This window comes from Lissotriton vulgaris, chromosome 4_1 (assembly GCF_964263255.1).
Source record: "Lissotriton vulgaris chromosome 4_1, aLisVul1.2, whole genome shotgun sequence".
NCBI classification, from domain to species: domain Eukaryota; kingdom Metazoa; phylum Chordata; class Amphibia; order Caudata; family Salamandridae; genus Lissotriton; species Lissotriton vulgaris.
In genome coordinates this window covers 2,136,893,126-2,136,965,214 of record NC_141691.1, presented here as the reverse complement: position 1 = coordinate 2,136,965,214, position 72,089 = coordinate 2,136,893,126, and the positions used below count along the sequence as shown (strand labels likewise).

The following is a 72,089-nucleotide window of genomic DNA, read 5'->3' as shown; positions in this document are numbered from 1 at the left end:
TGGACAGTCAGAAAGCCAATTTCCAAATTTCTTGCAATACGCACACTGATCAACTGACAAATTTGAACGAGAATAGGGAGGAAAGGATGCACCATAAGATCCAGGTCCACCTCTATAATTACCTCTTGAAGGTGGGCCATAAGCCTGAGCCATCATAACCTTTGTTTTTAACTCTTTAGATTTTTTATCCTCCTTACTTTTTGCTTCTAATTCTTGTCATTCATAATACTGAGCCATAGTTAAGAGAGAAACCGGAGAGGAGGTAGTCCATGAACTTTCACTGGCCCTTAGGCAACTAGCTATTCCTGGCAAAAGGTTTGTGACATATTTATCGACAAACAGATGCCTACCCGTGTCATCTGTCAATGACTGCCCACTAAACTCGTGGAATGTTTCTTCAAAGCGTGTGAAGAAGTATGAAACTGATTCATCTATCTTTTGCTTACAAGACGCTAACATAGTCCAATCTATCTTTTTAGGGGGAATAATCGTCTTTAACTTAACCAAAATAGCTGCCGGAAGATCCAAAATTAACTGACATGGTTTCTGTGCAGGTTTTCTATCTTCATCTAATTGTTCCAAATCTTTCCACGATGCCCCAAATGCCACACAGCCATTCCAATACCCGGTGGGGTAGTTTGGGACAAAACGGATTACGAAATCTATGGCCCGGTTGAACTCTTGAAATATCCACATCAGTTCAAGGTTTCATTAAGTGACTTTGTAAAACCAAGTACATTCTCTGATGATTGGGACTTTGAAAGCATATATAATATGATGTCAGATTTAGTAATGTCAGCAAAATTTACAGAACATGATTATTTGCAGGGTTCATCGAATTATTAACAAATGTATTGTTACAATCACTTTGCACATCACTATTTACATAAATCTGCTCAACCTAGAAATGTTTTTAATTATAATCAATGGGAACATTGTGTAACTCCACCTAAAAGCAGTTTGAAAACATTTTACGAGAAATTCCCATACTTCTCAGGGTTTAACACAAGTGATGCAGAAACGTTTTATTTTAAACTGTTAGATAAGACAGGGATAAAAACAATGTTGACAAATACTAAATTGATTTATTCTGAAACATTTTATGAAAAAATGATTACATTTGGTTTTGAATTCTGGAAAAACAGCATTGAAACGAAAACCATCTGGGGTACAAAAGAATGGCAGGTCCAAGGTCTAGAAGCATTATTTAGAGCCTGCATGATCCCAGAACAAATTATATTCTTGAATGACACCATTCAACAGCCTACATGTCTCGGCCTAGCCAAAATTAAAGACCTAAACAAACCGTCTATTCCAAAACCAACACCTGACAGTAATAGCACTACAGATGTTGAGATAGATATATCCCATATTTTACACCAAAACAGAACACATCCTGATTGGAAAAAATGGTTGATCTGGCCAACAAACACAAATAACTGTCAAGATAGATTCCTGAACAAAATACAGGGGTTAAAAATGACCATGCCAGACCCTAGATACTCCCAGAGACAACATCCAGGGATAGTAACAACATACAGTGTAGGGAAACTATGCCTTGAGTGGCTAGAGAAATCCACACTGGCTGAAGTTAAGCAACACTTGACTTTACTTAAAGACGGTGCTGACTTGCGTGATTTCTTAATGGGACCACGCAAACAGCGTCAAAAACGTTTCATAGCGGCCGGTATGAATGCTGCATACAACGAAGCTTGGAAACTAACTCAAATTGAGACAGCAGAAAAAATACAAGAAATTGATCGTAATAATTTGGAAAAATCACTTTCTGTTGTGGACAATGGGTTAATGACTCTGTCCTCCAGAATATATTCACTGGACAGTGTTGTATCATCTGCTATTGATATAATAGAGCAGGACTTACTAACGTTACAACACGGACAGTCCCAATTACGTTCTATTGTACAGCTCGGCTGGACGTTGCAAAATCTGCGTTCAGGCTACGTGCCATGGCGTTTAATCAACACTACGTCATTATTCTCTGTCTATAACCTTACTGATAAACAACTTAGTTTGGCACAAAAAGGAGCAGACTATACGATTCTGAGCATTGAAAAACTTGAGAGATTACCATTGACAATGTCAGAAAGACCTATCATTGAATGGATAATACACGGAATAATTACAATTCCGATAACAACTTTCCAATTTAAAAATTACCAAGAGTATATACCAGCGGGCCAGTATGAAAGGTTGGGTAAAGGGTACATTAAGTCATCATGGACATTGCCTTACACACACAAATGCTATAGTGAAAAGAAACAGAATGTATTTTTTAGTGGTAACAATTGCAAACGATCACTAAGCGGTATACATCTGTGCCAAGGTATTAATTTGCATGGGGCCTGTGAGGGGACTTCAAATAACCTTTCATGTCACCAGCATGGCACACCTGCAACACAAATAGAGCCATTCTTTAGACAACTTTCTAACAGGAGTTACTTCTAATAACGGACCACAGCTGTTGTGGCATGGTGCAAGGGAAAGCCTATCTCGTAAGCGTTAGTTCCATCGTCACTTGCTTTAAGCAAGTATTGTATCCAAGCAGCTCTCCAGATATGGAGACGACGATTTGGCCTTCTTTGAATATCTCTTCTATTCGAATTGATACTATAAGCAGAGTGAAGTCTGTTCTTTTACAGACAACCATGCCTTTAACGTCATCAAAAGAAACGTATGATCTGCAAGTTGCAAGGACAATGGCAGAGATTTATTCCCTTTTATCAACAAATTGCCCCGTGCATTTCGTAGAAATGCTAAGCCAAATTTTAAACATGTCAGATACCAGTGGCATCGCATATGTATTTAAGACAATTTTTTCGGGACTGTTAACACCCTTCGAAGCAGTTCTGGGCATCTTTCCCAATTTTGTCCATTCTGTCTTAGGCGGCCTACCACTACTTTTGGGACTCGTAGCAGGAATTTTATTTTTGATCCTTCTGCTCCAATATGGCAAGCCAAGTCGCAGACAAGACTCCAGCAGCAATGGAAGAAACGATCCTAGCTATATGCTATCCGGACCACATAACTAAAGTCCTTGGATTAGCCCGGCTAAGAGATCTGAATATGACCTCGTTTCTTTCATTCAGACCAATCCGGCAAAATTGCATCATACCTGTGCTTCGATGTATGCTGTGCGGAGAAGAATGCGTGTCGGACACCTGTCTTACACTACAGTCAGCAGTACCAAAGGATATCGATACTTTGCTAAATCCTGTAACGACTCATGCATCGTGTTGTGCCCAGCGGCTACCCATTCTGATGACGGCATTCGTTGAGACTTCACCACTACGATTAGGTGGCAGTGAAGTACGAGATGAGAGCAGCATCACCCAGGTACGACCTTTTATGAGCTTTGCTGATCCTGACTTCGATGATAGCAATCATTCTCACGACTGCACTGTTGCGGCATTTTCAAACTTGGTCAAACTTTCACCTGATGTCGTACACATATTTTTTGCGAGTCTGTCTGAAATGATGTTCTCCCCTGAACAGAAAGAATAACTTCTTTAGCAAGGAGCACACAGCGTTCCCCTGAACTCTGAATTCGGCCTTCAACTTTGATAAACAAAATTTACTGAAAACATTTGAAACTATTTTCTCCCCTGAAAGCGAGATTATTTTCTGCTCCTTCCAAAATATTTACCTTTTTCTGGCACATGTACTCTGCTTAAAGTAGAACTATTCTTAAAGAACAGAGCTTCTATTTTTAGGAACTCTAGAGACAATATATGATCTCACCCTCTAGCACATTTACAGCAACTGTATTTATATGTGATTAAATGGTCTCGACCTTCTTTTCTGTATTAAGAGCCATTTCATGTGTAATTTTCGCAAATCGGTCGGCTGATATATATATGCATCCTTTTTATTGAATGATTACACTGCTTGAAAAGCGTACAGTACCAATAATCATTTTCGTGTATTTCACATACACCATTTCAAATGCAAAAAATGTGTTTTGGGGTGGGTTGGAATACACATGCACCTTTAAATGTTTACTATTGCTTCGTTTTAGTATCGATGGACATTAGATCGTGGAGTGGGTATTGTGTTTTTATCTAGGAACCTATATCGATATTTCCATTTTATGCCCTTTTACGGTTATAATCAATAATATCCCTATAATGGCATAGGAATCATATCCATACTCAATTGTAGCCAATGCCGTCACATTAAGCAAGGCTACTTCCCCGGACTCCTAGAAAGCACAACGAGTTCTCTAAACAAACCAAACCTCCAGCAACCTGGGAAATCCCCATTTGCTTTTGTTTTGATTTCGTCCTAGAACTCCTGTGAAGCACTGTAAGAACAGCCAGTTCTTAGTGACTTCTTTATTGATGTCTTATGTCCAACCTTATGTCAAACCCGGCACCTTTCAGGTATAAATATACCAACGTTGCCTTAAGCAAACACACGGTGGTGGTTTTGGAGCAGAGCGGCCATCTACTTGCCCGAGACCCCAGCTGATGCGAGTGCCCACGGAAGCCACCCCTCCTCTTTGACGCGCTGAGAAAGACGCTGTCTTTTTCTCCAGCCGAGAAAATCCAGCTCTGACGTTTCCAGCCTACCCTTGCGGGTGTCTGCAATATCGAATCCTGAGGAAAGAGATACCAGACCTCCCACATTCTATTACCAAGGTACGGAGCTGACTAAACCCTTAAAGAGAATTCTTGAGTCAGATTCTTGGCAAAACCAACTTACCTTAAACTGCTACTTACTTACTCCTTCCCACGTATTAGGCTAAGGTCAGGTACACCGGGGTAGGCGTATCTAGAAGCACCAGTTGAGTACGTTAGTCAATGTATATATGTATGTATATATTTTATCCATTTTAAAGTATCTTATGGCTAAGAAACCATATCAATGCTTTTACAGTATTATTTCATAATACTACTTTTACTGTACGCACTTTACTTTACATTAAGTATTGCAATTATGGCAATTCATTTCTCTTGCATGAGAAAGAAGACTGCTCAATAAATTACACCTTTTATTGAAAACGCCCATCTCTCTTTTCTCTGCACTCTGGTGAAACTATGTACACACGATTGACTGAGTGAAATAGCTGTCTATTGTTTTCACATGACTCTAGAGGTACACTCTTATTCTGAGGGAGCAAAGTTGTCATGTTACATGATTGTCAGAAGCTAATCCCTTCTTGTCTATCCAGGGAGATTAAACTCCTCCTCGTTTATTCGAGAAAGTTTCTAGTGACCTCTGAGCTAGCTGGCAAACCTTAAGTCTAATATAGTCAGTAGAGACCTAGTCGACCTCAGTCCTACGTCTACACTGCTGAATATATTATTCCAGTGCGCAGAGCCTAATGGGAATATAGGAACTACACTACAGTAGCTTACTAAAGAGGTTTTGCATGTTATTCATATTAATAAAATAGCAATCTTGTCTTTTAAATGTAATGCGGATTAATAAAACAGAAATCTCATATATTTTTATAAAACTTCAAATAAATATCTTTACATACTAAAACACATATAATTATTGCACAAAAGTGAAACAAAAGACATAGCAAACAGTACTACTACTCTTGTCTCTCTATATGCTATTCTGGTGGCCATCTTTGACTAGTCCTCCACTGGGGTGGCCATCTTAGACTAGTCATCCTCACCAACTGCCCATACCTAAGACTATTTAGGCTTACAGCCCTGTAACCTCACACACTCACCCACGTACACCACCCCTCTTCTACCTACACCTCTTCCACCATGGAATGCATGGGCGAGCACACATACAAAATCAACTACCCACCCGAGCTCTCCAAAAAAAATGCCAAACGCTTCAAACACAACTTCCTGAAGGCCCACGCTGAAACCTTGTTTGTGGTCACCTACTTTTCACTGATCAATGGAGCCAGGAGCACCAATATCATCTTCTACACTCTGCGTAGAGCACCGTGGAGGAAAGCGCTCCTCATCATTCTCACTACCTCCACCACCAGAAAATCCGCTCATGGCCTAACTCTTTCTATCACACCATCCCAAGTTTTCCCAGGTAGAGCCACCATCACCATCTACAACAACGGGACCATCCTATTCCATTCTTATTTACCCCTACAGATCGAGTGGTACCACCTCAAGAGAGGGGGCCTCTAGGATTTGAAAAATTTCTCTACCAACTGCTTCGACAAATTACAGGTCGTATTAGCAAATGACCATACTCTCTGCTTCTGTACACTTTAGGGTGCCCAGGGCAGTGAGTTGTTTCTTTTTTTCTTTTTTATACTGGTCCTGACGAATGCCGAGCGAATTTGCTTACCTGGCAGAAACATGTTGACCACCTCTTTTTACTAATTAATTTTCTTCACACTTCTTCTATAAAGGGACTCTGTGGTTCAAATTTGCACAACCTAGAGTAGTCCAGAAAAACAAAGTTTTTCTAATCACTGTTTTTAATAGAGTTGGAGCTACCCTCTTATTAAATTATGTTGAGGAGTAGTGAGTACTCTTTTTAGATTCACTTTTCACTTCTCTAGCTACAAAAAGGGACCCAATGAAGACAACCGGCTACCAGTGTTCCACTGGGGCCTGAGGGTTCTTTTAGCTAGTTTTTCTGACACGTGCACTCTATTCTTTTCAGCTATCTTTTATAGCCTTGTCTAACATACCTGCGATATTGAGTACTAACCTTGCTAGCATGGTCTGTTTGTATTAACACTCTCTTGTTGTTTGAGTCATTAATTCAGGGGTAAGAGAGTGTTTACTTTTGACCCTTACTCTCTTATTGATGTTACTGATCTAGCAGCGCACAGCTGCGGGAGTTTATTTACTTTTTAAGCAAACAATTCACCTCGAGAGGTTTTTTTGAGACAGTGCAACACTCAGCACACTTTGGCAATGGAGGCGTCGGGCCTTTCCTACTCCCGAGAGGAGGCTGACGCGATCTTAAATGACACTTCACTTTTTGCTGACCCCTTAGTCGCCCAAGCAATAGCGCAGACGACAGATTGGGACAAGCTGGGAGAGCAAAAGAAAAATAGAATTAGAGCGATCTTGCATGGAACCATGATGAGAGAGTACCTCAACAACAAAATGGCCCCCAAGGGACTCTTGGTCACTAATGCACCTCGTATTTTCCTTGAAGATAGTGTTTTTAGGAAGGAATGGGCACAAATAGCCTGGCACTGCACTCATGACTGGGCAATCCTTATTATCAAAACTGCAATGCGCCTTTCGGAGGCTTTACTAATTGAAATTCAAGCCACCGAAACTCACATTAAGGCGACCGTTACAGGTTACAAAAAGAAGCTCGACGAGTTTAACAAGGAGCTCAATGAATATAAGGAGAATTTAGCGCAGTCTAAAATAACAAAATTTCAGAAAGATTTGAAGAGATGGTCCTATGATAGAACCTACCCTTATGCCAGCCAAGATTATACACCACCCACCCGTAGTAATGATGATCATGACACTTCAGCTGACTCTGAATCAAGTAATTCGAGTAATGAGAGTAGGGGCAATAAACAACGAGGTAGAGGCCGAGGGAAACAAAATTACAATCAATATAATCAACAATGGTTCCCCTATCCACACCAAGGACCCGTTGGTTTTCACCAGAATCCCTTTAACCAACCTCCTTTTCCAGCACAATTCGGCTGGAATCCGCATTTTGCCCCTCCACCGCAACAATTCCAACCAAACATGTACCCACAGCCTTTTTTAGGGTTTGGCCGGAGAGGCAGGGGGAAGAGGAGAATGGGCAATCAGGTACACTGGGGTCCTACAGAAAATGTAGGAGACAATACACGGAGCAAGGCGCAGGACCAGAGAGCAGGGCCGAGCAACCAACAAGTTTGATAACTAACTTATCAAAGGTCCAACTCTCTGTAGATGAGAAATCAGTACTAGAAAAAGGCCTTGGATTTATACCTAGCCCTAGGTTAGACCGTTTCAAGCTGAAATGTGAATTGGGAGAATTTTTTAGAAAACTCAGACTTAAATCTTTCTTTGAGCAACAAAACACTCAAGCCCAGGCACCTTTGAGTGACACAGATTTCAAGAGGAAATCCAACTTTAATCCACCTACCCATCTAGTACCGGCTGATATCATAACTTTTGAGCAAGCGGTATCTCGGGAAGTGGAGAGTATGATTGAGCCAAACACTTTCAAAAATTTGACAGCTGGCGAATACAAGGCGATTAAGTCCCTACAAGAGAATCAAGAAATTGTAATCAAGAGTGCCGACAAAGGGGGTGGCATAGTAATCCAGGATGCTACAGCCTACGACGCTGAATGCAAAAGACTCCTAAGTGATTCTAATAGTTACACAGTGCTCCCCCAAGATCCTTCCTCTTTCTTGAAAGATGAGATTCTAGAGTTAGTATCTACTGCGGAACGTGATGGTTATATAACCAAACAAGAGGCTGATTTTCTAACGACTTCTGAAGAAAAAATTCCCTACTTTTACACCCTCCCCAAAACCCACAAAAATCGTATACCACCTCCGGGAAGACCAATTGTGTCGGGGATAGGGTCACAGTTAGAACCCCTTTCTAAGTACTGTGATTTTTTCTTTAAACCTTTGATTCAATCCACTAGTACTTATATCAAAGATACGAAAAGCCTCCTTTCAATGCTACTGAATGTAGAACTTCCAGAGGAACCTTGTTATTTGGTGTCCTTAGACATTGAAAGTTTGTATACATGTATTCCGCAGGATGCCACTCTTAAAGTTCTGGCAGACATTTTAGATCAGACAACATGGTCCTTTAATACATCTAAAACCTTCGTGATAGATTGTGCTACACTAGCACTAAAACGGAACTTTTTCCAATACCAAGATACTCTCTATCTACAGAAGACTGGCACCTCTATGGGCAGTACTTTTGCCCCAAGTATAGCGGGGTTGTATGTTTACAACTTTGAGAAAACTCACATACTGTCAAATACAAACCCCTACACTCACAATGTTATCCTGTGGCAGAGGTACATTGATGATGTGCTTTTAATCTGGAAAGGGACAGAAGAGTGTCTACTATCCTTTTTTGATTGGGTTAACACCTGTGACCCGCATTTAAGATTTACCCACCAATATGACTCTAGATCCATCACCTTTCTAGATGTCACTCTAACAAAATCTGGGAATCGGCTAACGAGCAAAACTTACTATAAACCAACAAGTAAGAATAATTTGCTCCATTTCTCCAGCTTTCACCCGCGTTCTCTACGTGAGAACCTCCCTTTCGGCCAGTATCTACGATTACGTAGAAATTGTAGTGATCTTGCCGACTTTAACAAACAAGCGGATGATCTGACCCTTAAATTGGAAAAAAGAGGTTATCCCAAGAAAATCCTACAAAAGAGCCGAAAAAGAGCTAGAAACAACAATAGAGAAGCGCTGCTGGAGGATAATATCAAAGAGAGTGAAACTGAGGTCCCTTTGACCTGTGTAACCACTTACAGTAATATTTCTAACTCTGTTAGTCGTTGCATAAGCAAACATTGGCAAATTCTTACGAGTAATGGTAGGAATTGGCAGAAACCATTATTCTCTTACAAAAAAGAAAAGAGTTTGCAAGATACCTTGGTACACACTCGTCCAAGGGTTAACCAATCAAAACAAGGGGCTACTGTCCTGAATGCCTGGGGTCTACCACCGATAACTGGCCATTTCCCTTGTGGGGGATGCAGTGTCTGCCATTTAACATCTCCTATAAAAACTCTGCAATTGGAGGCAGGAAAAACCTGGTACCTGAGAGACCACACAAACTGTAATTCATGTAATGTCATCTACATGATTACATGTCCTTGTGGTCTCAGGTATATTGGGATGACTACGCGTAAAATCAAAACGAGAATCTCAGAACACCGTAGTAACATCCGATGTGGTAGGGTCACCACAAAAATGACCTCACATTTCCTGGAGCAAGGCCATTGTGCCAATGACGTCAAGTGGGTAGTAATAGAGCAGCTGAATCACACCAATGATAATATTCTGTTTGAAAAAGAGCAGCGTTGGATTTATCGTCTTTCCACGCACACACGGGGCCTCAATGACGACATCCCTTGGGGCTCAATAAGACGCCGGTAAACTGACCATATCAGTGATCACCAGCTATTTGTGCCCGACATCTACTGAGCTTTTTTCACTTCTCTGTCATTTACATGACATATGCAATAACCACCTAATACTTTGTTCAGTTTACAACAAGTTGGGACTTTATCGCATTCTACTGAGGATTAAACATGTAAACAGTATTTAACCATCTATATGGTTGGTTTAACATAATCACACCTTTTGTTGTATGGTTTGGAGGTGCTCTCTACATGGCTCTTCACATGCACCAAGATCGCACTACCTGGTGTACGAACACAAAAATAAACCGGCTCCTTTAAGAAACATGAGATTACGCGAACCACGTGACTGTCGTCAACGTCTGGGACGCGTCACGCTTCCCCAAACGTTCACTTAAAAACTTGGAGCCTCCGCCGTGCAGTTAGCTACGGGCGGCGGATGTGGCAGTTCGTAGGTGAACAAGCGGGGAGCCGTCTGGAGTGAAGTAAGTCTCCTTTTAAACCTATGCGGAAACTAGGAATAACAAACCAGCAGCTTTGGCTAAATCACACGCTAACGCGCCTTTTTCAATAATTATTATGCCTTTCAGTGGCCCAGACGTGAAGATTCCTCCTGCCGCTTTGGCCAATGGGGCAGTTTAACAGTAAATAAAATGTAAGTGTACATCCCAGCGTTCTCGCAGTGGGGTGGCTTGAGCTCTTGATGCCTTTCTGCTAAAGTGTGTCTGTGTGTTCTTCGGTTAATTTGCCTAGAGCGTACATCGTTCTCGGCTTTGTCCTAAGCACTGTTTTATAAAGCATCCTTTGCGAGAAAAATTTTCTTCGCAACACGCTAGTAAACCCTCCGTTTCGGTATTTAAGTATATGCCACGACAAATGAAGGTCTGAGTTTATAGACTGCAAGAAGGATGGATTGAAACAAGAGGGTCCAGCCTGATGTTGAGTGGGCTTAATTTTTCTCCTCTTTTACACATGAAAATGCTTTCGAAATAAAACGATGAGTGCACTGGTGGGGAGTGGTAATCAGGGTAGAAGCACATATGCTTAGTTTAAAAATTATTTAGTATATACATTTTTCAACTTTTCTACTCTCTTATTTACCCCTACAGATCGAGTGGTACCACCTCAAGAGAGGGGGCCTCTAGGATTTGAAAAATTTCTCTACCAACTGCTTCGACAAATTACAGGTCGTATTAGCAAATGACCATACTCTCTGCTTCTGTACACTTTAGGGTGCCCAGGGCAGTGAGTTGTTTCTTTTTTATACTGGTCCTGACGAATGCCGAGCGAATTTGCTTACCTGGCAGAAACATGTTGACCACCTCTTTTTACTAATTAATTTTCTTCACACTTCTTCTATAAAGGGACTCTGTGGTTCAAATTTGCACAACCTAGAGTAGTCCAGAAAAACAAAGTTTTTCTAATCACTGTTTTTAATAGAGTTGGAGCTACCCTCTTATTAAATTATGTTGAGGAGTAGTGAGTACTCTTTTTAGATTCACTTTTCACTTCTCTAGCTACAAAAAGGGACCCAATGAAGACAACCGGCTACCAGTGTTCCACTGGGGCCTGAGGGTTCTTTTAGCTAGTTTTTCTGACACGTGCACTCTATTCTTTTCAGCTATCTTTTATAGCCTTGTCTAACATACCTGCGATATTGAGTACTAACCTTGCTAGCATGGTCTGTTTGTATTAACACTCTCTTGTTGTTTGAGTCATTAATTCAGGGGTATGAGAGTGTTTACTTTTGACCCTTACTCTCTTATTGATGTTACTGATCTAGCAGCGCACAGCTGCGGGAGTTTATTTACTTTTTAAGCAAACAATTCACCTCGAGAGGTTTTTTTGAGACAGTGCAACACTCAGCACACTTTGGCAATGGAGGCGTCGGGCCTTTCCTACTCCCGAGAGGAGGCTGACGCGATCTTAAATGACACTTCACTTTTTGCTGACCCCTTAGTCGCCCAAGCAATAGCGCAGACGACAGATTGGGACAAGCTGGGAGAGCAAAAGAAAAATAGAATTAGAGCGATCTTGCATGGAACCATGATGAGAGAGTACCTCAACAACAAAATGGCCCCCAAGGGACTCTTGGTCACTAATGCACCTCGTATTTTCCTTGAAGATAGTGTTTTTAGGAAGGAATGGGCACAAATAGCCTGGCACTGCACTCATGACTGGGCAATCCTTATTATCAAAACTGCAATGCGCCTTTCGGAGGCTTTACTAATTGAAATTCAAGCCACCGAAACTCACATTAAGGCGACCGTTACAGGTTACAAAAAGAAGCTCGACGAGTTTAACAAGGAGCTCAATGAATATAAGGAGAATTTAGCGCAGTCTAAAATAACAAAATTTCAGAAAGATTTGAAGAGATGGTCCTATGATAGAACCTACCCTTATGCCAGCCAAGATTATACACCACCCACCCGTAGTAATGATGATCATGACACTTCAGCTGACTCTGAATCAAGTAATTCGAGTAATGAGAGTAGGGGCAATAAACAACGAGGTAGAGGCCGAGGGAAACAAAATTACAATCAATATAATCAACAATGGTTCCCCTATCCACACCAAGGACCCGTTGGTTTTCACCAGAATCCCTTTAACCAACCTCCTTTTCCAGCACAATTCGGCTGGAATCCGCATTTTGCCCCTCCACCGCAACAATTCCAACCAAACATGTACCCACAGCCTTTTTTAGGGTTTGGCCGGAGAGGCAGGGGGAAGAGGAGAATGGGCAATCAGGTACACTGGGGTCCTACAGAAAATGTAGGAGACAATACACGGAGCAAGGCGCAGGACCAGAGAGCAGGGCCGAGCAACCAACAAGTTTGATAACTAACTTATCAAAGGTCCAACTCTCTGTAGATGAGAAATCAGTACTAGAAAAAGGCCTTGGATTTATACCTAGCCCTAGGTTAGACCGTTTCAAGCTGAAATGTGAATTGGGAGAATTTTTTAGAAAACTCAGACTTAAATCTTTCTTTGAGCAACAAAACACTCAAGCCCAGGCACCTTTGAGTGACACAGATTTCAAGAGGAAATCCAACTTTAATCCACCTACCCATCTAGTACCGGCTGATATCATAACTTTTGAGCAAGCGGTATCTCGGGAAGTGGAGAGTATGATTGAGCCAAACACTTTCAAAAATTTGACAGCTGGCGAATACAAGGCGATTAAGTCCCTACAAGAGAATCAAGAAATTGTAATCAAGAGTGCCGACAAAGGGGGTGGCATAGTAATCCAGGATGCTACAGCCTACGACGCTGAATGCAAAAGACTCCTAAGTGATTCTAATAGTTACACAGTGCTCCCCCAAGATCCTTCCTCTTTCTTGAAAGATGAGATTCTAGAGTTAGTATCTACTGCGGAACGTGATGGTTATATAACCAAACAAGAGGCTGATTTTCTAACGACTTCTGAAGAAAAAATTCCCTACTTTTACACCCTCCCCAAAACCCACAAAAATCGTATACCACCTCCGGGAAGACCAATTGTGTCGGGGATAGGGTCACAGTTAGAACCCCTTTCTAAGTACTGTGATTTTTTCTTTAAACCTTTGATTCAATCCACTAGTACTTATATCAAAGATACGAAAAGCCTCCTTTCAATGCTACTGAATGTAGAACTTCCAGAGGAACCTTGTTATTTGGTGTCCTTAGACATTGAAAGTTTGTATACATGTATTCCGCAGGATGCCACTCTTAAAGTTCTGGCAGACATTTTAGATCAGACAACATGGTCCTTTAATACATCTAAAACCTTCGTGATAGATTGTGCTACACTAGCACTAAAACGGAACTTTTTCCAATACCAAGATACTCTCTATCTACAGAAGACTGGCACCTCTATGGGCAGTACTTTTGCCCCAAGTATAGCGGGGTTGTATGTTTACAACTTTGAGAAAACTCACATACTGTCAAATACAAACCCCTACACTCACAATGTTATCCTGTGGCAGAGGTACATTGATGATGTGCTTTTAATCTGGAAAGGGACAGAAGAGTGTCTACTATCCTTTTTTGATTGGGTTAACACCTGTGACCCGCATTTAAGATTTACCCACCAATATGACTCTAGATCCATCACCTTTCTAGATGTCACTCTAACAAAATCTGGGAATCGGCTAACGAGCAAAACTTACTATAAACCAACAAGTAAGAATAATTTGCTCCATTTCTCCAGCTTTCACCCGCGTTCTCTACGTGAGAACCTCCCTTTCGGCCAGTATCTACGATTACGTAGAAATTGTAGTGATCTTGCCGACTTTAACAAACAAGCGGATGATCTGACCCTTAAATTGGAAAAAAGAGGTTATCCCAAGAAAATCCTACAAAAGAGCCGAAAAAGAGCTAGAAACAACAATAGAGAAGCGCTGCTGGAGGATAATATCAAAGAGAGTGAAACTGAGGTCCCTTTGACCTGTGTAACCACTTACAGTAATATTTCTAACTCTGTTAGTCGTTGCATAAGCAAACATTGGCAAATTCTTACGAGTAATGGTAGGAATTGGCAGAAACCATTATTCTCTTACAAAAAAGAAAAGAGTTTGCAAGATACCTTGGTACACACTCGTCCAAGGGTTAACCAATCAAAACAAGGGGCTACTGTCCTGAATGCCTGGGGTCTACCACCGATAACTGGCCATTTCCCTTGTGGGGGATGCAGTGTCTGCCATTTAACATCTCCTATAAAAACTCTGCAATTGGAGGCAGGAAAAACCTGGTACCTGAGAGACCACACAAACTGTAATTCATGTAATGTCATCTACATGATTACATGTCCTTGTGGTCTCAGGTATATTGGGATGACTACGCGTAAAATCAAAACGAGAATCTCAGAACACCGTAGTAACATCCGATGTGGTAGGGTCACCACAAAAATGACCTCACATTTCCTGGAGCAAGGCCATTGTGCCAATGACGTCAAGTGGGTAGTAATAGAGCAGCTGAATCACACCAATGATAATATTCTGTTTGAAAAAGAGCAGCGTTGGATTTATCGTCTTTCCACGCACACACGGGGCCTCAATGACGACATCCCTTGGGGCTCAATAAGACGCCGGTAAACTGACCATATCAGTGATCACCAGCTATTTGTGCCCGACATCTACTGAGCTTTTTTCACTTCTCTGTCATTTACATGACATATGCAATAACCACCTAATACTTTGTTCAGTTTACAACAAGTTGGGACTTTATCGCATTCTACTGAGGATTAAACATGTAAACAGTATTTAACCATCTATATGGTTGGTTTAACATAATCACACCTTTTGTTGTATGGTTTGGAGGTGCTCTCTACATGGCTCTTCACATGCACCAAGATCGCACTACCTGGTGTACGAACACAAAAATAAACCGGCTCCTTTAAGAAACATGAGATTACGCGAACCACGTGACTGTCGTCAACGTCTGGGACGCGTCACGCTTCCCCAAACGTTCACTTAAAAACTTGGAGCCTCCGCCGTGCAGTTAGCTACGGGCGGCGGATGTGGCAGTTCGTAGGTGAACAAGCGGGGAGCCGTCTGGAGTGAAGTAAGTCTCCTTTTAAACCTATGCGGAAACTAGGAATAACAAACCAGCAGCTTTGGCTAAATCACACGCTAACGCGCCTTTTTCAATAATTATTATGCCTTTCAGTGGCCCAGACGTGAAGATTCCTCCTGCCGCTTTGGCCCATGGGGCAGTTTAACAGTAAATAAAATGTAAGTGTACATCCCAGCGTTCTCGCAGTGGGGTGGCTTGAGCTCTTGATGCCTTTCTGCTAAAGTGTGTCTGTGTGTTCTTCGGTTAATTTGCCTAGAGCGTACATCGTTCTCGGCTTTGTCCTAAGCACTGTTTTATAAAGCATCCTTTGCGAGAAAAATTTTCTTCGCAACACGCTAGTAAACCCTCCGTTTCGGTATTTAAGTATATGCCACGACAAATGAAGGTCTGAGTTTATAGACTGCAAGAAGGATGGATTGAAACAAGAGGGTCCAGCCTGATGTTGAGTGGGCTTAATTTTTCTCCTCTTTTACACATGAAAATGCTTTCGAAATAAAACGATGAGTGCACTGGTGGGGAGTGGTAATCAGGGTAGAAGCACATATGCTTAGTTTAAAAATTATTTAGTATATACATTTTTCAACTTTTCTACTCTCTTATTTACCCCTACAGATCGAGTGGTACCACCTCAAGAGAGGGGGCCTCTAGGATTTGAAAAATTTCTCTACCAACTGCTTCGACAAATTACAGGTCGTATTAGCAAATGACCATACTCTCTGCTTCTGTACACTTTAGGGTGCCCAGGGCAGTGAGTTGTTTCTTTTTTATACTGGTCCTGACGAATGCCGAGCGAATTTGCTTACCTGGCAGAAACATGTTGACCACCTCTTTTTACTAATTAATTTTCTTCACACTTCTTCTATAAAGGGACTCTGTGGTTCAAATTTGCACAACCTAGAGTAGTCCAGAAAAACAAAGTTTTTCTAATCACTGTTTTTAATAGAGTTGGAGCTACCCTCTTATTAAATTATGTTGAGGAGTAGTGAGTACTCTTTTTAGATTCACTTTTCACTTCTCTAGCTACAAAAAGGGACCCAATGAAGACAACCGGCTACCAGTGTTCCACTGGGGCCTGAGGGTTCTTTTAGCTAGTTTTTCTGACACGTGCACTCTATTCTTTTCAGCTATCTTTTATAGCCTTGTCTAACATACCTGCGATATTGAGTACTAACCTTGCTAGCATGGTCTGTTTGTATTAACACTCTCTTGTTGTTTGAGCCATCCTATTCCAAGCCACTGATAGGAACCTCGACCGACTCGACAACCTGTTCCCCACCTTCTTAGTACACATCGCCAAACGGTGGACCTCCATTCCTAACACATCAAGCTACACAACACCATCCACCTCCAATCCTCAATCTAACTTGCCTAACCCATCTCAACAGCGGAATGACACACACCTCTCCCATTCCCCCAGCGCTATAGTCAGTCACACACCCGATGTAAACCCTCTTCACCCCTCATTCATTGGCGAAGATCACTCTCATACATTCTCCATACCCCCACCCTCCCTTCCCCCCACCTCACACCTCTTACGAGTCTCGCTGAACCTACCACCGCCCGGAGCATATCTCCCCAGCCCCGCGGCAGATCCATCTCCCACCCTATCTCCCCCCCACTCTCACTCCCCACTTCCCCACCCTCCCAACTAGACCCACAGAACACACCACCTCCCTTACCTTAACATCTCCTCCTCCCTCCCCCCATTCTCAGCCCCCACAACCTTCCTGGCACCCCTACCGTCTTCAGCCTTCACTCATCCCTCAACTCACCGGCGCCGCCTCCCACCGGCGTCCCCACCTATGCCTCCCACCCCCCCTATCTCACCCACACCCCTCGCCCACAAATTATCTCACCCATCGAATGCCACCCCACTCACTATTACCGCAGAGCCCTGCACTAACGCTAGCATATCCCCCCCCTCCGCACCCAGTTCGCTTTCCAGCTCCCTACTCAACCACTCGCCCACGGCTCTTGTCCCCAGCACCATCCCCAATCCACCTCTGGACATGATTTTATCCACCCTCCTACAAGTCAAAGAAGATCTCCACACCATCAAAGAACTTCTTTACACACACCCCAGACAACCCCGACCTACCACCACCACTTCCTCACCCAACAAGCCCCCTCCCTCCCCACAGACCCTCGCATTCAATTCTCCCCGTGTTGGCCCACTATCCCCGCTCCCAATCACACCCACCGCCCCCGTCGTGCCCTCAACTCCCTTTCGGACCACGACTTATGCACCCTCCTTCGCTCTTTTGGCCCAGGTCCCTTAAAACACACAACCATCACACACCTCCCCATACCCAAAATTCTCACAAATCCCCTTAGGCCCCCCACTCTAAGCAACAGAAGCTCCGTCCCCAATAATCTCAGAAAAGTCCCCCTCTCTCTAGAACACTAGACCACCCTTCTCACCCCCAGACTCAAATGCATCCTACTCAACTGCAGATCGGCCCAGAGACACTCCTCCGACATAGCGGATCTCGTCACAACAATGGATCTTGACCTAGCCATTCTGACTGAAACGTGGCTAACTGAAGCTTCTACACCTATAATGGACATACTAGTCCCCCCCAACTACCACATCATTAGACTCGCCAGGGCCGGCAAGACGGGCGGGGGAATCTCATGCATTTTTAGGAGCAACTTCTCCGTTACTAAAGTCACCTTCCCCTCCCTCACTTCCTGTGAACTCTTCTGCCTCGTTATCTCCAGCGAGGGAAAACCAGTATGCGCTTTACATCTCATCTACCACACGCCTGGGGACAACCTCACCTTCATCCAACAACTCATGGACACGATCTCATCCAACGGCGGTCGGCAGATCACTCAAATCTACTTGGTTGACTTTAATCTCGACTGGAACGATCAGAAAGACGCAGTGGTGAATAGTCTCAAAACTTTCCTTAATGCGCTTGACCTCACCCAAATATGCAACAGCCCAACGCACGACAAAGGCTCGATACTCGACCGGATGTACCATGTTACAACGCATACCATTACAACTACCTACTGTTACAACGCGACCATTACAACGCATACCATTACAACGCATAGCGCTTTGAGGTGCTGGATAGTGGTAAGTATAATTTACTATTCTAACTCCAGTCCCCGTGGACCCTAGGGAAGGTGTTGGATAGTAAATTATACTTATTCCCTATCCTAGAGCGCCCCCCAGCGCAATGCGTTGTAATGGTATGCGTTGTAAAAGTCGCGTTGTAACAGTATTGCGTTGTAACAAATGCGTTGTAACAGGTGTATACCTACTCGACCTAATTATCGCCAAAGAGGACTCTACCCAACTGGGGGCGATCCTACCCTGTGACTGGTCAGACCACCACATTATCACTTTCTTTATCAACGAAAAAGTTAAACTTAACCCGGCTCAACCCACCAAATCCAAGATCTGGAAAAGGGACATGAAGAATCTTAACCCCAACTCCTTGCCTCCCCACACCTGCAGTCTCCTCCTTCCCCATTCGGGCGCCTCTGATGTTCAATCACTGACGGACCTCTACCTGGACTCTATGAACTCAATAATCAACTAAGCCGCCGCACTGCAACTGAAGAGAGTCTCCACCAAGAACTCGAACCCTTGGTATGACGGCAGACTCAATGAAGACAGGCGTGCTATGCGAATGGCAGAGCACACCTGGAGATCTGACCCCTCAGCACTGCACCTTAAAACGCTCAAGAACAAAAGAAATGCCTACTTTAGGAAAATCAAGCGCTCAAAATCTGACTTCTTTAGCCTCCAGCTGGACCAAGCAAAAAACTGACCAAGAAAACTGTTCGAACTAGTCAAAACGCAAACCAAGACGCAACCCTTACAATCAAACAGCACAACAAGCGATATTCCACACTGTGAAGACTTTTCTGCTTTCTTTAAGCTAAAGACCGACAACATAAGAAGTGACCTCCTCAATGATGTAAGCCAATACCCCAGCCCCATCAGTATGACTACCACTCAACCTAAAAATAACGCATCATGGACGTCCTTCGACGCCTACTCTGAAGAAGCAATTCACAAACTGCTCGGTACCTTGAAGCCCTCTAATCACCTCACAGACCCCCTACCTGCTAATGCTGTAAAAGTCTTCACCCACCCGCTCCTCCCACTCTGGACTAAAATCATTAACAGCTCCCTTCAACAAGGACTCATCCCAGACTCCCTCAAGGTGGGGCAAGTCACGCCTATACTCAAGAAACCTACAGCTGACCCGTCTGACCTAAACAATTACCGCCCTATCACCAATATCCCCACCTTGGCCAAACTGCTGGAAAAATGTGTACAACTCCAACTAACAAAACACATTGACCAGTTTGATCTCCTCAACCCTCATCAATCAGGCTTCCGAGCAAAACACAGCACGGAAACGGCTATGACGCACATAATTGATGATGCCCTCCAAATCCTTGATCGCAATGATTCCTGCCTCCTCATCCTTCTTGATCTCTCCTCAGCATTTGATACAATCAAACATGAGAACCTACTGGAGCTGCTAAACACTAGAATGGGTTTATCCGCGACTGTTCTCAAATGGTTCACTTCCTTCCTACATGACCGGTCTCAGAAGTTCAAGATCAACAACGTGCTATCCTCACCTGTGCCAGTGAATTTAGGCGTCCCACAAGGATCTTCCCTTTCCCCCACATTGTTCAACCTCATCATGGAACCACTCGCCACCTTGCTCCAAGCATCCAATGTATACTTCCATATGTACGCCAATGACACTCAACTTTACCTAAAGCTACAATCCCCGGAAGACATCAAACTTCTGAACTCCACACTTAGAAACACCCAATCATGGTTGGCCGATAATCACCCAAACTAAATGCTCTGAAAACTGAGTTCCTTCTGATCTCACCTCCTGCGAAAAATGCCACCACCCAAATCTGGCTCAATCACCTAACTGCACTCAATGTCCAACCGACCATCGTGGATTCTGCGAAATCCTTACGCATCACACTTGACGCCAAGCTCAACATGCAACAGCACATTAGCAAAGCAACAAAAGGAGCTAATTTCCAAATCAACACATTGAGGAAACTTAAACCCTTCTTCCCAGCCAAGGACTTCCAAACTGCTGTACAAGCCCTAGTCATCCCCCGCATAGACTATCGAATTGTGGCCCTCAGCAGACTCCCCCTATCAACAACTGCACCCCTAAGAGCCTCCTTGAGCGCTGCCGTGAGACTCATTACTGGTTCAAGAAAACACTCCCATATATCCCCTGACTTAAAATCCCTGAATTTGCTGCCTTTTGAAGCCAGAATACAGCTGAAAATTGCCGTTATGACACAATCGGCCGTACACCACAAGGCACCCAACTACCTCACTCAAAAGCTGACTATATCAGGAGGCTCGAGATCCAATAGAAGTACAAAAAATCTACTCCTGAAACCTCGTAGATTCCGGAAGGAAAAAACATACAAACGCTCCTTCTCAGGAATGGCACCCAGGATCTGGAATGCACTCCCTCCTGAAACCAGGCTTATCACCTCCACTGCATTTTTCAAGAAAGAGGTAAAAGCCATCCTTATGGCCAAGTTCACCTGAACTCTATTGTTGCTGGATCAGAGACTTTGCACCGCTTTTGTATCATTGGTTACCTGATTGTCTAATGGTATTATACTTTTACATGATTGCGATCCTATTATGCTATTCACTTACTACCGGCTACTATATTGTACCCATTAGTTTGTTGAATCATCCCCCGATGCCCCTACCCCTTGTTCCCTGTAATTCAAAGTGGTATAAGCCATCCCTAGAGGCAAAGTTCACCTGAACTCTACTGCTGCTGGATCAAAGACTTTGCGCCGTTTTGTATTCTTGGTGACCTGATAGTTTATTGGTATTATATCTGTACATGGCTGCTATCCTATTATGCTACTGACTACTATATTGTACCCAATAGTCTGTTTAGTCACCCTCCTGTTGCCCCTACCCCCTGTTTCTGTTGCCCCTACCCCCTGTTTCTGTGAAGCGCTCTGATATCTGCAAAGATCTTGTCCGCGCTATATTAAACTTTGAATAAATAAATAAATAAATAAACAAATAAATAAATAAATAAATAAATACATACATATAGTTAAACAATAAATAATGATATATTTACATGCTAAAATGCATATAGTCATCTCACAAAAGTGAAAATGAAAATCTAGCACGCATTGAGAGAGGTGATGACATTGAGGTCCTCCCTAACCTAGGGATAGAGCCAAGCAGATGCCTTGAACACAAAGATGACGACCTATAATCCAGTGTCAAACCAAGTGGCTAAAATAGTCCAAAAACAAGACCCCAACTGAAGAATCGTCCCGCGTGAACACATTGCACAATGCTTGGGGTTTGCCGCGAGTGACTGGGCATCACCCATGTGGTAATTGCAGTGTTTGTCATTTAACCTACACCACCAAGACACTGAATCTTGAAGCAGGAAAAACCTGGGAAATTCTCAAACATAGTAATTGTAATTCATCGAATGTCATTTACCTCATAACCTGTCCATGTAACCTTCAGTATGTGGGAATGACAAGCCGCAAAGTAAAAACAGAAGCAACATATCACGTAGGACCAACCACTTTTTGGAACTCTGCCGCACCCTGAACGACATGCGATGGGTAGTTATTGAGCAACTAGACAGCAACAGCAGCAAAATCGATCAACAGCTTCCGGATAAAGAGCAAATCCACCCACATCAATGTTTTAAATGACATTATTCCCTGGAATAGTCTAAACCGTTGACATTTAATTTATATGTAAACTTTCCCTGAATCTTCTATACCCATTGTCAATAGAAACCAGGTTATTTTCAACCTTACTATTTCTATGTGCATTAAATTTAGCAATATGGCTGATTACAGCATACACAATTAGCTAACATAATAATACATGCAACCCTCCACATGGCACATGATAATCCATACAGAAGAGATAGCACATTGCATCACCATTCACACCAATAATCGTCATTGCTATACAATACTCGAATAATAACTATATTTCTCCTCTATGATGGTATTAACACTAGGGGGTTTGGGCGTTTTCACACTTCCTGCTTGATATCCCCGGTTTGCGGTCTAGTGCCTCTAACCACACAACAGCTGTGACGTCACACATCAGCCAGCCTGCTCTGGAGGGTCCCTGGAGATGCTCGGCGGGAGCGACCACAGCGTGAAGTCGGAAGGTTACCGTTTCCATGTGCATCGTTCTGTCTTTTGCCCTCTGCCTCCTGTACTGCCAGCTCACTGTGTTTTCTTTCTCTTAGCAGAGCTGGTGATGCAAGGGCTCTCCCTCCCTCCCTCCCTCTGCCGAGCCTAAGTCATGATCTAAATACTATGCCATGTTCCTGCCTGTTTAACGCAAGCACAACTGGATGCGAAGTTTTAATGGCGCGGCGTATTTTTCAAACGGAAACGCGGCTCTACACGTGTCTGACTTTTCATGAACTTGTCGTTGCATAAGGAATGTCACTATCACTTGGGCTATCAATCGGGCACTAATGCGCCTATTTATTCTCACAAAAAAACGGCACGTCAACCATTCTGTCAACGTTAAAATGCTACATTTACCTTGGGTGAAAACATGTATGTCTGACACTGTATGTTAACAACCATGTGCATGTATATATACGTGTATGTCTGACACTACATGCATGTGTTGAAATGATTACTATCGGGCTGTCTCACAATAAAGAAGCAACCCAAGACACCTATTCACAAGGATATATGATATTGGAGTCGCATTTCTGTCTTTTCCACTGTGTTATTTCTTTACAGGGATCAGCTTATATAAGGACCCATAATATGGTCAGTCCATCTTTTTAAAACTTTTTGCATTCCGTGCTCCTTAGCGTGAGTACCAAACATGCATCACGCATGGTGGTATTTTTACCACTCACTTTCACTTAATTGAGAGGTCCTGGCGAAAGCCCCGCTTATTTTTTAATGAGGGCTGAAACATGTCGACCACCATTGGATAATAAATACAGCCACACATAATAATGCTTCTCCATTCTCTCTTTTTAATATACCCAGGATCACCACGAATACATTTAACAGGTATAATCAGGAGGTATTTTTATTATTCACATTTCATCACACCCACGTTCACCTCAAAACCTGCTCCACTGTATTCAGGTGTTGCAGCACAGCTGAGAAGCGATTGGCTACTCAACTGGGACCCCGTGATGAAGCATGACACCAACTAGGGTGGTGTGTGAGGGTTTTATAAAAAAAACCTTAGAGGAGCCATACTTGTCCGTTATACACACTCTTGTCTTAACCCCTTGCACGCTGATGACGGAACCGCTCCATCATCAGCTGCGGGTGCGCTGTGCTGATGACGGAGCGGTTCCGTCATGGCCCGCTCGCCGCTCATGCGCGGCGCGAATTTCGCGCCTGCGCTGAACGTTCTATTGAGCTGGGGCGGGCCATGACAGAACCGCTCCGTCATCAGCACAGCTCAACTGAGGCTGGTGACGCAGCGGCTCCTTCACCAGCATGCAACCGCCGCACGGCCGCCCGCCCCCTTAGCTCTGGGGCGGAATAGCCGCTGCAGGGAAGGGGTTAATACGGCTGTCTCCTTTGGTTTATTAATTATTGTCGGGACGTGGACAGTTGTTCTTCGGTCCTAGCTCTGCCTTTTGTTTTTTGAAAGCAGAGAATTTACCTTTGCGTTGCTCGTCCCTGGTTGGCTGGCCCCTGCCTTTTTGTGACCATACACACCTGAACTCTGACCATCCCTGGAGAAGATCTCTCTGAATTGTTACGACATCCGCTACAGAGAAAACTCTGATGCATCAGGCTCCAACAAGAAGAACTGCTGACAATTTTGGCTGGGCTCCATACAAGAACATTTTGAACAAATTTAAACTTTTTTCAGACCTGCAGGTGAAAGCAGGAGGGTTCATACCTTTCTTAACTGTAAAAACAAAAGCAAACACACGCTTGTTAGAGGTAACCGGATGAGAACTACTGAAGATGCCCAACAACACTGAGCTCAGCATGAATGCTACCGGGGAAGCTGTCCTCAGACACGTCTTTGTTGCTGATCTCATATCCACTGCGATTAATTCAACTAACCAGTTCCTGTTTTGCCTAAAAGCTCTTGTCTTTATATTGTTTCAAGGATAATTCATATCTGAGGAACAATAAACTGCAGCCAAAACGGTGCCCCAAGTGTTGCAGTCACTAACATTAGGAACCATTTCATGGGGTAAGAACATAGTCAAAATCCTGTGCTTGTATCCTGTGCTGGATACATTACATTGTCATGTGGTCCCGTAAGGTGAAACACAGCCTCAGTTTGGTCAATTTTTTGGGCAATTCAAAATGGAACTTTCATCATGATTAGTGGGTATCTGGCCCATAACTAAATGAACAATTGCAGGACTTACTGCAGGAAACTGGACTTGCAGCTGCAGGCCACCTCTTGCTGGTTGTGCCAACAAGGTGGGCAAAACAAATTAAGTCAAGTATCTTTATAAAATAACTAGAGCATTGTCTTTTGTTGGGACAAGATGTTGACTAGCAAAATCAGGGTATGGAGTTTCACCAGCTAAAGCCAGCCATGTTGCCCCATCATTATTAAGAGGGCTCATCCATACAGGTTTAGGTATATGTGGGAGGGTGCCGAGAGTCTAGTATGACAGCGATATTTCCATGAGTGCGTATGCTCTGTATTGAGCTGGTGCTGGAGGAGCTGCAAATGTATTAAATATATTTGTAATACCATTCACAGCTTTAAATTCTACTCAAGAATAAAAGCCTTAAAAGCGATAAATAGTGTCCGGTTCTACCACAAATCAATCAATCAATCAATCACTGTATTTCTAAAGCGCGCTACATACAAGTGAGGGGCTCAAGGTGCTGGGGGGGTGGAGGCTGCTACTGATCGAAGAGCCAGGTTTTGAGAAGTCTTCTGAAGGCCAGCAGGTCCTGGGTCTGTCGTAGGCTGGTAGGGAGAGCGTTCCAGGTTTTGGCAGCGAAATAGGAGAAGGATCTGCTGGCGGCGATGGTTTTCCGGATACGAGGAACTGAGGCAAAGGAGAGGCTGGCAGAGCGGAGGCTGCGGGTGGGGGTGTGGAAGCTGAGTCGGTCGTTGAGGTATGTAGGTCCGGTGTTGTGTAGGGCTTTGTGTGCGTGGATCAGGAGTTTGAAGGTGATCCTCTTGTTGACAGGGAGCCAGTGAAGGCTTCTCAGATGGGGTGTGATGTGGCTACGTCGGGGGATGTCAAGGATCAGTCATGCTGAGGCGTTCTGAATTCATTGTAGTCGTTTCAGGAGCTTGGTTGTAGTTCCTGAGTAGAGGGCGTTCCCGTAGTCGAGTCTGCTGGTGACGAGTGCCTGGGTGACGGTTTTTCTCGTGTTGGGGGGGATCCATTTGAAGATCCTGCGAAGCATTCAGAGGATGTTGAAGTAGGACGCAGAGACGGCGTTGACTTGCCTGGTCATGGAGAGGGCGGAGTCAAGGATGACCCCCAGGTTGCGTGCGTGGACGGTGGGTTCCGGGGCAGTGCCTAGCGATGTGGGCCACCAGGAGTCGTCCCAGGCTGATGGGGTGGCTCCGATGATGAGGACCTCCATTTTGTCTGAATTCAGCTTCAGTCTGCTGTCCTTCATCCAGTCGGCGACGGCCTTCATTCCTCTGTGGAGATTGGCTTTGGCGGTGTGGGGGTCTTTGGTGAGGGAAATGATCAGCTGGGTGTCTATGGCGTAGGAGATGATCTTGAGACTATGTTGTCGTGTGACGTGGGCGAGCGGTACCATGTAGATATTGAACAGAGTCGGGCTGAGGGAGGATCCCTGAGGGACGCCGCAGATGATCTTGGTGGTTTTCGTCCGGAAGGATGGGAGGTGGACGCTCTGGGTTCTGCCGGAGAGGAAGGATGTGGTCCAGGCTAGGGCCTTCTCTTAGATTCTAGCGGCTGGCGGCGTGCAGATAGAGTGCGGTGGCAGACCGTGTCGAAGACTGCTGATAGGTCCAGGAAAATGAGGGCGGCTGTTTCTTCCTTGTTCATCAGGATCCTGATGTCGTCGGTGGCGGTGATGAGGGTGATCTTGGTGCTGTGGTTGCTGCAAAAGTCGGATTGGGAAGGGTCCAGGATGCTGTTGTCTTTGAGGTAGCGGGTTAGCTGTATGCTGACAATCTTCTCTGTTACTTTTGCCCAGAACGGAAGCAGGGAGATGGGCCGGAAGTTCTTGAGGTCCTTGGGGTCCGCCTTGGATTTCTTCAGTAGGGCGTTGATCTCGGCTTGCTGTCAGCATTCTGGGAAGGTTGCTGTTTTGAAGGAGATGTTGATTGCTTTCCGGAGGTGGGGCCCGAGGGTTGTGCTGGCTTCGTTGAAAACGTGGTGAGGGCAGGGGTCGAAAATTGATCCGGAGTGGATGGAGTTCATGGTTTTGATGGTGTCTTCGTCGCTGACGGTGGACCAGGTGGTCAGGCGGCTGGTACGGATGAAGGTCGGGGGGTGGTGGTCTCGGTGGTGGGTGCGGGGGTTTCGGAGTTGAAGCTGTTGTGGATATCGGTGATCTTGCGATGAAAGAATGTAGCCAGGGAGTCGCACAGGTCTTGTGATGGTGGGATGTCGTTGGTGTTGGAGCTGGGGTTGGAGAGTTCTTTCACGATGCTGAAGAGCTCTTTGGTGTTGTGTGCGTTGTTGTCCAGGCGGTCCTTGAAGGTGGTCCTCTTGGTGGTCCTGATGAGTTGGTGGTGTCTGCGGATGGCATTCTTGAGGACTGTGTGGTTGCCTGGTGATCGGTCGTGGAGCCATTTCTTCTCCAGCTTCCAGCAGGTGCTCTTGGATGTTCGGAGGTCTTCGGTGAACCAGGCGGCTTTCTTGTTGGTGTGGTTGGTTGTGGAGGTCCTGAGAAGGGCGAGGGTGTTGGTGCAGTCGCTGATCCACTGGTTGAGGTTGGTCACGGCGGTGTCGGGGTTGATGGGGCCAGCGGGTGGTCTCAGGGCGAGGGTGGTTGTCAGTTGGTCCTTGGTGACCTTGCCCCAGCCGCGGCGTGGCAGCTGTTGGGTGCGGTGGTGTGTGGTGGGTAAAAGGACCACCTTCATGAACAAGTCTATGATGTGTAACGTCCTTGGACAACAGGGCTGCAATTCACTGCAATAGCAAAAGTCTGTGGCTCTGCCATAAAGAAAGTAATATGGAAAACAAAGTGTAACACAAAAAATGGGTTGAGTATGAAAAACAAACAGAATTACGTGCTTACTGAATACTGTGGAGAATGAATCCCCAACACCACGGACGTCTCTCGGGAGAGGTGTAAGAGTACAATGGATGAGCACAAGCACTACTCGGGAGACTCGTAAATAAGTACCAGACCAAGTGTTATTGGCCCCATGTTACAGGGATTCTGCTTAGAAACAGAACTATGCCTGGGATTACGGGACTTAAGTATGTAGGGACTCAGTCACCATACCACATTAGTACCTACAGGTCCAAGTCCAGGATTGCTCATAATGTCTTACCTGCCATCCTAACCTAAACAAGCAAGTTGTCACTCCAGAACACAACCCTCTCGACCCTCTCAGGGATCATAGTAGCAGGTCATTACCTTTCGTTCTCTCACTCATACATGTCCACAATAAATCAAAAGGGACACATAGTAAGTTTAAAATATTTATTGAAACCACCATGCTCTATCATGAAGCAACTGCGCTACATTTGGAAAATATATAAAGGTCAACAGTGTGATTAGCATGATCGATGGACTATACACAATACAATGCCCTGCCATATTGGATGACCAATTTTCCGAAGCCTACCCTCACTATAGAAGCACAGTGACATATTAGAGATTTCTGGGTTTAGTGTTGGACCCCATACCTGGCATCAAATGGTAGCTGATCTACATCTCAAATGGGGCAGCTCTCTCGTCCTGGGACTTTTGCTCTGTAAGAATTTCTCCTCTTTATTCTCAAACCAGGAAAGTCCCGACTTGTCTGATAAAAATTGCCTGTTCAAAAACAGCAGCTGGATTCCTCTGTTATGAGAAGGTGGCAGTGTCTGACCACAGAGAAATGCAGGGTGCAGTTATTTGACATTTTATGTTATGATGCAGACTGGATCCCAGCTAAAAAGCTAAACAACCAAACATGTGCAGCTTGTTTGTAAAATAAAGTGTGGTACAGTGTGTTCTTTTGTAACATTTGCAAAGCTAAAGCAGCCGACTAAATGCAGTTAGACTAACATAGGAGACCCTCAACAGTTCTTCCGTAGAGACATATTGAAATGCCCTTCTTGATAAAGTTAATAGCGCATCCGTTCAACTCCACCCACCTGTAGCCATTAAAAAAGAGATGAAAGAATCTGAAAGGTTATTTCAGAGGGAAGCAATCATACATTTCTCCACTGCACCTTACATTGCAAAAGTAGAGCATCAATTTATGATCAGGCGCACCTGACCCAGATCTTCATCTGCCTAATCAGCCCACATTTCTAGAAAGTAATGCATTTAAACATTAAACTAATATTTTGAATTTCTGTAAATATAAAATTCTCCTCTCTAATTCTACATTTTTTGAGTTTAAAAGTTAGGCCAGTTGATGGAAGTTACAGCTCTTGCCTGGGTCCAGTTGTTGTGCCCTTTCTACCCTGCCCTCAAACTGTGCCCCAGAAGTTCTGCAGGTAAAACGAGGATGTAAAAATATGCTCTCATGTTATTCTGTCTCCCACCACTGGAAGTGCTAGAGTCTCATTGCTCAACTCTGACCCACTCTTACCACTGGATTTACCAGCAGACCAGTTGTCCTTTGGAGTATTGGCTGTGCAAAATATCCTTCTCCTTCAATGTTCACAGCATTCTTCTTTCCTGGCAGCTCCTGAGAAGTTATGATGAACAAGAGTAAGACGTGTGTACCCAAGAAAATGTACAGAACTATAAAAACTCTGCGATATGTAAAATACACAAAATGTATGTATACGTGGGAGACTATCTCTCTGGTATTGTGTCATGTAGGGCCTTGTGGCAATGTATTTCAAGACTATCTATTACTTTTCAAAACTAAATGTTCTCTGGTATCGCTATCAATCTTAAATAGAATGATATAGCATTTGGGAATGAATATACAGCCCAGCAGTCCTGCGCTAGAAGCCAAGATGGCAAAGATCTCCACAGCCACCATGTTGCGGCCTTTAGTGCTGAGGTAGGCAGATATGAAGGAGACCCAGACGCTGCAGAACACCAGCATGCTGAATGTGATGAGCTTGGCCTCGTTAAATCGGTCAGGGAGGTTCCTGGCAAGAAAAGCCACAATGAAGCTGGCAAAGGCCAAGAGGGCCATGTATCCAATCACACAGTAGAAGGCAGTGACAGAGCCCTGGTCACACTGCAGGATTATCTTCCCAGTCTCAGACTGTGTGTCAGTGCCAGGGTGAGGTGGGGAGGTGAGCAGCCAAGACAGACAGATTGTCACTTCTCCCAGTGTGGACAAGAGGACAATAGAGCCGGACACCCGTGATCCCAGCCATCTGCTTATTCTGCTCCCAGGCCTGGTGGCATTAAAGGCAATGACAACGGTGATGGTTTTTGCTAAAACACAAGACACAGCAACAGTAAAAACAATCCCAAATGCAGCTTGTTGGATCAGACAGGTCCATGCCACAGGGCGTCCAATAAATAGGAGGGAGCAGAGAAAGGCCAGCATTAGGGCGGCGAGGAGTGTGTAGCTGAGATCCCGGTTATTGGCCTTGACTATTGGTGTGTCTCGGTGTCTAATAAAGATTCCCAGCACTGCAGCTGTGGCTATAGAGAAGGATACAGCTGTGAAGACCAAAACCTCACCAATTATATCGCTGTATGAGAGGAAAACAATGGTTTTGGGGATGCAGCCGTCCCTCCTGTCATTGGGCCACTTGTCCTCAGGGCACTTCTGGCAGTTTTCCATATCTAAAATGAAGCAGATATTTTATAAGTAAAAATTAGAAGCCATAAATCTTCCATCAATGCTACATGTAGCAGTATGTTTACAACATTGTTAATTACATTTTGATATTTACAGAATAATTATATTCAAGGGGGTAGTGTTTGTTGTGATTTATTTACATAATATTATGCTTTTGTGATGCCGCATGGCTTTTGGGGCCTAAATTCAGATACTGAGTGACATAAATCCATTGGTACTCTCTGTTTCCTAATATTTAAACAGCAATGTATTCATAGATGATAAACAAACCTTAAGCATTCTAATTCTGATCCAATTCCACTCAGATATATCGCCAACAGGGAGTTAACAACCATGAGGACAAAGTTCAGATACTTTATAATTGTCATGAAAACAGAGCTGCTTACTCTTGACAACACAAAATGTGGCTGTGCACAGCATCTTTTTTATTTCAAATATTTTATGAAAATATTTTCCCAGCAGATCAATGTTGTCTGGCTGATTGGTTGAAGTTCAGGCAGTGATTGTTGTTGCCTGGTCCAAGGTTGTAAAGGACCTTGTAGGCATGGGTTATTTGCTTGAATTGGCAACTCTTCTGTACTGGGAATCAATGGAGTTGTTTGAGGTGGAGGGGGATGTTTTGCCATCAAGGTTGGAGGAATTGAGCATGAGTCTGGCTGCAGTGTTCTGGATGGCCTATGGAGGAGAATTTAGGGACCCTGTACTAGACGCCATAGTTCAGCCTGCTTGTGATGAGGGCTTGTCTGACAGTGCATTTGGTGTTAGCAGAGAGCCACTTGAAGATCTTCCGTAGCATGTGTGGAATGAAGAAGCTGGTTGACGAGACTACGTCGACCTGGGATTTTAATAGACAGCTTGCAATCAAGTATGATGCAGAGGTTCCTGGCGTGATCAGACTGGGAGGGTGCTGGTCCTAATTCGACTGGCCACCACAAAGTGTTCCAGTTGGTGGAGATTTTGCAAAAGGTCAGTATGTCTGCTTTGTTCATGCTGAGCTTCAGGCAGATGTCTCTCAACCAGTTTGTGATGCTCATCATGCCCCTGTGGAATCTGGCTCTCGTGGTGGTGGGGTTCCAGGAGAGGTAGAGGATAAGCTGAGTATCATCTGCATTTGAGTTGATGTTGAGCCTGTGGGATCTGACAATGTCATGTAGGTGTTGAAGAAGGTGGGGCTCAGGGATTAACCCATCGGGACACCGCAGATGATTTCCTTGGGCTCTGAGGTAAACGGAGGTAGACAGATTTTCTCGGTTCTTCCGGTGAGGAAAACGTGATCCATCTGAACTTTGATATCGATTTTGTGTATCCTAAAGGGTATGTGTGCTGGTGTCTGTGTGTACAAGAGATGTATGGCTGAGTATATGGTGTCTTGTTGTGTATATGTGTCTGTGAGTATTTGTCTTTTTTGGTGTGTCTTAGAATGCATGTGAATGCACAGGTGTTATACTGGGTGTCAGTGTGCATTAACGTGTGTTGCAGACTAAGTTTTTCTGTCAAAGTCTATGTATGTGAGTACAGGCATACATATAGGTAGTTTGTGAATGTTTATATGTCTGGAAGTAGAATGGGTATCCTTTGATATAGACAGTATGAATGTGCTTTGTTTGTGTTTCCTAACGTGTGTATTTGTGTCTTTCTGTTTTTGTCTGGGTAGATCTGAGTGTGTGTGCGTCTGTCAGTGCCTCTATTTTGCAAAAGCGGTAGCATAATATAATTTACACTTCTTTATAAACATTAAATATAACTAAATTAAAAAATACCATTCATTAGCAATCAAAAAGTAAGTGTTTCAAATTATTTCAGAGCCAGGTGTTCTTCTGTTTCATCAGTGTATTCTTTTTCATCTCATAGACTTTTAAATATTTTTTGTTTTGAAGACATTTTTGACAGTTTTCCTTATCTACAAGTGATAATTTAACATTTTAAAAAATGAAAGCAGTAATGTTCATCATTGGTTTAAAATATGTCAGTGCAAAAAAAGGATCTGGGTGTGCATAATTATCAATTTCAGGAAATGACTTCAACACTCCTTTGTTTAGAACCTGGAGTGAACTAATTCAAAATATGAATTTGGTTTTGCCATATAGACTAGACAATCTCAAGTGTCCACAGGCTTCAAAAGATCACATTTACTTGTGGGAAAGCATCTTTAACTGAAACTATAGAAGTTATTTGTTAAAGATTTTTCTGCAGAGATCGCTTTCCAAGTTTTTCATTTCTGTCTTTTCAGACTTTGTAATGTATGATGTAACATATCTAGGAAAAACAATGGAATTGTCTGCTACAACTTGAGGGGCAGATTTACGAGAACTGATGCATCTACGCTTTTTAGCACAGAGCCATCCGTTTAATTGCGTCACGCAATAAAACCTTTGCGCCACCATGGATGCATCGTATATACAATGTAGTGAACCGCGGTGCAAGGATTGACAGATGCGTCACGCATCTGATGGCGTAAAGGTAATGCATTGCTGGAGTCATGTTGCAAGCAAGACGCAACTCTAGCATTGCTCAGGAATGCCTATTCCTATTGTGCTACATCACTCCTTACGAGAGCTTCAAGCAAGTGTAAGAGTTTTGAAAGCAGTGGCGTCGTAAAAGTGACGCAGTGGAATCTTGTAGATCTTGTAGGTCACTTTTATGAGGCTTTCTGGCGTCAGAACGCCCACCCTGCAGACATTATACCTGACCCAGGTATAATGTGATGCAGGGCTTTACAATGTGATGCATCTTTCTAGATGCGTCAAATTGTAAATTTGTTACAATGTGGTGAATTGTTTACGACGCCTAAGCATCACAAAAGTAACGCAACAGCAGAAAAAAAGTGTCACAAGGGGCTCCTAAATCTGCCCCTGATTTCCATATTTGCATTTTGCGTAGACAAAATTACAGAGCTGTAGTCATCGATTAGTTTTGAAGCCTTCCATTGCTGTATGTATTCTTTGAAGATTTGCCTGTCCCTTTATGCGTGACTGCAGACATGAAACTATTCACTGTTCCTTCTGAGATAACAGGCTTAGGAAATCCAAAACTGACCATTTTATATTATACCGTTTGGCTCTATATCCGCACCAGCATCACTTTCCACATTTTTGGCATTGGGATGGCTACACTTGCTGCCTAAGGGCCAGAATTCAATGTTGGTGGTAATGGTCCTGCTGTCGACTTTTTGAATGTAAACCGGCCGCCACCGCGAGGATATACCCACCATGTTTAGGTGTTGGCCTTCACACAAGCCTCTGTTTCTGCAATGAAACATCGGCCGATTGATTGATACGCTTCCCTCCAGAAATCCTAAACTACTTTACCTAGAGGAGTAAGTTAGTAAGCTTTTTATTGTTGGGTTGATTAAAATTACAACTATGTTACATAAAAGTCTTCAGAATGATATCAATATTAATATAAAGCCATAGAGGGCAATAAACCTCCATGGAATGTCATTTAAGAAAAAGATTTACAAAAATGATTATTCAGTATAGTAGAATCATTCCATCTTCCTATTGAAGTTTAAAACCTCTATGTAATGTTGGTTGTGTTGGGTAATGGCTAGGCTGTATTATTTTTCATTGTTTAAAGGGAAAGTTTGTGGAACTTTAAAAACATTAACAACTTACATTTCAGTTGGGGATCTGCAGGGTTGAAACTCAGAATATTGGCCACCCTGCATGTCCTGATCCTTTTTGATTGAAAATCAGACAACTATACAGTGACACATGCATAATAAAAATATGGACAAGTGTAAATCAAAAAAATAAAGTCCTCTTTTTTTGGCCAGACAATCTGCATGCTGTGGGATTGTTGTATTTCCACCTAGGTTGTTTTGTACTGTTGGAAGTTCACCCAAAAAAGTACCATCAAATATTTCTTTAAAAATACCAAAAAATACCGAAAATGTAAGGCTCAAGTAAGCTCGCCCTGATCAAGAAACCCTCCAACAGTCGCACCAGCAAGAAAGCCAGCTGGTTCACTGAAGACCTCCGGACCTCCAAGCAAACCTGCCGAAAGCTGGAGAAGATCTGGCTCTGTGAAAGAACACCGGGCATCCAAACAGCCCACAATAACACTACCCGCAGACACCATCGCCTCATCAGATCTGCCAAAAGGGCCTCCTTCAAATACCGCCTAGACAACAATGCGCAAAACAGCAAAGAGCTCTTCAACATCGTGAAGGAACTCTCCAACCCCAGCACCAACACCAACGAGGTCCCACCCTCGCAAGACCTGTGCGACTCGCTGGCCATCTTCTTTCACTGCAAGATCGCAGACATCCATGACAGCTTCAAAGCCATGACCGCCCTGACAACCACTGAGACCTCCTCCCCCATGACCACCATCTGCACCAACCGCCTCCTCTCCTGGAGCAACATCAATGACAAAGACACCATCAAGATCATGAACACCATACACTCCGGATCTCCGTTAGACCCATGCCAACACCACATCTTCAACAAAGCCTGCACAGCCATGAAACCCCATCTCCGGAAAGTCATAAACACCTCCTTTGAGACAGCAACCTTCCCGGAGATCTGGAAGCATGCCGAGATCAACGCCTTACTCAAGAAACCCAAGGCGAACCCCAAGGACCTCAAGAACTTCTGGCCCATCACCCTGTTCCCGTTCCCGGCAAAGGTCATTGAGAAGACAGTCAATAAACAACTGACCCTCTACCTTGAGGACCCTTCCCAGTCCGGGTTTCGCAGTAACCACAGCACTGAGACTGTCCTCATCGCCGCCCCCAATGACTGCAAGTCCCTGCTGGACAATGGAGAAACGGCGGCCTCCTGGTCCTGTCAGCCTCCTTCGAGGCGGTGTGCCACCACACACTACGAACATGCCTCCACAACACCGGGATCCAAGAGAAGGCCCTGGATTGGACCACCTCCTTCCTCTCCGGCAGAACACAGAGCGTCCGCCTTCCCCCCTTCCGCTCCGAAGCCACCGAGATCAGATCATCTGCGGCGTACCCCAGGGCTCATCCCTCAGCCCAACTCTGTTTAACATCTACATGGCACCGCTCATCCACGTCGCCCATCGGCATGACATCAACATCATCTCCTATGCCGTTGACACCCAGCTGATCCTCTCCCTCACCAAGGACCCCCACACCACCAAAACCAATCTTCACTATGGAATGAAGGCCGTCGCTGAATAGATGAGGAACAGCCGACTGAAGCTGAACTCGGACACAACGGAGGTCCTCATCCTCAGATCCACCCCTTCGGCCTGGGATGGCTCCTGGTGGCCGACCGCACTGGGAACCGCCCCAACACCCGCTGACCACGCACGCAACCTAGCGGTCATCCTAGACTCCCCTCTCCATGACTAAACAGGTCAACGCCGTCACCTCCTGCTTCAACACCTTCCGCCTGCTCCGAGGATCTACAAGTGGATCCCCACTGAACAGTCACCCAAGCCCTCTTCAGCAGCACGTTGGATTAAGCCTTGGCCAAACTCTTGAGATGGCTCCAACGCATCCAGAACGCATCTGCACACCTGATCCTTGACATCCCTTGCCGCAGCCACATCACACCCCACCTGAGAGACCTGCGCTGGTTCCCGGTCAACAAGGGGATAACCTTCAAGCTCCTCACCCACGCACACAAGGCCCTCCACAACACCTGACCAAGGTCCCTCAACAGACAACTCAGCTTCTACACTCCCACCCACCAGCTTCGCTCCGCCGACCTCTCCCTCACCACAGTCCCCCACATCCGAAGAGCGACCTTCAGTGGCAGATCGTTCTCTCACCTCGCCGCCAAGACCTGGAACACCCACCCCATCCACCTACGGCAGACCCAAGACTTGCTGACCTTCAGAAAACTCCTCATGACCCGATCACCTCCCCCTCCCTCCCTGGGGCACTGTACAACCGTTTAAAATTATTGATCAGTTGTCTAGTATATTCAGTATACCTAGTTCCATTGTGAATTAAACAATGTGGATGCATTTATTGTCTGTGTAAATAATTTTTTGAATTGTTCACATTATATCACACTCACGCTGGGACCCCTTCCTCTCAGTAGGTATAGAACCCAGGTCTAGTGACTATGTTTGGGTAAACCCCCCTATTCATACACCTCTTCGAGGAAGGACAACTTAAACCCTTCCAACGCCTGGTGAACGAGTACGAGCTCCCCCCGGGTCAGTTCCTGCGGTATCACCAACTCCTCGAAGGCTTTCGCCCCCATCACAACCTTCATACTGGCAAACCAACCACACACCCAGTCATACACGCTATCCTGCCTATGAGGTTGGGCCGGCACCTGGTCACCTGGTTGTACAAGGCACTTCGTGAACTCGTGGACACACCCTTGACAGCCTTACGTACCACATGGGAGGACAAAATCGGATGCTCACTACACAACTCGGAATGGGTCAAAGCCCTCGAAGCCCCCAGAAGACATCTAGAAATGCCCGTTTTAAGAACATACAATTTACCATACTCCATAGGGCGTATCTGACGCCGGCACGCCTGCACAAATTCTATCCAGATACTCAGTTCCTTTGTCCCAGATGTCACTCCCCAGACGCAGACTTTCATCACATATTCTGGAGCTGCCCTACCCTCCACTCTCTATGGCGGGCTGTTCATGATACTCTGAGAGTTCTCACGGGACTCCAGACCCTAGCCACATGGGAAGCTAGCGCACTAGGCATATTCAAAATACAGAAACATCTTAAAGTGCATAGGCGGTTCATCTCCCTAGCGTTATTATTGGCAAAAAAGAGTATAGCCATGCACTGGCGGTCCCCCGCGGGCCCCCCCGGCAGCGTGGGTGGGAGCAGTATGTAAATGGGCAGCGTCGGAAGAAGATTCGCTACGTGAGGAGGAGGTTAAAGGGATCCGTAAATATCCCATCTCCATGGAGTGGGCCATGCTGTTGCAACATTTTAAACAAGTGGCACACGAAGAAGACTCAAACGCTCACCCGTCCAATCCCGCCACCCCTCACCCCCTAACGCCGGCATGACTACGGGCCTTGCACTCCTGAGGTCAGCTCGGCTGAGCTGCCCACAGTTTCATCCTACACCCTGTCCTCCTAGCCACTTTAACCCCACCGATTACCCTACGCAGGCCCCCCTCTCTAACAGCACTACTATACAACTACACAATCCACTGCATCCCATATCACCCAACCTGTACCGCCCTCCCATTGCCCGCACTCGACGCCTACATGCTCCTTTCCCTGGTTTACACCCCACACCTTTCTCGTTGCTACTGGTACTTGAATTATACAGACTCGCTTCACGCGCCATCAATATTCTTCTCTGGCCCTCTGTGAATGATTGATTGCACATGTTATTGTCTACAAGCCTGAAGATATGATCTGTACTCTTCAATGACAAAATGCTAATAAAAATAAGTTAAAAAAAAATGTTGTCCACTGTATATGTTTACATTTATTAAATTATATATTTAATATATAAAAAATATATTTTTATTATTAATACTATTTTAATATATTTGTCAGATACAATTCAAGTTATATATTCTTTCACAACATTGTTTACACATTTTCAATTTTCTTTACCTAATATGGTATATTTATATTTTCAAAACATATACATTTGTGCAACATATTTTGTTTTTCCAACAGGTTTAAAAGTATTTTATATGTGTTATAAATAATACTAATTTCATAGTATTATTTACTTTACATGACTGTTTTATATTTTTTCATTAAATATTAGGTTTTTTAAATGAGTTTAAACATTTGTACACAATTTTAGTCCTATCATTATGTATAGGAATATCATCTTTTTCATTTCATTTAGCAGTATTTTTTTCTTTTTTTTTACTGTTCAAAGGGCTTTGATAGTATATTTCTGTCATTTTTCAACACTTTTTTTTGGGACTATGTCACGGTAAGCTGTTTGCTGTTCATTGGATAAGTTAAGACTAGTTAAAGATTAGTTGTAGTGTGCAGTTATTTTATATAATTGTATATTGAATGTTGTGTATATATTTAATGTAATGTTTATATAATATTTAAAAATAATATTTTCTGTGAGTGAGTATTGTATTTTTTTCCAGGTTTAGAGATCTGAAGTTATCCTATGGATGTGTGGATTTTGTGTTTTTTTTCCAAAGGAAATGTATTTGGTTTCTAGCAAACCAATATTTTAAAAATGTTTATATGATTTTTCAGGTTTTCCTGAGGGTCCCCTTTTTGAACTTTTTTTGTAATGTTTCCTCATGACTGTGGATTGCTTTTAGACCTAATTCATTTGAGCATTTTTTTAGCTTTTTGGGATTTTTTTTCTGTATTTTGTTGATTATATTGTGGAGGAAAATGAACACCCACAGCATAGTACGTTTTAATTAGATAATTATCTTTAGAGGGGAAATAATATGTTTTATTATGTATGTACTTTTGCTGTAATAACAATGTCTTTTTTATATTTCTATGTGTTGCATTTACTGATTTGATTTTATTTTTAATTTTGTGGTTAGTGGTTGATAATTACAGCATTTTAATTTATCAGTCTTTATTTTCTATTTTCTATTTTACTTATACGTTGTTTTGATAGATGTCAAAAAATAATTTGTTTAATATTTAGTTAAAAATATTTTACTTATGTTGGTGCTCACATTTGCTAAGGTTTATTGATTAGTGTGTACATAGTTTGTGTTTTTGCTATTGATTCTCAGGCAATTTGGAACAGTTTTAGATATTTCAATGCAAGTGGAGGGAGTCCTTGTTCTGTTTTACTACATTTTCTATATTTTTTTCTCGGAATATAGTGTAAGTAGTAGTGCTGCACTCAAAGGCAGAAAATCCTGCTTAAGCTATGTGTACTATAAAGAATAATTAGCTCAATTTTAGGACTGCTCAGAAGTTTCCCATGCATCATAAAGGGCCATATTACGGGGTTAACGGTCCGACTGTCATAGCACCGTGTCCACCCTTGCCAGCAGCTCACGCTGCTGGTGGTCCAAAGGCCTCTGTATTAGGAGTTGACCACTGGCTCAGTGATGTGGAGGCATGGGTCTTGCAGCAGTGGTGAGTACTTTTCCAAATATACTTATGCCTGTGTGCATGTGTGTGCATTTCGACTGCATAATTGTCAGATGCACACATATGCATGATACATGAGGAAAACTACCATATAGCCATTCCCGGGGATCAGCCCATAAATGACTCACCTGTAGATCATCAAAAACACAGTCGTATTCCTTAGGGTGAAGATCCTGCTCTGTGGGGGTGGGCTGGAGAAGGGAATCTAGTTCGTCAAAAACAGGGTCATATTCCTTGGGGTGAAGATCCTGCTCTGTGGGGGTGGGCTGGAGAAGGAAATCTAGTTCGTCAAAAACAGGGTCATATTCCTTGGGGTGAAGATCCTGCTGTGTGGGGGGGGGGGCTGGAGAAAGTGATCCAGTTTGGACTCTGCCTAGAAGAACAAGAAAGGGTTGAGTAGACACCACAAATCCTTTGTCACCACCACATTATAGCAGGCAGTGGGACTGCCACAGTCCGCTCATGGATCAGGCAACTTGCAAAATGTGCAGCTGTGCAGCTCCCCAGTACCGATCTATGGGGGCTGCCGTTCCCTGATCACGAAAACAGCGGTCTGCTGGCCATCTTGTTGGTCCAGCTGTGGTCTGCGACATGGCGATCTACCCAACTTTCGATACTGTGGTCGGCAGACGAGTTCTCCATGTTCGGACTGTCTTCTCCAACACGGTGGTACACGGGACTGCCAAACTCATAAAAAAGGCCCTAAGTGTTCGCGTTTGCCAGCAAATGGCATTAAGTGGCAGATTTTGATGATGGTCATGGAAGTGTTCCATTGTCATTGGCATGGCATTAGGACAGAGGTGATGATCCATCATGATGGGGTAGAGGTAAAAGAGGCAGAGGAGATTGCCTGCTACTCAGGACTGCACGTATCATTAGTGCAGCAGGTATAGTTGCATTGGGGTCAAAGAGTGTGAGGGGCTCACAACACCCCAGTTATGGGGAGCAGTTTGTTTAGGAAATCTGTTTTTGTTTGATGCATTTGCTGTTTTATAAGTCTCATATTTGGTGCCGTTCATAAGCTCTAGCTCTGATGCCCCTTTTTTTAAAGGTAGACAGTCATAATTGTGACGCAGTGGGCCCCCCAAAATCCTGGGACCCAGTCCTGATGCATCTGCTCCTTTATGATAACCGGCAGTGACCACTTTCACTTGGCAGCAGTATCAGTGTCACTAATGAATGTCCCTTTTAAAAAACCAAAAACACTTATATTGTCCCCTTCTTTGAGGTATCTCTCTGAAGAAGTGGTCTCTGGCCATTTGTAAACAAAAAAATGAGTCTGTTCACAGTGCTCCCTATTCTGGATCTTCTCTTTGACAATATCCATGAATCTCGCTCCTTTCCTTTGTCTCCTAAACCATTTCTGTGAGGCCCAAGGATCGGGATTAGGGCTCTGCATCTGAATGCAACCCTGCTGGCCTTCGACCCGCCACCCCATGGACTCACCTTTCACAATGCACCTGAATGGTAAATACTGACTTTGAGATGCCTGTGCCTGAAATCGAAGTGTGTGGTGGTAGTGCAGAAAGTTAAAAAAGAAACCAGCCTTTTTACCAGCCATTAATTGATTGAGTCACTTAAAGCCGGGCCACTGGAATTATGAGTTTATGCAGCAGCGGCGTTTTCCACATAATTATCAGTTTAATGCATTTGCTATATAATCTGCAGAGACTACACTGATGTAGTATTTGAACAATGACTGTTCTCAGTGAGGACACATTCTTCATTTCTCTGCTGCAACAAAGACAGATAGCACAAATGCCAGCAGTCACACAGCTAATTCATCCATTTTAACTACTGCAATGCTTGGTCAGTACTCTCCAGTCCCTTCAACGGATCGAGAGAGAAGAAAAATATATTTTAAATCAAATCTTAAAATAAGTAAACTACTGTGCTGGTTTAGCACCAGAAGATTGTCACCCTCATACTGTAAAGAATTTGTTTTGTATTCTAGATATCTCTTACACAGCATTGTTCCATTGCAGTTAATCAAACATAATTTACACCCACAAGAGGGATATGTTTGTAAATAATATTTATGCCACAATATTTATGCTAGATGATATTATCTGGCATGAAAATCCCTGTGACAACACACCAATTAAACTCCTACTAAACAATATTGACACAAGAGCTAGCAAAATAACACCCTACTCAGTCCATTTGCTGAGACTACTTTCATACATGCCTGTGTTCCTGCTCATGTGAGTACTTTACAGAACTGGCCTCTGGTCTGTAAGAACTATAAGGTGTTCACTCACCTGTCCTGTCTGAAAACTCCCCTTCGGCACACGGCACACAGTCAAAGCAGCAGATGGGCCTCCCTTCTATTGGAGCCTTTCGGTACCCAGGGAGGCAGCTCTTAGTACAGCCCGAGGAAAGAATCTGTGAAGAAAGAGGGAATAAAACAAGAGATGAAGATTTGATGTAAAGTCTGAGATGAGGGCCCAGGGAGGCAGCTCTCACTGCAGACAGAGCGAGGAATCTGTGAAGAAAGAGGGAAAAGAGGACTCAGATTAGACTGAGCTGAGGGACAAGAGTATCCAACACTCACGAAGGCAGGATGTGAAACACCTCAGTCTACACAGAGGCGACACTACAAATTTCACAGTATGAACAGGGTTTATTGTGTTCCTTTCTAAGTTATTACCTGAAGGCACCAAAGTTTTAGAAGAAATATTACCATGTACAACAAATGGAATGTGGAAGATACTACACGCCTGTTTAGAAGTTTCTATTTGGGCAAAAGGTAAACTGAACACACATTTATCCGTATGATTCAGAGAATTCTTGAACGTAATCTGCGGGCTATTACAGGTTGGATTGACAAGTGAGCATCTAATTTTGTGGAGGACACATCCTCAGTGCTATATTGTGAATACTAAAGATGTGATCTCTGTGCCCTGGTACCTACTGTGGAGCTAGGCCCAGATACCACGTTCCCTCCACACACATACATCTTTGATCAGCAGCTAAATCTTATCCAGTGCATAAAGAAAGTATTGATTTTATGATGCCAGTGTTTATCCCAAAATCCACTCCACCCGCTGAACATGAGGACTAACAAGAGAATGAATAGTTCCCTAAGAACAAGGTGGGACTCCCAGAGTTAGCCCGCCTGGGAGACAGAGATGTAGGCTTTAAACCCTACTTCACACTCTGTCACTGAGGATGGTGGGGAAAGCCTGCTAGTTACAAGAGATGCTACTGAAAGAGTCAGTAGATCTCAGGAATAGACTCATCTGTCTCCATGACAAGCAACAATTTCAATCTACTGAGGTCCACTGTCCCCCATTGTAGCCATACAGGCACTGGCTGTGGGCACTGTTGCCCTCTGCTACTGTCACATCCCTCTGTAGTTAAATATCTAGACAGAGTATGACTTAAGGCGAGTGGGCGGGATAGTATTGAGGTGAGGTGAGACAGAGACCTCGGAAAAAGCAGGAAGGGTTCATGTAAAACCTCAAAGGAGACCTGTGTGAGTAACATCACTGGAATGAGTCTTTGAACAGTTAGTGACCTCTTTATGTACACCATTGAAATTTGACTAAACATAACTCATTTGTCTCCATATTTTAGTATGTGGTCATAATGTAGAAAATGTTTACAGTTATTGATGGTAAACTACTAGTGTGTATGTGTCCCATGTCACGCTTCCCCCAGCATATCAATTTATGTTATACTGTGTAGCTGAAAACATGTATTGTGTTGCATATATGTTCAGATGAGTATTCACACTTAAGTAAAAGATCAACAATTCGCATGAGATGATTCATTTGAAAAAACGTGTCTTCAAATTAAGACCAAGAGGCAGAGGATCCAGGAAAGGGAATATGTAAGAGCAGAGAATGTAACATGGGTGATGCAGTGTAAACATGCATGTTTGGAGTAAGAGGCACCCCTACATCTAGGAACTTTTAAATGGCAGCTTACATACTTCAGTTGTATGTCAGAGTATCATACACATTATTTAGGGCGTTATATTTATGTCAGATGGTCCTCTGACAATGGTGCTATGGTATGAGGCTCTTTGCTTCCAGTCTCTTAGAGCCCCTGAGATGTACTGAAGTGTGAGGGACTCTGTGGACTGTGCTCTTGGACTCTAAGCTGGGCACCAGACATCAGGCTATCGGGGGCCTTAAGAAGCTTAGTACCAGTGCACGGTAAGAGCTTCTCATCATGGCCAAGCAGGGGAGACCTCCCGGGGCCTGATGAACCCCAGTCCAGGCTTTTTGAGACAAGGTCAGACCTTCCTAACCAACAAAGGCAGGAGAACCCTCTCTGGGCCGGCAGGATCCTACCCAGGGCACTTTGAGGCAAGGCTGAGCAGAGTATGGCGGGGCATAGCCGGGGGCTTCCACCCTCCACAGATGAAACACAGGGGGTCCAAAAAGGATGACCAAGGCCAGGGGCTTCCACCACAGATTCAGTTGGGACGCTGACTCGAGGCCTGGTCACAGGTTCTTAATAGAGAAAGGCAGGGGGCTATCCTCCTGGGCCTGCTGGACTCATCCCGGCCACTTTGGTACACAGCCGGCTGAAGGATAGAGCCCAGGGCTGGAAGCTTTCATACCTCACCCAGTCAGAACTCAGACCTGGGAACTTGTCAGAGATTCTCAACCCAGCAAGATTGGAATCCACCCTGGGCCTGCTGGATCCCACCCCCAGCTGTTCAACACACAGCTGGTCAAATCATTGAGCTCAGGGCAGAGAGTTTCACTTCTAAGCATTCCAAAGCTGTGACCCAGGTGTTCGTTGCTGTGCTGTTTCCTTCCCTAGCGGCCGGGCTTAGCTCCGCCCCCCGCCCTCACCAACCGGCCGGGCTTCGCTCCGCCGGTCCAGCGCCCCGGATCACTTTGCCTGACTGCTAGCCCCAGGACCCACAGGGGCAGATCGCGCATTTCCCACGCGCCAGGAGGCGCATAAAGACTCGCCTGCTGCAGAGTCCCTTGGTGTTCGTTGCTGTGCTCTTTCCTTCCCTAGCGGCCGGGTTTAGCTCCGCCTCCCGCCCTCACCGACCGGCCGGGCTTCGCTCCACCAGTCCAGCGCCCCGGATCACTATGCCTGACTGCAAGCCCCAGGAGCCATAGGGGCAGATCGCGCATTTCCCACACGCCAGGAGGCGCATAAAGAATCGCCTGCTCTTTCATCCCGCGAGGACGCTCCGAGCTAAGCCCGGGCCGTCTGTGGCCCTCAAAGGCCTGAGGAGGACGGGACGGGCCACTCCCCTTGGCTTTTCATGAGGAGGTAAAGCTACCGATTGACTTTTTCGTACTGGGCAGTAGCACCTGCCTTATAAACTTTATTAACCTTATTATCTCCATTCCATACCATGATCCGCAAGGAGGTCACCACTAAAACAGCTTTCTGGTTGGATCCTTGCCCTAGGACGATAGACATGAATACAATTAGTACACTCTTACCTACGCGCAGAGATGTTAAAAAAAATTTCAACCAGCCTATAGACAGCCTAACCAGTAATCAATCCTCCTCAGAGATAACAAGTACAGGGTGTAGCCTCTCATTGTTGGAGGAACTAAACAGTCTATGTAAGACTAGGTATGCCCCAGCAGGATTACCCTCCCCGCCAAACAACATTAACCCGTCAACCCCTAGTGAGAGTGTGCTGGAACCCTTCTCTATTTTCACAAAAGTCAATACTCAAAGTATAGTACCCGTTCGGGCTACATCTGCCAAAAGGAAGCATGACGGGGAAAAATATAATGAGAGTCCATCTAAAATACTAAAATTACAAAATTGGCCCTCTAGTCCTACCTTGTCTCCTCCCAATTCCCCCCCAACACCAGAGGTGGAATAAATCAGACTACCTAGCACCCATTTCCCAGATGGCTTTATTGTCTATGATCGAACAATTGATCAAATCTATCGTATACCCCCTGATTGACAAAATTAACACCTTGGGGGATAGACTGACAGGGATTGAGGAAACAATTAAACTTAACTTGTTACCTTCTACCAAAGTTGCTATATCTAATCATCCCTTATCAATTGCCCCCGCGAACGTACCTAAACCAACTACACATAATAAAGCTGCCCAAACCCAAGTAATAGTTTCCTCCTCTTTGCCCCAAATGTTCCTAAAACCCCTCTTAAACGCACAATAGTGCACAATATTGTTACCAGAGTAGACCGGAAAAGAGTTTCTCGAATTCATCTACCTCCAGAGGCCGCTCCTTTTGTGTGCGTCCTCTCGGGAGTCCCACAACTCGAACAGGAAAAAAAAGAGAGACAACATGACCTGTTAAATAAGGTCAAGTTTTGGCTTACAAAAAATAGACCCCTGCCCCATGATCTTGACGGAAGGATCATGAGTGCGAGGGGAGTGCGCTGGTTAGGTCCCCTCCCAAAAGACATCACTGGTGACTTGATAGTAATAAGATTTAGGAGTAGACATATTGTTCCAAACCTCCAAACTTGGACACCCAGAGAAGGTGAGGGTCCTATATCTATCTGGGACCTTCACGATTTCTACCGAAGCACTTCATATATCCCAGCCCCCAGACCAATGGCTGAGGATAATATCAGGATGGGCAGAAGATAGTCATATCTACAGGGTGAGCAAATGTTTTTAATTTTTTTTAGCTCGCAGATAATTTGTGATTTCATATGTATGTTTCTTTTTAATCATGATTGTATTTTTTAACTGTATGCTTTTATGATTTTAAAACAAAAATTGAATAAAGCAATTTGAACTGAACTGAACTAGTACCAGTGCATGGCTAGAGCTTCTTATCAAGGCCAAGCAGGGGAGACCTCCCGGGGCCTGATGAACCCCAGTCCAGGCTTTTTGAGACCAGGTCAGAGTTTCTTAACCAACAAAGGCAGGAGAACCCTCTCTGGGCCTGCAGGAACCTACCCAGGGCACTTTGAGGCAAGGCTGAGCAGAGTATGGCGGGGCATGGACGGGGGCTTCCACCCTCCACAGATGAAACACAGCGGGTCCAAAAAGAATGACCAAGGCCAGGGGCTTCCACCACAGATTCAGTTGGGACGCTGACTCGAGGCATGGTCACAGGTTTTTAATAGAGAAAGGCAGGGGGCTATCCTCCTGGGCCTGCTGGACTCATCCCGGCCACTTTGATACACAGCCAGCTGAAGGACAGAGCCAAGGGCTGGAAGCTTTCATCCCTCACCCAGTCAGAACTCAGACCTGGGAACTTGTCAGAGATTCTCAATCCAGCCAAGATTGGAATCCACCCTGGGCCTGCTGGACCCCATCCTCAGCTTTTCAACACACAGCTGGTCAAATCATTGAGTTCAGGGCACAGAGTTCCACTTCTAAGCATTCCAAAGCTGTGACCCAGGGTCAGTTCAGAGCTTCATAACCTGGCCAATCAGCGGAGCCCTCCCAGTCTCTGTCTCAAGTGCTTTCATAACCAGTAGAATGGCTCATATAGCCCAGATGGGGTATTTACCCACAGCTAACCAGAGAACTGTCCCGGGATCTGGTCAAAGATTATTCACACATCCAAGAAGGGGAGCCCTCTCCTAGACTGCAGGATCCTGCTCCAAGCACACCTTATGATACTCTTGATCGGAACAAAGGCCCCAAGTAAGAGGGTCCTCACCCAGGGACCACCAGAACACTACTCATTACCCTCCCCATGACAGAGCGGGACATTCAAGAGAAACAATCCAGCTTCCTAGAACCCCTAAATGGGATTGAAGCTTTAAATGACTTACGGGGAGTTCAGAACTCATATCAAGGAAATTGTGTTTGTTGTTCATGTATCTATGTTAGGTACAGAGATATTGTTGGCCTGGCACATTTTGCATCACCCATGTAGGTGTGGTAAATGTTACACAGGCATAACTTCACACACCCTCCTATTATAATTTAAACAACCCTATTAACCCCTTCCCTGCTGCTATCGGCCGCTGGCCATCATGAGCACTACCTGGCTAGTGCTGCGAACGGCCGACGCGGCCTCGCACACTCGTTCAAACCGCCGCACTGCTGCAAAAAAACGGTTGCGGCTAACGGGTTAATATTATCTGGGCATTGACACCACCAACATCGACATTCCAATCAACCATCACTCTTATTTTTCACTCACACAATTCCTGACTCATTATTTCACCCACTAGTTCATTCACACATGCACCTTATGAATGTTGTCTAAATTTTTGTCTGCACAGGACATGTGGGTATATTTACTTATCTATTTCACATGTAAACAGCATCTTTGCAAAGCTTTGTCATACCTACAGATACAGAGCATGAACTTATTTAGGCCTAGTGCAGGCATGATACAGGCACCTAGATGGAATAGTATGTGAAGATATACCCAGGTGGGAGTCTCAAACTCACCAGTTCCATGTTGGGTCCCTCAGAGTGCCATAATATGGAGCTTTGGTTGATTGAAAGTTGGTGACCTGGTGAGGCCGAGAGGTCAAAATGTCCAACCTTGATGGCAGTTATTGATCCATTGGGAAACTTAACCCAGTTTAAAATGTCATACTTTGCTGACATGACACTTGTTTCATCCAAAAGAATGTTGTCACCAATCGGTATCTTAAAGTGTGACTTCATAAGAAACTTGTTCAGCTGTTGAAAGAGAAAAGTAGGTATTAGTTAGCATGGGTGTAGAATCATTGGGAGATCTTTTAATAAACTGGATGTGTAGGAAGGACATACGTGTTTGACGCTCAGGTACAGTTTATCCCAGTGATCACATGTAATAAAAGTAATGCCTACCCCAGGTCGATTGAAGAAAACCGGGCATTTTAAAGATATCCCCTCACTTTTGGCCCCTGTTTTGACTGATTCTGGTGTTTGCTGAGTCTAATTGTGTCCTCATAGCCCTGCTAACTCGTCCCAGGGTGAGTGCTCTGTTTACTAAGATATGGAAATTAGGACTCGTCACACTTGGCTCTGACAAACTACCTACAAGTCCCTGGTATATGATAGGGCTACAGGAAAGATTTTGTTCTTATTCATTCTATCATAATCTCACAAAACTGTGTATAGCATAGGGGGATGTAGTACGACGGTCATCTGTCGATATGATGAAGCGCATTGAAGACCTGTCAGCTTTAAGGTATTCTTCACCCAAACTTTTGACCTCACTCCTCCTATTTTTAGCTGATTCCATTTTTGTTTGCATTATACTTCTGCACAGTTTACCACTGCTAATTAGTGCTAAAGTGTTTGTTCTCTCTCCCTTAAAGTCGGAGCTGTTAGCTTACACCCATTTAGAATATTAAATGTACCTGTAAGTCCCTAGTAAAGTGCCACTACATGTACCCAGGGCCTGTAAACTAAATGCTACTATTGGGCCTGTAAACCAACTTGTTAGATTTGGGAGTCACTAGTTGGCACAGGTAAGTACCTGTGACAAATAGGGACCCTTACCTCTAGTAAGGTTAAGGGGATACACTCCTAACATAACCCCCGCTACCCCCTTGGTAGCTTAGCACAAGCAAACAGGCTTATCTCGGGGCAGTGTGTAAAGCATTTGTAAACACATTCAGTAACCGAGTGACAACAATACAGATGGACACCACACAAGTTGTATACTAAAAATAAAAATAAGTATCTTTTAAATAGATTTAACACAAGACCACAAACGACAAAAATCCACAATACTGTACTTAAAATGGTAGAATTAGCTTAGTTTAGACCTTAAAATGCAACACTTTGAATCAATGTACCTTAAGATGCGTAACTCTTCAAGAACAAAAGTGTTGCAGGGATGGGGATGCGGTAGGTCCTTACAAGCAAAGACTGTGAAGTGTTCAAGATCCGGTGCAAAGAAACAAAGATGGCGTCTTCTTCTTGATGCAACACGCAATTCCGATGTTACAAGATGTCTCGACTCAATGTGACAGCTGCAGCGGTGACACCCTTATCCAGTGATGCGATTAACAGCAACTTTGGCAGCAACACTCTTCTACGACGATGCGAGACGCTTCAGCTTGATGCGACAACTGCAGCGGCGACACCCTTGTTCAGTGATGCAACGACAGCGGTGGTGGCACACTTCTCCGTGGATGTGAGGTGCTTCTGCAATGAGACAGCTACAGCGGCGACACCCTTGTTCAGGGATGCAACGGCAATGGCTGTGGCGGCGACATGCTTCTTTGATGTTGCGAGACGTTTCTTGTGATGCGGTACAATGCGACAGCTACAGCGGTGACACCCTTGTTCAGTGACGCAGCGGCTGCAACGGCGACACACTTCTTCTTCGTGAGTCACGCTTTCAGCTCTTTGCGACACACAGTCCCTAAGAAGACCCACAACAACTGCAGGCACTTCCAAAGAACTCTTGGGGATCTGGTCGTTGAAGTCTGTTGTCCCTGAGATTTCAGCAGGAGGCAAGCTCTTCTCTCAAGCCCTTGGAGATCCTTCACAAAGTGAATAAAGCACACACAAAGTTATTTTATTTTCTCCTTTCTTTGGCAGTCAGGTACCACTTGAGGCCAATCCCCCAAGCAGCACTTTAGCTTATGGATAGTCGCTACTCAGTCTCTCTGGTTCCGCTCCTCAGCGAAGGTTTCTTCTTGTTTCCCAAAGTGATCTAAAATTCTGGGGTTTGGGTCCCCTCTTTTATACACAGTTTCTCTTTGTTCTCTAAAGGCAGAGAGTCATTTTCCTAGTCCAAGCCACTGCTGGTCATTCCTGGAGCACTCTGTTTACATGACTCCTTCTTTCCTTTCACAGTGCAGGGCAGAGACATCAGACGCACCAAAGGAGGTGGAGCCAGCATTGTGGAGGGAAGGCACAGCCCTATTCAGGTCCCAGGTGCAACTCCTCCCTCCCATTTAGATGCAGATCTCTCTATTCACCACCGGCTGACTCACCTTGTCTCCTGGAATCCCCCAGCCCCTGTCACTCAAACTCCAGACAAGGAATACACAACCTAGCAGAGGCAGGCTTGGATAGTTAGACAAGAAAATAGCTACTTTCTAAAAGTGGTATTTTCAAACATAGAATGTTAAAACCAACTTCACTAAAAGATGTATTTTACCATTCTGAGTTCAGGCATACTAAACTCGAATTTCTACCTAGTGTCCTGAGTCAGTTAGGATTACAAGGTTTAATAATCTTACTGCCCATTCTGGCCTATGGGAAATAGGTAGCCTTGCAATAGTGAAATATGAAAATGGCTGTAATTCACTATTAGGACATGCCACACACATCAGGGCTGTTCCTACCTTATACTTACAATGCACTCTGCCCTTGGGCCTACCGTAGGGTGTCTAATATGAGGATAAGGGAAGGTTGAGGGACTGGCAGGTGGGTGCACTTGCCCAGTCAGCATGGCAGTGCCAGACTGCATGCAGTCTCTGCAATGGCAGGCCTTATACACACTTTTACAGACTGCTTCTGTGAATGGCACAACCAGTGCTGCAAGCCCACCAGCAGGATTTGGATTACCAGCCCTAGGCACTCCTGGTGCACTGCACTAGGGTCTGACAGGTAAACGAAAACATCCAATCATGAAATCACTAATCCATACATCAATTTTACAATAGGGGCACTTTCACTGTGGCACTGGACAGAAGTGGCACAGTGCCCAAAACATTTAACACCATGAGGCAACGGCAAAAATAGAAAGCAGACCCACTCCAAGGTGCAAGGTCTAACACCACTTAACAAGCATTTTGAAACAGTCTTGTGCCCACCATTTCAATCTGTCAAAATAAACCTCTTGCCAGTCCTAACTGTTTGTTAAAAAAAATATAGGTTACCCCTACGGTACTCCCTAAATAGCCTATTGAGCAGGGTGCACTGTACTTAAAAAGTGGGACATGTACGTTTAAGTTTTACACATACTGGTATTGAGAAACTCTCTCCCATAGGATAACATTGAGTTACCCTACTACATTTAATAAAAAAGTAGGAATGTTGAGTCTCGTCTCTAAGGACTTGTAATGTTAAGCCCTCTTTAACTGTAAAGCCACAGTCTATGTCAAACGTCTGAAAATGCTACTTTTATAAAGTTGCCATTTTCTTGTCCTAATCACTTGGTACCTGCGGCCTGTATTCTGAGTCACATGACTAGGGGCCTTATTATGAGTTTGTCTGCCTGTCCCCATTTGCAAACCCGGTGGTTCGCAGTCTGCTGGTGGCTTCGGGGGTCTAGCAGTGGTCTTCAGGGAGCCTATCCAGCCATCTCGTAATATGGTGGTTGGACCAACGATATCTCTACCCTCAAACCATCACCACCGATACCGCCGTCCAAGGGACCCCTAAACTCGTAACAAGGCCCTTCAAGTCGTTGGTAGTTGACTTTTGTGTCTACCTTCCAGATATTGACACAAAAGAAAATTAGTGTTGGCAGGATGAGACATCTCTGTCAGGATGACGGGGGAGCTGTAACCTATTATACTTCCACATCAAAGGGATTGATCCAGCACACTCAGAAAGAATATCACCCTAATCTATTGTGAACCCAGACAATCCAGAGACAGGGAAAAGAGAAAGGAAATTACAAACACTTCTGTGGGAGTTAACTTGAGAAGCTTCTCTCACTTCAAAGTGGGTGCCACGCATAACTATTGGACACTCAGACCCGATGCTTCAGATCACCTCTGGTTCTGTGCTGCCAGGAGGTGAGCCCAGCTGCTCTCCTATCATCCTGTTCTGCCTGTGATAAGAGCTGCTCTACTGTCCGTCTGCCTGATGAGGAAGTACTGATCCTGTATCTTAAACCTAAGACCACCAAGGTGACTCCAAGGGCTTGTTGACTCACCTCTGGTTCTGAGATACAGGGACACAACAGGCTCCTTTTCGCTGGTACAGTTTGACGCATCCTGATGCAGGACAGCACATTGCCCCTTCAGTTTGATGGCTCTTCAATCACTGACACAGTGCAACACATCAAATGCAGACGACAGCTGTAGGCATTTGAGTAGGGTTTCTTCCCTTCAGCCAATAACCAATCACCCAATTTCTCACAGACATGAATTGAGACAAATGTTTTCGTACCAGTGACTCCTTTGTCAGTGCAAGTCTGTTCATCTGCTCTCACAAAAGCCACAAAACCATATCTCCTGTTGCTGAATGAGCATAGCTTTCACAGGCTTGTCATTAACTTGTGATCAGCAGAGCTACTGCTTGAGGGTAATTTGGGATATTCAACATATATTTTTCACCCAAGCCACAGTTGTACTTACTGTAACTGTCCCATGCAGGAGCTAAATGTGCACAAGGTTCCTATCCCACACAGGAGATATGTGAGCATGCTGTTATTACCTGTTACTGCCCATGTAGGAGCTACAAGGGCAGGAGGCTTCTATCCCACATAGGAGATATCTAAGCATGCGTTACTGACCCACATAGGAGATACATGTGCATATGTTACAGCTAAGAAAGGATGAAAGACATGGGTTCCATCAGTGCTGACCTGATAATTAACACATTATATTTAATGCAAATAAATAGAAGTGATCCACACAAAGGAGGAATGTTCACCGTTCATTCACAAATAAAAACCCTAAGAAAGATCCTGTGCATATTCATATGAATCCAATTGAAACACACTGATCGTTTAAATGTTCATTTTGTAATCACAATAAACTCTTCAGTTAATACATTATTTAACATTTTGAACTCCACACATCGATTATTATTTCAGTTCTTGGACTCCACAAGACATTTCTTTTGCTTGTTCACAAAGCCGATTCTTCCCAGTAGCTAACACGGTTTTCGACGAGATTATCAACTTCGTCAGGGCTACAAAATGCGGAAGATTTTCTAAACTAGACATTAAAAAATGTTATATTATAAGGCAACCCTAATTGCCACGATTAATAAATGAAGGTGTATTTCACCGCATGTCTACAATGCGGACTCGTGCATGCGCACAACGTGGGCAGATGTGAAAAGACATATATCACCATACAATTACATCTATTAATAAAGTCAAAGGAATTGCTTCATAAGTCAAGGGAAGATGGGTGGAAAAAGAAAATAACAACACCTTCTGACATACCATTGACTAAGCAATATATTGCTGTATTTCATAGAAATTACAAGGCCAGGGTAATCTAGTTCTAGAACCCACATGCAGGGGAAGAGCAAAAATGGGGCTTAGGCCCTTTACCTTGTTGTCTCTAAAAAAGTCAGACTAATGGCACAGCTGTGCCATTAAAGAAGATCTCATGTCCACCTGTGCAATGTAATAGTTATTTTTGTCAGTAAACTCGTCTGTCAAGATACATATATTGGGGTGTGGCTTGGGCGCTGTTCGGGATGGCAGTGGGTGATCTTGCTTCCAACCGAGATCAAGACCAGATGCGAGTAGCGGCTTATGGTGACCTCTACAGTGACTACTGGACTCATCTTTCATCATCAGAATGCCTACTCCTTTCAGGGACATTATTTTATTTCCACGGCGAGCCCGCTTACTCCTGAAATCCGCCTTTGTTATGCAGCGCTCTCCCTGTGTGGATCGCGGCCGCCATCTTGTGCCTTTTTGCAGTTTTCTTTTTGCGCCGATACCTGCACCATTTACTATGCCTCCTTGCCTGCAATAACTGTGGTTTCTTTAAGGAGGAAAGGAGCCAGCTAGTTTCCTCAGCATTTATGCCTCACTGTATTAAATTCAGATTTTCTCAATGAAGTGCATCATTTTTCCAATGCGACTGCCATTTTGTGTTTCCTGCTTTACTGTCTTCAGCTTCCTCAGAATATTTAATTTTTGCCTGCAATGCCTGTAATTTTTGTGAGGAGGTCTGGGGATACTTATTACCTCATGTATTTTCTCCCTTGACTCTCAACTTTGCCTGTGAAGTGATTACTTTATACATGAGACTTTCACTTTGCTTTTCTGCATTATTTGACCCTAAGTGATTGTTTTTTTTAAGTGGTTTTTCTACCTGAGCAATACTTGGCAGTACTATTCACTGACATTTTCTACGCCACATGTACTTTTGCATAATATTTCTCCACATGGAATAATCTCTTTTGTGCCCAGTTTCCTGTAATACCTAATTCTACATCACATCAATGTGTGAAGACTTTCATATGCTTGGACTCATTTAGTATGCTGGATATACTCTTTTTCACAAGTTCCTCCTCTTGAACTTTATCTTTATGATGGGGTGCTCATCTTTTAACGAAAAGCTTTGATACGACCTCATGTATTTGTCACCTTACAATCCTCACATGTCTGTTCAACTGAGAAAATACAACCATTCAGTTTGCACCACCTTGGTTTGTTTACATGCAACTTTTTCTCAATGACTGAGTCAAACTCCTCATGTTCTAACTGTTTTTTTTGGCTGACTGGCAGATATCATCTAGTGCAGTGTGGCAATAATAGTATGCCTGTTCTCTCAAGCAGCCTTCAGGTTCAACGGTTATTTTTTACATTTTCCTCACTAAGAGATCTGCTTTTTGTGGCCTCCTCTTACTCTAATATTACTTCAACTTACATGGTGCCTTTTTCTTCATTGGATCAAATGAATCCCTAAGTAAGTATGGCTTCCTCCCGCATGGACACCAGTCCAATCACTCCTTCAATAAGTAACCGGAAGGAGTCTAGCTCACCTACCAAGCCACTATTACCTATGTCAATGGAGGATCTCATGGAGGAGATAAGAATTGTCAAACCCATTGCTATGGACACTATCGCCACTCTTCAGAGATTAGACGAGAAGTCGTCTAACCTGGATTCTGAAGTGTCTGCTGTGGAACAGCGTGTCAGTGATACTCAGGATGTTATACCTCAAGTTATGGCTATGTCCAAGGTAATAGGTAAGCAAACAGAGGATTTGGAAAATCGCAACAGACGCAACAATCTCCGTATTTATGGAATTCAGGAAGGAGAGGCAGGATCCAATATGCTGGTCATTTTGAAAACAGTATTTACCAAGATTTTTGGTCTGAAAGATGGTACATCTCTCAATTTACAACGTGCACATCGTATTAGCCCTAAAACTGGTGGTCTTTCTTCATCATCACTAGCCGGTCGTCCTAGAAGAATCATTTTTGTTTTTCTTGGAATACAGTGAGTTGTTAATGGTTCTTTCGGTGGCAAAGTCAAGAAAACAGATGTTTGGGTCTGGCCAAAAAGTCTTCTTCTCTCAAGATGTAGCCTGTACCACTGCAGCTCGTCGCAAGGAATTCCTTTCACTTTGCCCGGCTCTTCGATCAATGAATGCTAAATATGGTTTGGTTCACTCCTGCTTCTTCAAGGTTTCAGTTTAATGTTCCTATTCTAGTTTGTTGAGGTTAACCATCTTTCGGGATGTTGTCCCTTATGTAGTTTGAGTGTTGTTTTTTATTACTAGAGTCTGTTCACCCTTTTTTTACAATCATTCGGTATTGTGATTGTTCTTTGTTTCTCCTTGTAGTTGTCTTTCACCTTGTGCCGACCCATTCACTAGATGTAATCCTCCATCCTGCCCCTTCACCCCTTCCCCAAGGCCTCATTGTTTCTTCTTAGTCTGGTAAGTGGTAAGCTTTTGTTTGATATTTTTGATCATGATTGTTTGCGTGTTTTATTCATACACATGTAGTTGGTCTCCCTGATTTGTTATTATCTATTTCCTCTTTTCTTTTATGTAATAGACTTATCTGATCTCGGTCTGCGGGGTGATTTTGCTGTCTCTCCTCTCCCGCAGCTCCCCTCGCCCGATGTCATTTACCTCATTCTGGTTATTTATTGTGTTCTTCTTGAGTGAAGTCTCTCGGCTTCTGGTCAACTGTTCTCTTTTTATCTTCTATCCCCCTTATCCGCCCTGATAACTTCAGAAGCGGACGCTCCCCTACGCTCCCCTGGTCCCACCTGGGTATCATATCTCTCTGCACTCTGCTGACTTGTTTACCCTGATTTTTACGATTAGCGCTGGTGCCTACGCTGCACGCTGCACTCTAAGACCGATTTATTTAGTGCTGCAACCTAATCTAATTTCTCCTGCAACCTGCGTTGCCCGCATTCCCTCCTCAGCTGCATCCGCCATAATTTAATTCACTCCCAGCTACTGTGGTGTGTTGCTCGCTTTGTGTGCCCTCATTAACTACTCGCATTGCCTCCGCATTAATTTACTATTGTGCACAGCCTGTCCCGCTTTGGAATCGCCAGCCATCTTTGTTGTTGTTGTGATTAGGATCCCGGCCCCTCCACCACGATCCCGCCTCCCAGCTGATCCCCCCTCCCACTTAGTGCCTTGCCTCGCTCCGTCCTCTGTTTGCGCTGTGTCCGCCCTGATACCTTCGGATTCGGACGCTCCCCTATGCTCTCCTGGTCCCACCTGGGTATCGTATCTCTCTGCACTCTGCTGACTTGTTTACCCTGATTTTTACGATTAGCGCTGGTGCCTACGCTGCACGCTGCACTCTAAGACCGATTTATTTAGTGCTGCAACCTAATCTAATTTCTCCTGGAACCTGCGCTGCCCGCATTCCCTCCTCAGCTGCATCCGCCATGATTTAATTCACTCCCAGCTACTGTGGTGTGTTGCTCGCTTTGTGTGCCCTCATTAACTACTCGCATTGTCTCCGCATTAATTTACTATTGTGCACAGCCTGTCCCGCTTTGGAATCGCCAGCCATCTTTGTTGTTGTTGTGATTAGGATCCCGGCCCCTCCACCACGATCCCGCCTCCCAGCTGATCCCCCCTCGCCCCTCCCCCTCCACTATCCATATATGACAGATGCATCAGCGCGCAGCGTTCACGCGCAGCGTTCGCGCCCGATGCGCGCCAAAGGTAAGCCCGTCTGCGGCCGTCCGCGTCTGGACCGCGCCCAGCGCCAAACCCTCTGCCCCCTACCCCACCCACCCCACCCGCATTACTTACGACTCCTCCACCCTCTTAGCCCTAGACCCCGGTCGCCTCCCCAACTGCGCCCAAGCCGCTCCTGGTCACACCCATGGACCCTTCACATGCAACTCCTGCAAGTATGACGGCACCAAGACCAACTCCTCATCCACGAACACCAAACAGAGATCTGACACCAACCACCTAAAATGCATCCTGCTCAACACCCGCTCAGTCCACAGACACGCCATCGACCTCTGGAATCTACTAGACACCATCTCTCCGGACGTCGCCTTACTAACAGAAACATGGATGAACGCCTCCTCAGCCCCAGACATCACCATTGCCATCCCGGAAGGCTACAAGATCATCCGTAAGGACCGCACCATCCAAACAGGAGGAGGCATCGCTATCGTCCACAAGAATTCCATCCGCATCTCAACCAGCTCAGACGTCAACCTCCCTAGCGCCGAACACCTTCACTTCCAGATCCACACCGACCCCAAGACCACACTCAGAGGCACCCTCCTCTACAGGCCACCAGGACCCCGTGCACAATTCAGTGAAGACATCACTGACTTTATCACCCCACACGCCCTCCCCTCCGAAGACTATATGCTACTGGGAGACCTCAATTTCCACCTGGAAAAGAGCAACGACAGCAACACCACCACCCTCCTGGACAATCTCGCCAACCTCAGACTCAAACAACTTGTTAATACCCCCACCCACGAAGCAGGTCACACACTCGACCCTATCTTCACCTCCAGCAAACATATCTCCTTCAGTCACACCACAGTTCTCCATTGGACGGACCACAGCTGCGTTCACTTTGTCTACAAAAAGACCACAACCCACAACCATCCTCAAGCTACCCTACGAAGAAACTGGAACAAAATCACCATCGACCAGATCTCCTCATCGCTTCTTCAAAACCCCCCTGCCCACTCCTCGAACCCCAACCAAGCAGCCATTAACCTCACTCAATGGCTAACCAACAGCGCCGACAACCTAGCACCTCTGAAAAAACGTCAAATCAAACTAGGCAGCAAAAACGCCTCCTGGTTCAATGATGATCTTAAGAAATCCAAGAAACTCTGCCGCTCCCTTGAGAAGGCCTGGAAAAAAGACCCAAACATCAGCACCAGGGACGCCTTCAAAAACGCCACCCCCACACACCACCAACTGATCCGGACTGCCAAGAAAGCCGCATTCAAAGACAGACTAGACAACAAAGCCCACAACAGCAAGGAATTATTCAACATCATCAAAGAGTTTACCAACCCTACCGCCAACTCCAACGACATCACTCCCTCGCAAACCCTTTGCGACTCCCTAGCTTTGTTCTTCCACGACTAAATCGCAGACATCCACAACAGCTTCGACAACCAACCCGGAGACCAACACACCCAACCCTCTGCCGTACCTTCACCACCCTTGAACATCCTTAATAACTGGAACCCAATCTCCACTGAGGACACCATCCGCCTGATGAACTCCATCCACTCAGGATCCCCCACAGACCCATGCCCTCACCACATCTTCAACAAAGCAGACTCCATCATAGCACCACACCTCCGAGACGTCATCAACTGCTCCCTCAACTCCGCCACCTTCCCGGAAATCTGGAAACACGCCGAACTCAGCGCCCTTCTGAAAAAACCCACAGCTGACCCCACCGAACTCAAAAACTACCGCCCCATCTCGCTCCTTCCATTCCCGGCCAAAGTCATCGAGAAAGCTGTCAACAACCTGAGACCGCACTCATCGCAGCAACAGACGACATTGGAATTCTACTGGACAATGGAGACACAGTCGCCCTCATCCTCCTTGACCTCTCCGCAGCCTTCGACACAGTCTGTCATAGCACCCTGTTACAACGCCTTAGAAACATCGGAATCCAAGGAAAAGCACTGGAATGGATCACCTCGTTCCTTTCCGGAAGAACTCAGAGAGTCCGCCTCCCACCATTCAAGTCAGAGGCCACTGAAGTCATTTGCGGCATGCCACAAGGATCTTCACTCAGCCCCACCCTCTTCAACGTATACATGAGCCCCCTCGCGGCCATCGCACGCCAACACAACCTCAACATCATCTCCTACGCTGATGACACTCAACTGATCCTCTCGCTCACCAAAGACCCTAACACTGCCAAAACCAACCTACATGAAGGAATGAAAGAAGTAGCCGAGTGGATGAAGCACAGCCGTCTGAAACTGAACTCAGACAAAACAGAAGTACTTATCTTAGGTACCTCCCCCTCCGCTTGGGATGACTCTTGGTGGCCAGAGGCCCTTGGAAAAGCACCCATCCCGACGGACCACGCACATAACCTAGGCGTCATCCTGGACTCCTCACTCTCGATGACCAGACAAGTCAACGCCGTTTCATCATCTTGCTTGAACATTCTTCGCATGCTCAAAAAAACATTTCGCTGGATCCCCACCGAAACTAGAAAAACGGTCAACCACGCACTGGTTACAAGCCGCCTGGACTACGGAAACACCCTATACGCTGGTACCACCGCAAAACTTCAAAAAAAACTCCAACGCATCCCGAACGCATCAGCCAGACTCATACTAGACATCCCACGTAAAGACCACATTTCTAGTCACCTGAAAAACCTCCACTGGCTTCCCATCAATAAGAGGATAACATTCCGCCTCCTAACCCACGCACACAAAGCACTTTACAAACTTGGACCCGAATGCCTCAACACACGACTTTCCTTCTACACCCCCTCCCGCCAGCTACGCTCCTCCAACCAAGCCCTTGCTGCTGTACCTCGCATCAACAAAACCACCATGGGAGGAAGATCCTTCTCCTACCTGGCAGCTAAAACCTGGAACTCACTTCCCATTCACCTTCGCCTCACTCAGAACCACCTAGCATTCAGAAAGCAACTTAAAACTTGGATTTTCGACAAGTAATTCCCCTCCCTTCTTCAAGCGCCTTGAGACCCTCTGGGTATGTAGCGCGCTATATAAATTATTTGACTTGACTTGACTTATCTCCCATTTCATTTTTCTTTCTTTCTCTCTGCTTTTCTTTCCTTTTTTTTCTTTCTTTTACTCTCTCATGTCTCTCCTCTGGTGCTACTTATTTTTCTTTGTTTTTGATTTCTACTTTCGATTATCTGATGATATCTTTGCTGTTTTTTATTCTCTATTTACTTTTTAAATTACCATTTTGTACCTTTTTCTTTTTACTTGTATTAATTCTAGTATTTTTGGACACCTTTATAGTAATTCTATATTCTTGTGGAATTGTATGATGATTGTGTTCGAATTCTCTCTTGGAATGTCAAGGGATTGTGTAACCCAGTTAAAAGGCAACGTGTTCTCACTTTCTAAGCTCCAGTGTAAAATAGCAAATCTTCAAGAAACGCATCTTAATGAAAATGATGCTAATTCCCTTAAAAAACAATGGGTGGGGCATGTTTACAGTTCATCTTTGAAAGATAGAAAAAACAGAGTAGTTATACTATTTCATAAATCCTTATCCTTTACAATTGATAAAGAAGAAAGAGAACATGATGGTTGTTGGCTTCTCCACATCACTATTAATGGTTCTTAAGTTTCCCTGCTTCATATTTATGGCCCCACAGGCATAGATTCCCAATTTTGGCAATCCATGTTGCACACCCTTCATGCATGTTGTAGTTCTAATCTTATAGTGGGTGGTGACTGTAACCAGATTATGGACCCTTTTACAGATAGGAAATCTTCCTCTAGATATATTCCAAATAAAATGCAAAAAACATTTGTAAGGACCATTAATACAAGGGGCTTAACTGATGCATGGAGAATATGTAACCCTGATAGTTTAGAATACACTTTTTATTCCCCCACTCATAATTCTACGTCCAGAATTGATTATATATTCTTAAACCCACATCTTCTTCCCAATTTACTACACGCAGAGGTTGGCTCAATTCTTATTTATGATCACGCCCCTGTTGTGATTAGTTTAGCTCTTCCTTCTCAATCCTCTAAATCTCAGCGCTGGCATTTTAATAATTATCTCTTTAAAGATCCTTCTTTTCTTGAGCAGTTCAAATAATTTATTTTTGAATTCTTTACTCTTAACATCAGCCAGACATGCCCTTTCATACTGTCTGGGATTCTTTCAAAGCAACAGCTAGAGGCTTCATTATAGATTATGTAGCTCGTAAACAATATCGCAAGAAATCTGTTGCTTTGCTTTCTTCAATTTAAAAATCGGTGCATGCGTATTTTTCTTTTAAATCTGCAGACACCCTTGATTTTGATTTTGGGCATTTGTAAAGCTCCTGGTTACGCCACTGGCATGTCCCCGCGCTGTAGTAAGTGAAGTGGCTGTCCCCCCCCCCCCCCTCCCACGGAAGGCTACCTGCTGAAAAGGTGGGTTTTAAGCTTTTTCCTGAACAGGACTTCAGATGGTTCAAGTCGCAGTTCTAACGGTAGGGCATTCCAGCATCTAGGAGCGAGGTGTCTGAAAGATCTTCCTCCCATACGCGCCTTCCTGACTCTGGGGACCTTTAGCAGTCCAGTCTGTGAGGACCGTAGGCTACGTGTGGGCTCATAGTGGGTCACCAGACTCTGGAGCGGAGCAGGGGCTTTACCGCTCAGAATGCGGTGGCATGTGGAGAGGGCTTTGAACTCTACCCTCTTCTCCACAGGGAGCCAGTGGAGGGCTTGTAGAGCTGGTTTGGAGGGTGACCTCCAAGGCATTCTGGAGCACTTGCAGGCGGCCCATGACCTTGCTCGCGGCCCCCAGATATAACAGGTTCCCGTAATCGAGCCGCGATGTGACCAGGGCGTGCACCAGTGTCCTTCGAGCAGAAATAGGGAGAAGGTCTAAGACTTTCCTTAAGGCTCTCAGGACACCGAAACATACCCCTGTCACCCGGCTGATCTGGGGACCAAAGGCAAGGTCATTATCCAGCCAAACGCCGAGGTTCCTGGCCTCACTAAGACTAGATTTCAATAAGAAATCTACGGAAGAAGCCTCAGAGACTTTGTCAAAAGTTAAGTCTAAATTTTATGGTGGCTGCAATCGTGCTGGTAAATTACTGGCAAATTACTTAAACGTTAAATCGCAAAAATCTAGAATAGTAAAAATTATTGATGATTACGATATTCCTGGTCTTAAGGATGAAGAAATATTGCAGTGCTTCACAGACTTATACAAGACTCTTTATACTCCTGAGCCTTCTCCTTCAGATGCTGATTTGGATTCATTTTTAGGTCTAGCCCACGCAGCACACATGCGCGCTGCATAGGAAAGAGACCTCTTGACATCGACGCAGCTTTCCAGGCAAAAACGTGCACGTGTTGCATTGCTTTCAATGCAGCTTGTGCAAGTTTTGGCGATTTCCTTGCGGGAGTGGGCAGCGGCATTTGGTCGAACGCTCCTCAAGGGAAACACTGCTCGCTTTGGCCGCACCCCCCTCGTGCGCGCCTGCACCCAATGCTTGTTTTGTAAACATTGGACGAGCGTGCACACAACTCCCGCTTCTCCCCCTCCCCCCTTCACACACGGCCAATGCTTGTTTAATTTGTTTTACTTTCTCACATTTTCGTTTGCAAATTTATGTACAATCTGCCTTTAAGGACGGATTACCACACTACTTCCGGGTCGCGTACGTCCTTTGAGATTTAAAGCCAGCACGTCATGGGAATAGTCGTGGTTCGTTGAAGCACTGTGCCTCACACAGTTGAAGTTCGGTCTAGAATACGGGGAAGCTGCGACTACATTGGTAAGCGTAATTGCTTTGTTTTTTTAATAGTTGATGACATTCGTAGAAATCAGATTGGAGCTTTATATAGCTATATAACTAACATCAAAGGACACCAGCGGCTCCGTAAATCCTATCCCCCCTCAGGTAAGAGCCACAGCATCGCGCCACCCTTCCACCCCCCCAGAGACCGTCCGCTCCCCAGCCCTCTGTGCAAACCCCCTCCCGCCTCCCCTGCATCACTCCTTGCGTTGCATCCTACCCTGCAGTGCCACAGGTATCCAGGTGTCAAAGACACAGCAAAACCACAGCATTATACCCAGCCCCAGTTGAATTACTGCAGCATCCTGTAGTTGAATTACCGTGGCACCTGTTTGTAACCGGTACATTGCAAGCCGAAAGTGATTCATCTGCACCTCCGGCATCAAGGAGCCACCGTGCTCGGGTCTGCACAGAATGACAGACTGCCGACCCAAGCCCGTATGCACCTCAATGTGTGCCACCTCCGTGCTGTTGAGCAACTTCAAAACCCAAACTCTACTCCCCTGATCCAACATAGGCAGATCCGAGCCTTGCCCCCACTCTGCACAACCACCATGCGGCCCTACGCCCGATTCCAAACCGCACATGGGCCTTCTGCATGCCCCCTCGCTGCTCCCATCCGTGCCCAACACCCCCCCAGCGCCATGCACTGCCAAAAGGCACTAACCCTCCCACCTAGGACACCATCTCTCCTAAGGCCTACGGCTCCCCTAGCCCACCCCAACCCCGCCCCTCCCCTCACACAATGCATCAGCACATCTCTTCTCCGTAATATTCCCAGGAGAGAGGTGTGTGGCATTACAGCCAGAGATGCCAACTAGGGAGCTTGGTTATAGTCGCAGAATTAGCTCAACATCCTGTGATTCTGGACAAACTACATTAGTGTAAACGGTGCAAATGTAAAGTGATACAATTGGTTTGTGCAGTATAAAGCTGGAAACAAAGCGCTGCCCCTTGGAACGCTTGTTTTCACTTGTTAACTATCTGTGTGATTCTAACCAAAGCAGGCTAGCTTGCTGAACTGACAAAAATTACAAGCATTTACAGACCAGCATAAAACCTGGATTAAGATATGTATAAAAACTGAGCTGTTCATTTTCAATTGATAATGGGTGTTTGCATACAAGTTCAAACATAAAAGTGAAATTGGCATATATTCAAGCCACAGATGCCCCAATCCAAAACCCAGAAGACAGCCCATGCAACGCCAAATTTGCAATTTAGCTCCATGTGATGTGTACTTTTATAATACATTTGATACTTATGTGTTAGTAGACCGGCCACTTTGGGAGTGCCTGGGGAGTTACATACATTTCCTCTTGAAAAGATGACATCTGGAGGAGAAAATTACTTCCTGCCATCATAGAAACTACGGGAAAAGTACAAGGCAGGATGTATCTTTGAGCAGGGCTAATGAATGTACAGGCAATTGCATCAGAGATAAAACAAGATCCATGAAGTTGAGGGAGTGGAAAGTGTAAGCAGCCAAAAAGGGACAACAACCACGCCATCGCCAGTCATCAGGATATAAGGGTCTGTAAAGGTCAGTGCAAGCCTTTAATGTTCCACCCCAAATCTCCTTATATATTGCAAATTAACCACGTAATTACACAACATCATTACACTCTACTAAATGCAACGCACACCCCACATAATACCACGCAAAACTACATAATTACATGCCACATATTTACATAACACATAATTACATTATACTAAATCCAACACATACCCCACATAATACCACTCAGTGCCTCATAATTACATATCACATAATTAGACCATACTCAATACAACATCAATACAAACCACATAATATCACTCAGTGCCACATATTAACACGCCACATAATTTCACTCTACTCAATACAATATAAATGCACTCCACATATCAACACTCAAAACCACATAATTACACGCTACTAAATGCAACATACACCCCACATAATACCACTCAATACCATAATAATATAAATACACTACACATAACAACACTCAAAACCACATAATAAAACCACATAATTACACTCTACTAAATGCAACATGCACTCCACATAATACCACTTACTAACACAGAATTACATGCAACATAATTACACTCTACTCAAAGCATCATAAATTCACTACACGTAAATCAAATCAGTACCACGTAATTACACTCCACATAATTACACTCTCCTCAATACAACACAAAATCACTCCGCATAATACAACTCAGTGCCACATAATTATATGCTCCATAATTATACTGCACTCAATGCAACATACACTCCAAATAATACCACTCACTGCCACAAAGTGTCATACCACATAATTACACTCTACTAAAAGCAACATACACCCCACATAATACTTCTCAATAACACATAATTACATACCACATATTTACACTCAACTCAATACAACATTAATACAAGCCACATAATATCACTCAGTGACACGTAATAACACACCACACATTTACAACTACACTAAATGCAATATACATAAACTACACATAACAATACTCAGTACCACATAATTATACACCACATAATTACACTATACTCTATGCAACATCAACACACTCCACATAATACCACTAAGTACCACATATAACACATTTTATTTGTACTTTTCTACATAAAACACATCAGCCACAATACTCAACAACATAGCCAAAACTTCAAAATAAACACATAAGGTCCCAAAAGCGAGACCTATTGGCTATGCCAATGCTTGTTTAACTTGTTACCTCCCCAATCTTCTCCTCTTCCCGATTGTTCCTTATTGGAGAAAGACATATCTCTCTTAGAGATTAAAACTGCTTTGTTTTTGTTACCTAAAGACAAGGCCCCTGGTTCTGATGGTCACACTGCCAAGATCTATTCTTGCTTTTCTTCTTTTCTTTTGCCTCATCTCTTATCTCTTTTCCAATATTTTCTCCTTAAAGGTGAGGTCCGAGGCTCTTGCCTTGAGGCTATTATTTGTCTTATTCCAAAAAAAGATAAAGACCCTTCTAGGTGTTCCAATTATCATCCTATATATTTGATTAATCTTGATTGCAAGCTCTTTGCTAAGGAATTGGCCCTTCGTATAAATCAGGTCCTTCCCGATTTAATTAGTTCTGAACAAACAGGGTTTGTAAAGGGAAGGAATATTACTGATAACTCCAGAACTTTCCTAAATATCATTCATCTTGCCTCTAAGTCCTCTTCTCCTACAGCGGCCATAGCATTGGATGCCTAAAAGGCTTTTGACCGCGTTCATTGACTCTTTATGATGTGCTCTCTTAAATGGCATGGTTTTGGTCCTTCTATTTTATCCCATATAAAACTATTATACTCCTCACCTTCCACCTCAGTTTTCGTTAATGGTTCCCAATCTTCGTATTTTCCTCTACAAAGAGGCACCTGTCAAGGATGTCCTCTTTCCCCATTAATGTTTATACTCTCTATTGAACCCTTTCTCCATTCTCTACGGCATTCCACAACTTTCTTAAGCTTTAGACATAAATCTGTTGAAACTAATTTTACTGCATCTGCAGATGATATTATGTTATCTGTTTCTGAATCTTCTTCTTTCGATGCCCCTCTTTACCGAGCTTCTTGTCTGTGAGTATATCTGGCTATAAATTAAATGTTTCCAATTCTGAAGTTCTTCCCTTAAAATAAATTTGCTTAAAAATCATGTTTGAATGTATTGATTTTAAATGGAACACCACCACTATGACTTGTTTAGGAATTCAATTCTCTCCTTCACTTACAAAAACGATTCAGGTCAATTTGGATGAGGTTTTATCTAATAATATGTCTGATAAAGGTCCCCCCTTTTTTGTCATGGTGCGGTAGATTGGATTCAATTAGGATGATGATGCTCCCTGTTATCAACTTTTACTTATCCATGTTACCGGTTAAAATTCCATTGACATTTTTTAAAACCCTCAATGGAAGTATGAGTAAATTCCTCTGGAATGGTAAGAAAGCTCGCATTTCTCTTGCGCTTCTTTCTGCTCCCAAAGATAGAGGTGGTGTTCATTTTCCCAACTTTCGACAGTATCATTCCTTCTTTCTACTCCACCAAATGTTACCTTATCTATCTACTTTGGGGAGACTTATACTACTGTATGGTATAGACAGGAGGAATCGTTGATTTCTCCTCTCCCTATTTCCATTTTAGCCGGCTTTACTCATCCCCCTCGTTCTCTTAACGACCCAACTATTTCTAAACTTATCTCCACTTTCCATTCTATTAAGTGTAAATCTCATAGTCCTTTACAGCTATTTTTGTATTTCCCTCTTTGGCATAATAAGTATATTAACATTTCAAACCGCACCATTTTTTGGAAAACATGGGACACCAAAGGGACCTTTCAGGTTAAACAACTAATACAGGATTCTCGCAGAAGTCCAGTCAACATTTGACTTACCCTGCTCTTCCTTATTGAAATACAAATCTTTACGAACAAATCTAATGGATCAACTTTCTATATTCTTTAGCTCTCCAGTTCCTCCTCAAGATCTTCTGATTGAACCTATAACCATTTCTCCTTTAATTAGAGCCTCTCATGTTTATAAATACTAACACTTTCCCACACTTAACTGCCCTAAAAGTAAAATTGAGCTGTTGTAGGAATCTGAGCTACAACATACGCTTTATGTTCAAACATGGAACACCATTTGGACGCGCATATATCACAACTTATTTAATTCAAGCATAACTCAGACTCTTTCTTATTTTTATCACAGACTATTTTTAACCCCAATATCACTCTCCAGGTTTAATTCAGATTTATCCCCAAACTGTTCGGTATGTCCCACCACTTTTGGCTCATTTATGCATTCCTTTTTTCTTTGTCCTAATATTATAAGTTTTTGGACTAACGTTTGTGAGGCAATATAACATTTCCCTATGACATCTACTCCATTTTTCTGGGTAGTAATTCCACTAACCGGTTGGGCACTCACAAGGTTGGCACATTTGTCGATTCGTTAATTGCTATTACTTTTCAGGTAATTGCCTCTAATTGGAAGGATGCCTCTAAAGTCTCTGTTTCTGTTTGGTGGAACCTTCTTTGTTATCACCGCAGACTAGATAGAGCCTCTTCCAAAACTTCTCAGCAACTTATTCGTAAGGGCGCTCTCTGGTCGCCGCTTACTATTTATCTGCTTCTGCACTTCGTAATCAAGTCAGTTCCTTCATTTTTCAACCACCATAAGCACTGTATAATTACACTTTTGTTCCGATTCAGATTAAATAGGATCTCTATACTTTAATCTTTTAATATATTAACAGCTGAAGATATTCTTCTGTCTTTGCTCCTGTTTCTTCTTTCTTTCTTTTTCCTTTTTCTCTCTTCTCTATTTCCTTCTTTCTCTTTTCTTTTCTTCTCTCTTTTCTAGTTCTTCCCCTATTTCTGCCCCAAATACAAAAATGTAAAATGCTATTTTGTCTTTAAGTACAATGTTTATATTATTGCTTTCCCTTTTCTTGGAATACGTGTATGTTTAATATAAAGTTTTATTAGTCATTTATTCCATCAAATCATCTATTCAGTTTGTCAACGCACTGCTAATTTTTCTATAAGCATTGCTATATATTGTACCTATGTCTATAATTCTTTCAATAAAGCTCCTTAAACTCAAAAATATATATATATATTACCTACTGGCGGTCGCCAGTAGGTAGTTATAGTTAGGATTTTTTTCAATGCAAAACCTCAAAATTCTATTGTGAATAACTTTGGCGCCGGTTGACGAATCTGCATGAAAATTTCCTCAGATTTGCCTCGCGGAGCTCCGGTCCTTCCTTAAAAGTTTGGGGGGATTCGTCAAGCTGGAGCCGAGATAAAAGGGGGGTCGCAAAACGTGTTTTCTTCGAATTAATTTCCATAGGGCGGTCGAACTCACTTTTAGCCCGAACGGCTGAATGGATTTCCACCAAACTTGGCAAAATTGTAGGGACTAGTATCCCGATGTGCCTTTGCTATTTCTCAAGATATGTGCTCCAGTGGATTTTGAGTAATTTAGGTTCAAAAAAATATATATATCTATGGCAGCGCCCCGGTACGCGCACTGGGGAGCGACACGCGAGGTGCGCACGGAAAGCTGATTGGCTCTTGGCTGTCTGTAAACATTCAAAATAGTCCGGACCGGCCGCCATCTTGTGTCTCGATAGCATAGAGACACAAGAGGTGGAAAAAAAAAGGGGAAATGACCATAAGGGGGCAGGGTAGACACCCCCTGACCCCTTAGGTTTGATGAGGGGACTATAAAAGGGCCCCGCGGTGCAAAATATATATATATATATTTTTGATTTTCGCGGGGGAGCGCCCGGTACGCGCACCGGGGAGCGGACCGGGGAGCGGCCCATAAGGAAATAAGATTGACAGAGTTCTTAAAAAATGTGGCCTTTTTTTAAAATTGGAGGTAGTTCTAAAAAGAACTGTTTTTTTTCTTCTTTTTGTTGTTTTATATTTTTTTTATTGTTTTTTTAAATTCTTTTACTTTTTTGGGGAATTGAAAATGGCTTAACTGGAGAAAAAAAAACAGAAAAAATTTGGTTTTTTGGGGGCATTTGTGGTTGTCCCCAGCAAGGACAATGAGCGTTATGTGCAGTTCACCATAGGAGATGGTCTTACCACAATGAATACATGTTATTCGGAAATCCGCAAACCGTGGCTGAATGCAAGGGATCGTCTCCCTTTCCTCTGGTCCCGACGGAGTGGGTTGCTTTATTTTGGAGGTGGTGCTTGTAGAATGGGGAGGGTTACTGGCCAGTTCCCTCATCTCTGCAGCAGAATAGTTGATCGGATGCCTGCGCTGCATGTGTCTAATCATTGTGTTGTTTCCGAAAGAATATTTTTCATAGGGTTCCCCCTTGAAAGTTCTATTCCACAGATTAGGCAAGTCACCTTGGCTGCATTAACTTTTTTCTTGCCCTCTGGACTCGAAAAAAACTCCCATACAATGTGTGATCTTGGCTGGTATGGGGTATTGTGTTCTTCCAGCCATCTTCTCCTCCCCTCCTCCTCCTCCTCCTCTTCCTCCTCTTGTTGACCACCAATGTAATCTTGTGGTGGCCCTTTTGGTGGTTGTGGTGGTGGTGGTGGTGCAGATGCTCCAGCTGCTGCTGCTACTGTAGCCATTTCAAAGTACAAAATATACCTCAAAGATTGCAAAACAGGTCTTTCTAAGTCAAAGGACAAAGTCAGAATAAGGAAAAAAGGTAGGGTCTTTCATCATTTGTAAATAAAAAAAGGCCTGAACCAATGAGAAGTGTTATTTTCAGGTCACAAGACCAGGGATTTCATCATTATGAAACCAAAACATTCTGCACCAATAAAAAGTGTTATTTTCAGGTCACATGACCGCCGCGCTTACGCGGCGCGCCACAGGGCGCGCCCCGGGTCACGTCGCGTAAGCGCGTCGAATGTTTATGTTGCGCGATCGTAATCGCTCGAGTGCTTCTGGGTGCGCTTACGCCGTGCGTATCACGTGGACGCGGCTACGCGATACGTCACGATGATGTTTTCGTTCGTGGCAATAGCGCTAATGGGACGCTCTCCGGAGCGCGCCCTGGGGCGCTTCAAAAGACTACGCTTTCCGGGGCGCTCACCGGGGCGCGCCCCGGGAGCTCTCCAGGGTAAGAAAAATTAAAAAATTAAAATATATATATACATTAAAAAAATTCTTTTAAATACAAATAAAATATAGGATTCATTCATTTTCAAAAATATTACATTTCATAGCTATAGACATTTTCTATTAACAAAATTTTGAAATTCAAAGAAAAAAATCATAGGTTTCACACCAGTTATAGTTAGGGATTAGCTTTTAAGAAACCTATTAAATTCACTGGAAAAACCATAGGTTTCACACCAGTTATAGTTAGCTGGAAATTTTACTGACATAAAACCATTGAAATTCCACGTTATAGTTAGTTGGACTCACTATAACTTGCGCGCCTGCAATGCACTGCTGATGACGTCACATATTACATCACTCATGACATGGTCAGTGACATCACTCATGACATCACTGATGACACCATCCAGTGAATGTGTGTCTTTCTGAAAAATAAATATGTTTTATATATGTATAAAAAAAGGTCAGTGAAAGGAGGTCTGTCACTCTGCCACAAGGATGGTGTCATCAGTGATGTACAGTGAGTCGATGCTGTCTGTTAAGGTAGTTCCCAATCTTGCCACTAAAGCATTGCTATGATGCATGTGAGCAGAATCACACAGCTTACTGATCTCAGCCAAAGTTGGCCACTGGGAGTGCATGTTGTTTAACATTGGAACTACCTTGCCTTGGATGCGTACAGGCCAAGAACGCTATGTGTCTCCTATTATCAATAGGGTGAGTAAGCAACCAGACAGACTGGCAACAATCCCATGGTGATAAATATACCTGAGTATGAGGGCACACTCTTCTGGCAAAGCCATGGGACCAGTATGGGCAGCACTTTTGCACTTTTGCCCCGAGCCTGGCTGGACTCTACGTCCATCACCTGGAGTCCTCCAAGATCCTACACCCTAGTAACCCCTACAGAGGTAGGATCCAGACATGGCGAAGATATATCGACGACATTCTGGTGATTTAGGATGGCGATGAAAACTCGATCTCTGAGTTTATGCTTTGGCTCAAAGACCAAAATGCATTCCTCAAATTCACCCACCAAATATCGAACAATGCCATGATTTTCTTGGACCTGAACATTTACCACGAGGCTGGTTTTCTGAAGACTGAGACTCATTTTAAACCGACAGCCAGGAACTGTCTCCTCAGGTTCGACAGTTTTCACCCGCATCATCTGAGGGAGAACCTACCCTATGGCCAGTTCCTCCGCCTACGTCGGAACTGCAGTGATATTGCAAAATACAAAAGTCAAGCTAAGGATCTTAGCCAGAAACTGAAACAGAGAAAATACCCTGATCGGGTGATCCAGAAAGCCATGAAGAGAGCAAGAAACAACAACCGCGAGGCTCTTTTGGAAGACAACCCTGAAAAAGATAACCAGGCTGAAAGAACAGTTTGTGTAACTACGTACAGCCCAGTAAGCAA

General features: G+C 44.1%; 1 protein-coding gene across 1 annotated transcript; it reads right to left on the bottom strand.

Moving 5' to 3' along the window:
• Window positions 1-29,608: 29,608 nt before the first annotated feature.
• Window positions 29,609-48,103, bottom strand: LOC147725234 (vomeronasal type-2 receptor 26-like). The gene is made up of 3 exons (XM_086918221.1): window positions 47,882-48,103; window positions 41,811-41,934; window positions 29,609-30,513 (listed from the first exon to the last, which is right to left on the bottom strand). The coding sequence occupies exons 1-3, from the start codon at window positions 48,101-48,103 to the stop codon at window positions 29,609-29,611; spliced, it is 1,251 nt and encodes a 416-aa protein (XP_086774347.1).
• Window positions 48,104-72,089: the final 23,986 nt, after the last annotated feature.

Excerpts from the sequence above, each read along its gene's own strand:
- LOC147725234 (XM_086918221.1), bottom strand. The coding sequence starts at position 48,103 with ATGAAGTCACACTTTAAGATACCGATTGGTGACAACATTCTTTTGGAT. Across the intron at positions 41,935-47,881 it reads AGGGACCCAACATGGAACTG|ATTCTTTCCTCGGGCTGTAC; the intron begins GTGAGTTTGAGA and ends CTTTCTTCACAG. Across the intron at positions 30,514-41,810 it reads GGAGTTTTCAGACAGGACAG|ATATGGAAAACTGCCAGAAG; the intron begins GTGAGTGAACAC and ends GCTTCATTTTAG.